The 61,916-nt window shown below is 47.6% G+C and overlaps 4 protein-coding genes and 1 pseudogene across 7 annotated transcripts; 1 reads left to right on the top strand and 4 right to left on the bottom strand.

Annotated features, from left to right (window-relative positions):
* Positions 1-5,845: 5,845 nt before the first annotated feature.
* LOC122098807 lies at positions 5,846-7,104 on the bottom strand (annotated as a pseudogene).
* Positions 7,105-24,836: 17,732 nt separating this feature from the next.
* On the bottom strand, positions 24,837-36,949 carry Timm17b (translocase of inner mitochondrial membrane 17B). The gene is made up of 6 exons (XM_042669195.1): positions 36,832-36,949; positions 35,735-35,834; positions 33,063-33,126; positions 25,490-25,618; positions 25,301-25,411; positions 24,837-25,202 (listed from the first exon to the last, which is right to left on the bottom strand). Exons 1-6 carry the CDS (start codon positions 36,855-36,857, stop codon positions 25,111-25,113), a joined length of 522 nt encoding a protein of 173 aa, XP_042525129.1. The 5' UTR covers positions 36,858-36,949; the 3' UTR covers positions 24,837-25,110.
* A 115-nt stretch (positions 36,950-37,064) lies between these two features.
* Positions 37,065-41,384, top strand: Pqbp1 (polyglutamine binding protein 1). 2 transcript variants are annotated; one of them, XM_042669193.1, is made up of 7 exons: positions 37,065-37,185; positions 37,604-37,681; positions 39,340-39,451; positions 39,634-39,746; positions 40,329-40,616; positions 40,828-40,891; positions 41,053-41,384. In XM_042669193.1, the coding sequence occupies exons 2-7, from the start codon at positions 37,615-37,617 to the stop codon at positions 41,207-41,209; spliced, it is 801 nt and encodes a 266-aa protein (XP_042525127.1). In that variant the 5' UTR covers positions 37,065-37,185; positions 37,604-37,614; the 3' UTR covers positions 41,210-41,384. The 2 variants fall into 2 exon arrangements, with proteins under 2 accessions (XP_042525127.1, XP_042525128.1); XM_042669194.1 differs by lacking the exon at positions 37,065-37,185 and adding an exon at positions 37,326-37,421.
* An 80-nt stretch (positions 41,385-41,464) lies between these two features.
* Positions 41,465-51,648, bottom strand: Slc35a2 (solute carrier family 35 member A2). Of its 2 annotated transcripts, none has more exons than XM_042669190.1 (5): positions 51,304-51,648; positions 49,739-49,921; positions 45,734-45,885; positions 43,132-43,284; positions 41,465-41,671 (listed from the first exon to the last, which is right to left on the bottom strand). In XM_042669190.1, the coding sequence occupies exons 1-5, from the start codon at positions 51,392-51,394 to the stop codon at positions 41,558-41,560; spliced, it is 693 nt and encodes a 230-aa protein (XP_042525124.1). In that variant the 5' UTR covers positions 51,395-51,648; the 3' UTR covers positions 41,465-41,557. The 2 variants fall into 2 exon arrangements, with proteins under 2 accessions (XP_042525124.1, XP_042525122.1); XM_042669188.1 differs by having other exon boundaries at positions 41,553-41,671; positions 43,132-43,874.
* A 788-nt stretch (positions 51,649-52,436) lies between these two features.
* Pim2 (Pim-2 proto-oncogene, serine/threonine kinase) lies at positions 52,437-58,527 on the bottom strand. 2 transcript variants are annotated; one of them, XM_042669192.1, is made up of 7 exons: positions 58,238-58,527; positions 57,990-58,099; positions 57,149-57,199; positions 54,609-54,653; positions 54,281-54,437; positions 53,684-53,860; positions 52,437-53,600 (listed from the first exon to the last, which is right to left on the bottom strand). In XM_042669192.1, exons 1-7 carry the CDS (start codon positions 58,296-58,298, stop codon positions 53,434-53,436), a joined length of 768 nt encoding a protein of 255 aa, XP_042525126.1. In that variant the 5' UTR covers positions 58,299-58,527; the 3' UTR covers positions 52,437-53,433. The 2 variants fall into 2 exon arrangements, with proteins under 2 accessions (XP_042525126.1, XP_042525125.1); XM_042669191.1 differs by having other exon boundaries at positions 54,281-54,653.
* Positions 58,528-61,916: the final 3,389 nt, after the last annotated feature.

Below are 61,916 nucleotides of genomic sequence, written 5' to 3' on the forward strand. Positions count from 1 at the left end.
TGACAAAAGTGTATGAACAGGTTGGGAATGTGCTTAGTATTAGAGTGCTTGCCTAGCATGCATGAAGCCCTGGGTTCGATTCCTCAGTACCACATACACAGAAAAGCTGGAAGTGGTGCTGGGGCTCAAGTGGTAGAGTGCTAGCCTAGAGCAAAAGAAGCTCAGAGATGTAGCCGGGCACCTGTGGCTCATGCCTGTAATCCTAGCTACTCAAGAGGCTGAGATCTGAGGATCATGATTCAAAGCCAGCCAGGGCAAGAAAGTCCCTGAGACTCTTATCTCCAATAAACCACTAGAAAAAATGGATGTGGTGCTGTGGTTCAAACAATAGAGCCCTTGCCTTGAGCTGAAGAGCACAGGGACAGCGCACAAGCCCAGAGTTCAAGACTGAGCCCTCCCCACCCCCCTAAAAAAAAAGAAGCTCAGAGACAATGCATAGGCACTAAACTCAAGCCCCAGAACTGGCAAAACAAACAAGCAAACTAACAACAAAACAGGGCTGGGAAGGTGGCTTGGTGGTAGCGTGCTTGCCTTGCGTGCATGAGGCTCTGGGTTCGATTCCTCAGCACCACATAAGGAGAAAAGGCCGGAAGTGGCGCTGTGGCTCAAGTGGTAGAGCGCTAGCCTTGAGCTGAAGAGCTGAGGAACAGCACCCAGCCCAGAGTTCAGGCTCCATGACCGACAAAAAAAAAAAAAAGTCTATGAACATATGTTGGCAGATTTTAGTGTCCTATCTCCCAATGAAGAGAGTTTAGTTAATGGAAACTCTGGGAAGGGAGTAAAGACAATTGTTTTCTTCCTTGGGGAACCAGATTCTAAGCATATTAGGAAAAGTTATAAGAAGCCTGTCCTTGCCCTGGAAGGGTAGAGACCAAGTCAAAGAGACCTGAAATAGATCCTGAGATTCCCCTGAAATTGCTTTTTAGGGTATTGTGTGTTGGGTTTTAGCAGTAAATATTTAATTTCAGCAGAATTAAAGGAAAGACACACAGATCTCAATCTCTCTCTCTCTCTCTCTCTCTCTTTTGTGTGTGTGTGAGAGAGACAGAGAGACAGAGAGAGAGACAAAGAGAGAGAGAGTGAGTCTTTGGGCCTTGAAGTCAATATCTGGGAGCTGTCCATCAGCTCCTTTTTGCTGAAGATTAGTGCTCTATCACTTGAGTCATAGCTCCATTAGGGCTTAAACACAGGGTCAGTCACTGTCCCTTAGCTTTTTTTTTATTTTGGGTCCGGTCGTGGGGCCTGAACTCTGGGCCTGGGCGCTGTCCCTCAGCTCTTCAGCTCAAGGCTAGCGCTCTACCACTTGAGCCACAGTGCCACTTCCGGCTTTTTTCTTTTTGCTTATGTGGTGCTGAGGAATTGAACCCAGGGCCTCAGGCATGCAAGGCAAGTGCTCTACCACTGAGCCACCTTCCCAGCCCCCATTTTGTTGGGGGGTTTGGTCATGGGGCCTGAACTCTAAGCCTGGGCGCTGTTCCTCAGCTCTTCAGATCAAGGCTAGCACTCTACCACTTGAGCCACAGTGCTAACTCTGGCTTTTTTTTTTCTTTTATGTGGTGCTGAAGAATTGAACCCAGGGTCTCAGGCATGCAAGGCAAGGGCCCTACCACTGAGCCACCTTCCCAGCCCCAGCTTTTAACCTTAAGGCTAGTGCTCTAGCACTGGAGCCACACCTCCACTTTCAGCATTTTGGTGATTATAGATAAGAGTCTCATGAATTTTTCTTGCCTGGGCTGGTTTTGACCCTTGAGCCTTGGATCTCAGCATCCTCAGTACCTAGTATTACAGGTATAAGCTACTGGCACCTGGCAGGAAATTCTGACACCCTCAACAAGAACAAAATTTGAGGACATTATGTTCTAATATAAGCCAGTCACAAAGGATAAATAGCAGACTGAAGATGTAGCTCAATGTTTGTGTACAGCATGCACATGGTACTGCAAAATAAAAAAACAAAAAAATATCCAAAAACTGAAAGACAAATATTGTATGATTTCAGTTAAAAAGAGGTCAGAAGCCGGGCGCCGGTGGCTCACGCCTGTAATCCTAGCTACTCAGGAGGCTGAGATCTGAGGATCGAGGTTCAAAGCCAGCCCGGGCAGGAGAGACGGTGAGACTCCTATCTCCAATAAACCACTAGAAAACCAGAAGTGGCGCTGTAGCTCAAGTGGTAGAGTGCTCGCCCTGAGCTGAAGAGCTGAGGGACAGCGCCCAGGCCCAGAGTTCGAGCCCCACGACCGCCAAAAAAAAAAAAAGAGGTCAGAATACAGAATTCTGGTTGCCAGGATTGGAAAGAGGAGGGAATAGGGGGCTGTTTAAGTGGTACAGAGGAACACGTTCTAGCGACTCAAGCCTGCAATCCTAGCTACTCAGGAGGCTGAGATATGGGGATTGCGGTTCAAAGTTATCCTGGCAGGAAAATCTGTAAGACTCTTATCTCCAATAAACCACTTAGAAAACTGGAAGTGGTGCTGTGTCTCAAGTGTTAAGAGCACTAGCCTTGAGCTGAAGGGCTCGGCCCACAGTTCAAGCCCCACAACTACCAAAAAAAAAAAAAAATGGTTCAGAGGATCCACTTTAGGAAATGAAAGGTTCTTGAAGGCTAGGCAGTGTAGGGCAGTGGGAGAGTTCTAGCTTAGCATGTACACAGCCCTAGGTTTCATCCCCAGCACTGCAAAAGATTTTAAAAGAAACTTTAAGATTGTTTAGGTTCTGGAGATAGATGGATGGTAGTGGTGACATGGGTTCATGTGCTTAATGTACTGAATTCAATATTTAGAAATAGTTGTGAGTTAGTGAAAAACATTTTCAGTCTTTGTCTCTGTTTCCTGCTATGTAATTCCTAAAAATCCTTGGAATCTTCAAAATGCCGAGTGTCTTTTTGTATGCTAATGACATGACTGCTGGCTGGCCACCTGTAGGCAGCTTAAGGGTGGGGGGCTGGTGACAGGAAACTCTGAGACCGAATGGGACCTTGTGAATAAGAGCATGTGAATGGGAACGGAGACTTTCAGCCCCACCCCCCAGCTCTGTGGGGAAGGGACAAAGAAGCTGCAGATTCAATATGTAATCTCGGGGCTATAATTTAATGACTCAAGCTCCAAAAAGAATCCTCCATGTCCTGTGCTGATGGCTTATATCTTAATCCTAACTATTTAAGAGGCCAAGATTTGAGAATCTCGATTTAAAGTCACCAATTAACCATCAAAAACCTTGAAGTGGAGCTGTGGCTCAAGTGGTAGAGTGACAAACTTGAGTGGAAAAAGCTCAGGAGCAGCACCCAGGAACTAAGTTCAAGCCCCATGACTGGCACACACACACAGGCAGGGATTGAGTATAATCTCTTTGGTGCTGATCCTGGGGCTTGAATGCAGGAAAGCAGTCTACCACTTGAGCCACACAGCTCCACTTCCAGCTTATTTGGTACTTATTGGAGATAAGAGCCACCGACTCCTAGCTAATACCTGCCTTTCCCCATCTATTCATTTGCTATCAAACAATATATTTTGTATTATATAGATAGGCACAGTAAAATGTTTCCCTGAAGCTAGGCACTGGTGGCTTATGCTTGTAATCCTAGCTACACTGGAGGCTGAGATCTGAGGCTCTCGGTTCAAAGCCAGCCCGGGCAGGAAGGTCTGTGAGATTCTTATTTCCAATTAAATCACAGAAAAAAGCCAGAAGTGGCGCTGTGGTTCGTAGAATGCTAGCCTTGAGCAAAAGGAACTTGGGGACAGTGCCCAGGCCCAGAGTTCAAGCCTCAGGATCATCAGAAAAAAATAAGTTTCCCTGAGTTCTATGAGCTACTACTCTCATGATAATCCAAGGAGGGGCTAGTAGGAACCCTGTGTATATAACAAAGTGGCTACACAGAGCTTGGTAGTCCAGGGAATGTCTGGCAGGGGAGAATCTAGATTCCAACCCCTTAGTGTTGGCTGGCCTCCTCACTCCCCCACAAAAACAGGTAAAACCACCTGGACCTTCTGATTAGCATGGGAAGTAGGGGATGGTGTTTTGTAGTATTGAGCTCAGGAGGACAGGAACTAATGTTTGGTCCAAGTAGATTGTGTCCCACTGGGATGGAATTAGAGACCATCCACCTGGTGTATCTTAGAATTGACTGCTTCCTTGGAGTATAGGAAAAATATACCCCCATCCCCGACTTCCCCACCTCTACCTGCCACATTTGCAAGGGTTGTTAAATCACAGAATAGGAGAAACAGGTTTATTCTTTCCTTTGACATCACAATAGGTGAACTGGCCTTATTTTTTTGACAATTTTAGGGGTTGGACATGTGGCTCCATTGGTAGAGTGCTGGTCAATGAGACAATTTTAATTATTATTATGATAATTTTTGCCAGACCTGGGGCTTGAACTCAGAACCTGGGCACTGTTGCTGAGCTTCTTCTGCTCAAGGCCAGCACTCTACCACTTGAACCACAGTACCACTTCCAGCTTTTTAAAAAAAAAATAGTTTATTGGAGATAAGAGTCTCATGGGAAGCTGGGCACTGATGGCTCACACCTGTAATTCTAGCTACTCAGGAGGCTGAGATGTGAGGATTGTGGTTCAAAGTCTGCCTGAGCAGGAAAGTCCGCGAGAATCTTATCTTCAATTAACTACCAGAAAACCAGAAGTGGCACTGTGGCTCAAGTGGTAGAGGGGTCACCTTGAGCACCTGAGACAGTGTCCAGGCCCAGAGTTCAAGCCCCATGACTGGCAAAAAAAGAAGAAGAAGAAGGAGGAGGAGGAGGAGGTGGAGGAGGAGGAGGAGGAGGAGGAGACTGGGAATGTGGCTTAGTGGTAGAGTGCTTGCCTAACATGCATAAAGTCCTGGATTTGATTCCTAAGTACCACATAAACAGAAAAAGCCAAAAGTGGTGCTGTGGCTCACGTGATAGAACGATCACCTTGAGTACAGATAGGCTGAGGGATAGTGCCTAGGCCCTGAGTTCAAGCCCCAGGACCAGAAAAAATAAAATAAAAAGGACAAGCAGCCAGGGGCTGATAGCTCAAGCTTGTAACCCTAGCTTCAGGAGATTAAGATTTGAGGCAAAGCCACCCTAGCAGGAAAGTTCTTGAGACTCTTATCTAAATAATTAACAAAATGCCAGAAGTGGAGGTATAGCTCAATTGGTAGAGTGCTAGCCTTGACCACAAAAGCTCAGGGACAGAGTCCAGTCCCTGAGTCCAAGCTCTAGGACTGGCATGAGCGTGCATGCACAGACATGTGCACGCGTGCGCGTGCGCGCGCGTGCGCGCACACACACACACACACACACACACACACACACACAGAGTAAGAAATGGAAAAACAAAACAAAACTGGGAAGGCAGGATGTGGATGGGAACAAAGGACCTGGTGTCCTGGGGCCCATTTGAATACTTCCAAATTAGGTTAAAGTATGCTCTGGTTGTTGTTTATTTTTAGGATAAATTGAGAGTTTTGTCTTGGCCAGAATTATTGCTGTAATGGTAGGGGGAAATTGTATTTCCTGGAACCTTAGCGAATCCCCACTGTTCTCTCCAGCAAAAGGAACATAAAGTGCACTTGTACCGAGAACATTGTACTAATGCAATAAACCAGTCATGGGGAAATAAATCCTATTCAACTCCCTCTATCTGCAGTTTTTATTTATTATTCAATTTAATTTAACTAATTAATTTATTTATTGTTGTGCCTGTACTAGGGCTTGATCTCAGGGCCAGGATGGTGAACCTTGGCTTTTGCACTCAAGGCTAAAGTTGCACCACTTGAGCCGCAGCTCCACTTCTTACTCTTTACTGTTGTTTTGAAGAGGGACAGTTTTATTATCTTCATGTACAGAGAAACCAATTGCACATTTAACTCAGCTTAGTGGCCAGCTTGGCAATTGGAGCTGCAGATTTTGGACCCAGGACATTGCCTCCCCAGCGATGATGGATCTCATATCTATCATTGTAATTGGTCCTGATAGCCTCCACCAGCTTTGCCAGAGATCCTTTGTCTTCTGAGTTAACTCAGGTGTAGGCAATGGTGGCGCATGTCTGTCTTCCTGTGGATCAGGCACTCCAGCCTGGCCTTCTCCTGAATGATGCAGTAGGGAACACCCATCTTGTGGCACAGGGCAGACAGAAATACAACCAGCCCGAAGGAGTCCATGTCATGTGTGTGCATGTTATGTACAACTATGTTAAACTGAACATTCTTCTTTGTGTGTGTGTGTGTGTGTATTGGTCGTGGGGCTTGAACTCTGGGCTTGGGCACTGTCCCTTAGCTCTTCAGCTCAAGAAGAGCGCTCTACTGCTTGAGCCACAGCGCCACTTCTGGTTTTCTAGTGCTTTATTGGAGATAAGAGTCTCACAGACTTCTGCCTGGGCTGGCTTTGAACTGCGATCCTCAGATCTCAGCCTCCTGAGTAGCTAGGATTACAGGTGTGAGCCACCAGCGCCTGGTTAAACTGAACATTCTTTTTTTTTTGGTCCAGTCGTGGGGCCTGAACTCTGGGCCTGGGCGCTGTCCCTCAGCTCTTCAGCTCAAGGCAAGCGCTCTACCACTTGAGCCACAGCACCACTTCCGGCTTTTTTCTTTTTGCTTATGTGGTGCTGAGGAATCGAACCCAGGGCCTCAGGCATGCAAGGCAAGCGCTCTACCACTGAGCCACCTTCCCAGCCCTAAACTGAACGTTCTTGTTCTCCACCACGGCAGTAACAGTGTTAACCCCTGCTCAAAAACTTGTGGTCTTTTTGTGGGGCTATCTCCTTTGCCAGCAGCTTTCTTCTCAACACTGGCCAACAGTCTCTGCTTCTTCTCCTGCTTTGCCTCTGGCCTGTACTTGTGAGCCAACTTAAGTAACTGTCTGGTGGTCTGTCCAAGGACTGCACAAACTGGCTAATTGCAGGAGTCACTTTCAGCTGCTTGTAGAAGATTGCTCTTTGCCACTGCAGCTGGATGTAGTCAGGCCATTTGACAAAATGGGTGAGGTCCCCTTTGGGGCTGGATGTCCTGTCCAATACCAAAGTTTTTAAGCTTATTTTTTTTTTTTTTCAAACAGAGGATTTATCACCTTCTTGGCCTCCCGCTTTTTCATGACAGCAGTGGTCAGGGTCATCTTCTTCCCCATTGGCTTTCTTTCATTTCAGCATCGTGGGTGGCTGGAGAGAACGATTTACTGTTTAATTGGAAGTAAGAGTCCTGCCTGGGCTGTTTTTTTTTCTTTTTATTTCTTTGCCAATCCTAGGGGTTGAACTAAGGGCCAGGGCACTGTCCCTGACCTTCTTTTCCTCAAGGTCTAGCACTCTACCACTTGAGCCACAGCACCACTTCTGGCTTTTTCTGTTTATGTGGTACTGAGGAATCATCCAGAGCTTCAAGCATGCTAGGCAAGCACTCTACTACTAAGCCAGCTACTACTAAGCCAGCTTTCCAGCCCTGGGCTGGTTTTGAACCTGGATCCTCAGATCTAAGCCTGCTGAGTAGCTAGGATTACAGGTTTGCACATCATGCCCAGCTGTAAATGTGGTGCTATGGCTCAAGTGGTAGAGTGCTAGCCTTGAGCAAAAGAAGCTCAGGGACAGGGCATAGGCCCTGAGTTCAAGCCCCAGGACTGGCAAAAAAAGAAGAATCTCTTGGGCTAGGAAGGTGGCTCAGTGGTAGAGTGCTTGTCTTGCATGCATGAGGCCCTGGGTTCGATTCCTTAGCACCACATAAGCAGAAAAAGCCAGAAGTGGGGCTGACTCTCAAGTGGTAGAGTTCTAGCCTTCAGCTGAAGATCTGAGGGACATGACCCAGGCCCAGAGTTCAGGCCCCACGACCAACCAAAAAAAAAGAAGAAGAATCTCATAGACTTTCCTGCCTTGGCTGTCTTAGAACCGTGAATCCTAGCTTCCTGAGTAGCTAGGATTACAGGGGAGAGTCACCAGCACCTGGCAATAAAATACATCTTGACCGATCATTCTGCCCTATTCCAAAAGATCCAATCTTAAAGGAAATCTGTGTCTCCTGTAGTTAGAAGCCTGTGAGTTAGAATGGACCATCTGTGGGGATTAGAATTTCCTTTTAAGGGGCTGGGAATGTGGCTTAGTGGTAGAGTGCTTGCCCAGCATGCATGAAGCCCTGACTTCAATTCCTCAGAGCCACATACACAGAAAAAGCCAGAAGTGACACTGTGGCTCAAGTGGTAGAGTGCTAGCCTTGAGCACAAACAAGCTCAGGGACAGTGCCCGGGCTCTGAGTTCAAGTCCTAGGAGTGGAAAAAAATTAATTTCTTTTCTATTTATTTTTGTCAGTTGTGGGGCTTGAACTCTGGGCCTGGGTGCTGTCCCTGAGCTATCAACTCAAGGCAAGCACTCTACCACTTAAGCCACAGCACCACTTCCAATTTTCTGGTGGTTAATTGGAGATAAGAATCTCACAGGCTTTCCTGCCTGGGCTGGCTTTGAACTGTGATCCTCAGACCTCAGCTTCCTGAGTAGCTAAGATTACAGGCATGAGCTACCAGCGCCTGGCAAGAATTTCTTTTTAAGGTTGTGTTCTAATACAGGCTACAGGAACACAAAGCTTTCCAGTTACATGATGACCCTGTGAAGAGGACGAAGGATCTGCCTCTCCCCTCTTGGCCCAATCTTTTTTTTTTTTGGTCAGTTGTGGGGCCTGAACTCAGGGCCTGGGCGCTGTCCCTCAGCTCTTCAGCTCAAGGATAACACTCTACCACTTGAGCCACAGCACCACTTCTGGCTTTTTTTGCTTATGTGGTGCTGAGGAATCAAATCCCGGGCCTCATGCATGCAAGGCAAGAGCTCTACCACTGAGCCACCTTCCCAGCCCTGCCCAATCTTTTTATGTGTCTAAAGATGGAATATGAAAGATTTGAGTCCTGCCTTATTCCCCAGGGTCAAGCAAAGCAGCAGATGTGTGCTCATGTGCTTGTCCACAGGCAGGTCATTACGACCTTGGCCCCTAGGAGACAAAAGCCCCACACCCAGCATTCAACTGTGGGCCTGGCCAAGGATATTGCTCTTGACCCCAAGTTGACCATAGCTCATTTTTTATTCTCTGCTTCCTTGGTAAGCCCTATATAAGCTCCCCCAAGCCGGGTGCTGGTGGCTCACACCTGTAATCCTAGCTACTCAGGGGGCTGAGATCTGAGGATCATGATTCAAAGCCAGCCTAGGCAGGAAAGTCCAAGAGACTATCTCCAATAAACCACCAGAAAACCAGAAGTGGCGCTGTGGCTCAAGTGGTAGAGCACTCACCTTGAGCTGAAGAGCTGAGGGACAGCGCCCAGGCCCAGAGTTCAGGCCCCACAACTGACCAGAAAAAAAACCCAAAAAACAAAAAATAAAGTTCCCCCTCCCCCCAATCCAGTCCCTTGTACAACCTCCAATTTGGAAAAAGGTGAGATCAGGCAAAAGGCTGACAAGGTAGCAGGACCAGATGATATGAATGACACTGGCAAACACACCATGGCCACAAGTCAGAAAAGTTCCATTTGGAGCATAAGCCCATAACCAGTTAGAAGGTAGACAGGTACGGACATTAGATGGGCATTAATTAATTAGATGGGCATTAACTGTTTTCTTTTGATCTCCCAGCTCTGGTTAATTTTGAAAGGGCAGCTCCATTTTGGATATGATACCATCCTCTCTTACTCCAGGACTAGCTTTAGTCCTAGGGGTCTAGGTGGTTGGTGTTAGGTTTATAAAAAGAGGTAGCCGAGTAAGAACCACACCACGCACGTGTTATTCAGGTAAGGGGTAGGCTTATTCATCATTCCAGCTGGTACCAGGCCTGGCTGGCACTCCACACGGCTGGGAAAGAGCTGGGAAAGAGAGCTGGGAAAGAGCTGGGAAAAAGAGAGAGCTGGGAAAGAGAGAGAGAAAGAGCTGAGAAAGAGAGCTGGGAAAGAGCTAGGAAAGAGAGTCTGGCCTGGGCTAGGCCTTATCTAGGGTAGGAGGGGGGGGAGGTGTGGCCACATCAAATTCAGATGTGACCTCAGCAGATGTAGATGTGACCTCTTCCAGGTGTGCCAGTTGCCTAGGTAACACAGGTACTGCGTGGAGACTTTGCTGCGAGGAGGGTGGAGTCTGCTCACCATCCAGGAGCGGACCTTACAGTTGGTGCTGGGCTGGCTTTTCCCATTTGGCTCTATTTTGTCCATCATGAGGTTTGAACTCAAGGCTTAGGACTGTCTCTGAGCACTTCTGCTCAAGGCTAGTACTCTACCACTTTGAGCCATAGCACCATTTCCAGAATTCAGTTGGTTATTTAGAGATGAGTCTCTTGAGCCATGTTTCCAGCCTAGCTCTTTGCTGTTTAATTGGGAGATGGAGTCTCAGAGGAATTTTTCTGCCTGTGCTGGTTTTGAATGGTGATCTTTGCCATAAAAACCCTTTATTATTTCCAATTAAAGCAACAAGGAGATCAAATAGAAATACAGTTATTCTTGATTTCATATAACACTTTAGGATACTAATTGAGGTTAAGACATTGTAGGTGTCACTAGGGCTTTGTGATTACAATAAAGAATGCAGGAGTTGGTGTCCTTTTAGCTCTGTACCCAAAGCAGCTTACATATTAAACAGGGAAAAATGTTCAGTTAAAAGGTGTTGATTTGAAGGACCTTGACATAAACAAACACTTAAGTGAACTTAAGACATATTTATACCATCTGCTACAAACATGAACAATTTGGGGTAAGACAATTTTTATCCAGAAGAAAACATTTTAATGAGATAATTTTGAACATGTTCACACACACACACACACACACACACACACACACCTCTGTACAAAAGTTTTAAGGTATGCTTAGGTGTTTTTTTTTTTTTTAAAGAAAATCAACTGTAAGTTTTTTTTAATTCCAATGGCAAAATGGACATTTTTGCACACTGTGTGATAGAACCATGTGGTCAATGCTAGAAAAACAGGCAATACCATGGAGCTGGGAAAGTGGCTCAGTGGTAGAGTGCTTGCTTCACATGCATGAAGCCCTGGGTTCGAATATTCAGCACCACAGAAACAGAAAAAGCTGGAAGTGGCGCTGTGGGCCAAGTGGTAGAGTGCTAACCTTGAGCTGAATAGCTCAGGTAAAGTACCCAGGCCCAGAGTTCAAGACTTACGACAGACAAAAAAAAAAAAAAAAGGAAAAACAGGCAATACCAAACAGAATATAAGGTGAAACTTAAAGTTTAGCCAACAACAAACAATTCAACAGAATCTCTATGCTTAGAAGAACGAACATTGATAACAAGAATGGCAAACATAGCCAGGCGCTGGTGGCTCACGCCTGTAATCCTAGCTACTCAGGAGGCTGAGATCTGAGGATCATGGTTCAAAGCCAGCTCAGGCAGGAAAGACCGTGAGACTCCTATCTCCAATAAACCACTAGAAAACCGGAACTGGTACTGTGGCTCAAGTGGTAGAGCACTACCCTTGAGATGAAGAGCTGAGGGACAGCGCTCAGGCCCAGAGTTCAGGCCCCACGACCGACCAAAAAAAAAAAAAGAATGACAAACCTTTAGAACAATTTTGGCGAAGCTTGGAGTGGAGGTCACATGAAATCCCACTATGGACTTTGTCTCTTCCCAGGAGGGTGTCAATCTCTAGGGCCTGCAGAGAATTGGGGGAGGGAGGTTATTTTGGGGGAGGCTTATAGCAACCTTATAGAGTTTTGCAGGGGGAAATTAAGAATCCAGATTTCTGAAGTGAGTAGACTCAGGAAAGAGAAAGAGAAGGGATTAGTGTCCCAGTCCGCAAAGCAAAAAGGATAGGTTTGTTTGTTTGATGTATGCTATCTGTCTAACTGCTCCCAAGCTTGGAGCTGACAGTTTTCACTTAGAGAATACAGACCAGCTATAGAGGGGAGGAATGTAGTTACAACAGCAAGGATGGAGAAGACTTGGGCATATAGAGCCAGTGATCCAGGAGGGCTAGCCTTTATAAGTGGGAACCTGCGACTCAGCCTGTGTCTCACTGTCAAGGGGAGGAGAGAAGGGGGGGCAAATAAGCTCCCTTTCTAGAAGAGATAGCTGCGAGGCTTATTGGCAGAGAAGGACTTGGAGAGCAAGAGGCGGGCCTCTGGAGAGGAAGTCAGAAAAGGACTTGGTAGGCAGAACAGGATGAGCAGAGGAGGGGCCACTGGAACAGAGGTAGAGGAGGGCTTGGGTTTAGGGGACCTCAGACTCCTTGCTGTTTTGTTGGAGAATTGTTTAAATCATTGAGAATATTTCGAGGGCTCTGAACTCAGTCCAATAATAGCCAGCTTTCAATAACAGACAATTTTAAAGGGTGTCAAGCAAGGGTGAGACTCCTGGAGTCTCTGGGGACCCTACAGACAGGAAGGGAGGGAGGCATGGTGCGGGGGCTCCGCTACAAACCTGGGTTGCTTACCTTGTCCTGAAGGTTTTTTGGGTGGAGTGGGTCAGACGGCGAAGAGCCTCCAGCCTGGAGATCGAGAGAGTCTGGGGACAGGGTGAAGGAGAGAGAATAGGGGGAGACATAAGGCCTTTTCTGGGTTTACACAGGGGGCCAATAATACCTCAAGCCATGCCGGGTGGCCGTCCACTAGGCATGCACTGCTTTACGTAGGCAAAGGCTGCACAATCTTTCAGGTCTCTGTTTATCCCAAAGTAAGCTCAGCAGGCTTTGTGCTTGCGATGGAGAAAGGCCTCAGAAAGAGAAGGTAAAAGGCTCAATGAGGGCTGGGAAGGTGCTCAGTGGTAGAGTGCTTGCCTTGCATGCATGAGGCCCTGGGTTCGATTCCTCAGCACCACATAAGAAAAAAAAAAGCCAGAAGTGGCGCTGTGACACAAGTGGTAGAGCGCTAGCCTTGAGCTGAAGAGCTGAGGGACAGCGCCCAGGCCCAGAGTTCAGGCCCCACGACTGGACCCCCCACCCCCCCAAAAAAAAAGAACAGCCAAGGACACAGACCTTCCCGTGGGTTTGGAGGTGGTGCAAGGGACTGGATTTTGGGGTGGGCTTATATAGGGCTTACCAAGGAAGCAGAGAGTAAAAAATGGGCTATGGTCAACTTGGGATCAAGGGCAATGCTGGGTGTGGGGCTTTTGTCTCCTAGGGGCCAAGGTCGTAATGACCTGCCTGTGGACAAGCACATGAGCACACACCTGCTGCTTTGCTTGACCCTGGGGATAAGGCAGGACGCAAATCCTTCAGAGGGTAACCTCCCTAATAAGTTTTTCTTCTTGCCTGTCCTGGGGCTTGAACTCTGGGTCTGGGCACTATACCTGAGCTTCTTTTTGCTCAAGTCTAGCACTCTACCACTCCAACACCACCACTTCTGGCTTTTTCTGTGATTCCTTGGAGAGAAGAGTCTCATGGACTTTCCTGCCTGGTTGGCTTTGAACCCCAATTCTCACATCTCAGCCTTCTGAGTAGCTAGGATTACAGGTGCGAGGCACTGTCACCTGGCTCTAACAAGTTTAAAGCCAAATTTCCAAAATACCTCACTTAAATATACCATGCATGATTGAAAGGAAAACTATCCTTGTGCTGCTTTGCAAAAGGTTCTGTGTCTCGTGGCTGGCTGTAATCCTAACTACTCAGAGGCTGAGGTTTGAGAATCAGGGTTCCAGGCCAGCCAGTAGGAAAGTATGTGAGATTCTTACCTCCAATTAACCAGCAAAAAACTCAAAATTGAACTATGGCTCAAGTGGTAGAATGCCAAGCTTGAGTACAAAAGCTCAGAGGCAGTGCCCAGGCCCTGAGCTAAAGCCCCTGGACTGATACTCACATGTGCTGGTACACACACACACACACACACACACACACACACACACACACACACACACACACACACACACACACACACACACACACACACACACACACACACACACACACACACACACACACACACACACACACACACACACCCTCATGACCTGGGCACTGGGCATTCATGCCTGTAATCCTAGCTACTCAGAAAGCTGAGATCTGAGGATTGTAGTTCAAAGTCAGCTCAGGCAGGAAAGTCCATGAGACTCATCTCCAATAACAGAAAACAGAAAGTGGTGCTGTTGCTCAAATGGTAGAGTGCTGGTCTTGAGCTGAAGAGCTGAGGGACAGCGTCTAGGCCCAGAGTTCAAGCCCCATGACCACCACCACCAATAACAAAAAAAACCCTCATGAATACATCTCAAGTTAAAGATGATGGAGTTGTAGAGTACTAGCTTTTTTTTTTTTTTGGTCGATCCTGGGGCTTGAACTCTGGGCTTGGGCACTGTCCCTCAGCTCTTCAGCTCAAGATGAGCACTCTACCACTTGAGCTACAGTGCCACTTCTGGTTTTCTTGTGGTTTATTGGAGATAGGAGTCTCACGGTCTTTCCTGCCTGGGTTGGCTTTGAACCATGATCCTCAGATCTCAGCCTCCTGAGTAGCTAGGATTACAGGCGTGATCCACCAGCGCTCAGCCCCATGATAATCTTTTTTTTTTTTTTTTTTGGGGGGGGGGTCCGGTCGCGGGGCCTGAACTTTGGGCCTGGGCGCTGTCCCTCAGCTCTTCAGCTCAAGGCTAGCGCTCTACCACTGGAGCCACAGCGCCACTTCCAGCTTTTTTTTTTCTTTTTGCTTATGTGGTGCTGAGGAATTGAACCCAGGGCCTCAGGCATGCAAGGCAAGGGCTCTACCACTGAGCCACCTTCCCAGCCCCCATGATAATCTTATCTCCAATGAACTACTCAAAAACTAGAAGTGGTGCTTTGGCTCAAGTGGTAGAACGATGTCCTTGAGCACAAAATAGCCCAGGAGAGGGCCCAGACCCAGAGTTCAAGCCCTAGGACCAAAAAAAAAAAAAAAAAAAAAGATGATGGAAGCAGGTACTGCCCAAGACAAGGAAAACAAGTTTATTTTTTGTGTTTTTTTCTACCCACCCACCCCTTTCTTTTTTTGTTGGTTGTGGGGCCTGAACTCTGGGCCTGGGCCCTGTCCCTCAGCTCTTCAGCTCAAGGTTAGCGCTCTACCACTTGAGCAACAGTGCACTTCTGGCTTTTTCTGTTTATATGGTGCTGAGGAATCAAACTGGCCTTATGCATGCAAGGCAAGCACTCTACCACTGAGCCACCTTCCCAGCCCATGCCCCTTTCTTTTGAGTCCATTCTGATTTATGACTCAGGGCCTAGGTGCTGTTCCTAATCATTTTTTTCCCCTGCAAGTCTGGTTGGTGCTCTACTACTTGAGCCATAGCTCCACTTTCAGCTTTTTGCTGGTTAATTGGAGATAAGGGTCTTGGGGCCTGGATGCTACTGGCTCCTCCCTGTAATGCTAGCTACTCAGGAAGCTGAGATCTGAGCAGCATGATTCAAAGCCAGCCCAGACAGGAAAGTGAGGCTGTTTTTTCCACTAACCCACCAAAAAAGCCAGAAGTGGTGCTGTGCTTCAAGTGGCAAAACACTAGCCTTGGGCACAAAAGCTCAGGGACAGTGTCCAAGCCCTGAATCCAAGTTCCAGGACTGGCATACACATAAAAAGAGTCTTGAGGATTTTTTTAAATCAGGTCTGAGTTGAAACCTCAATTCTAAGATTTCAGCCTGCAGCACCCCACTCTATACAAGGATTTGTTGTTGTTGTTGTTGTTTGTTTTTGTAGGTCATGGGACTTGAACTCTGGGCCTGGGTGCTGTTCTAGAGCTCTTCACCTCAAGGCTAGCACTCTACCACTTGAGCCATAGCTCCACTTCTGGTTTTCTGGTGGTTAATTGGATAAGATTCTCATGGGTTTTCTTGCTTGGGCTGGTTTTGAAATGTGATCCTCAGATCTCAGCCTCCTGAGTAGCTAGGATTACAGTGTGAGCTACCAGTGCCCAGCTCTATACAATGTGTCTTATGCAGTGCTCTATACAGCAAGCTCTATGCTTGAGCTGGCTTCACACCTTGATCCTTACGTTTTGGCCTCTGTTTTATTTATTTATTTATTTAGCCAAGTCCTGGGGCTTGAACTCAGGTCCTGGGCACCGTCCCTGAGCTGCTTTTGCTCAAGGCTAGCACTCTACCACTTGAGCCACAGCGCCACTTCCGTCTTTTTCTGTGTATGTGGTACTGAGGAATTGTTCCTGGGGCTTCATGGATGCAAGGCAAGCACTCTATCACTAAGACACATTCCCAGCCCCAGCCTCTTTTTGTATTTTTGTGCTGGTTCTGGGACTTGAATTCAGGGCCTGAGCGCTGTCCCTGAGCCTTTGTGCTCAAGGCTAGTGCTCTAACACTTGAACCACAGCACCATTTTCCAACTTTTCCTGAGTAGTTTATTGGAGATAAGTCTCAAGGATTTTTCTGTCCAGGCTGGCTTTCAACTGCCATCCTCAGATCTCAGCCTCTTGAGTAGTTAGGATTACAAGCATGAGCTATTGGCGTCCAGCTAAGGTTTCAGCCTCAAGAGTAGCTAAGATCAGATTGGAGCCACCAGTGTTCATCTTCCCAGCACCCAGCCTGTGTTTTCTCCCTAGCTCTTCAGTATCTCTTCCTGAGAGAGTGGCTAGGTAACCCCACACCCCTGTCCTCTTACTCTTCCTTGATTCTCTCTACCTCTTAAGACCTCTTTGGATGGCTGGACTAGGGGCCATAGGGCATGTGAGAGCCACCAGCCTGGGAACCACACTAGAAGAATAGGGTTGGGAGATGGCTAAGAGACAAGTCGATGCAGATGAAGGCAGGGCAGGAAGGAAATGGGGAAGAAGACCAAAAGGAGAGTCTGGGAGCTTCTGAAGTCCTTGGTAGAAGCAGATGGTATTAAATGGTATTTAATCTGAGAAAGGGGCTGGGGTTGTTGGTCAATGATATAGCACTTGTTTAGCATATGCCCCCCAGGACTAAAAAATTCCTAGAGAAAGTAGGGCACCAGTGGCTCATGCCTGTAACCCTAACTACTCAAGATTGGAAGCCAGCCTGGACAAGGTATTTCCTGTGACTCTTATCTCCAGTTAACTACCAAAAAGCCAGAAATGGTACTTGGAAATGGCACTGTGGCACATATGGTAGAATGTCACTGTTGAGCAAAAAAGCTCAGGGACAGTACCCAGGCCCTGACTTCATGCCTTCATGCACTAGTTCTCGTTCTCTTTCTCTCTCTCTCTCTCTCTCTCTCTCTCTCTCTCTCTCTCTCTCTCTCTCTCTCTCTCTCTCTCTCTCTCACTCTCTCTCTCTCTCTGTGTCTCTGTCTCTGTCTCTCTCATAACAAAACATAATTCTACAAGCTCCAGTGAACCCCAACTGGTGACCCTATTTCGCCACCTGGTGGCTAAATCTTTGCCTTGCATCTCTCATTCCTTCCTTTGTGGGCATTTTATACTGTTTAGGTCTCATTTCCTAGCCTGTGTTTCTGTCATTCATATGGCTTCTTGTTACTATTTTCTTTTTCTACTCAGCCTCTTGAGTAGTTAGAATAGGATTACAGGGTTGTTGTTGTTTTTTTTTTTTTTGCTGGACCAGGGGCCTGAACTCAGGGCCTGGGCACTGTTCCTAAGATTTTTGCTCAAGGCTAGTGCTCCATTTTGAGCCACAGCACAACTTCTGGTTTTCTGGTGATTAATTGGATATGAATCTCATAGACTTTCCTGCCCAGGCTGGCTTTGAACCACGATCCTCAGATTTCAGTCTCCTTATTAGCAAGGATCACAGGCATGAGCCACTGGCATCTGGCTCCTAAACTTCTTTACTCAAGGATAGCACTCTACAACTTGAGCCTCATCTCCACTTTTGACTTTTTTAGAAGAAAAGTTTCACAATCTTTTCTGCTCAGGCTGGCCTCAAATCGTGATCCTCACCTCAGATCTCAGTCTTTTTTTTTTGCCAGTCCTGGGCCTTGAGCTCTGGGCCTGGATGATGTCCTTGAGCCTCTTTGTACTCCACAGGGCAGCTTCTGGGTTGTTTATTTATTTATTTTTTGAGTAGTTTATTGGAGATAAGAGTCTCTTGGAGACTTTTCTGTCCAGACTAGCTTCAAACTGCAAATCCTCAGATTTCAGGATTACAGGCAGGACCCACCAGCATCTGGCTTGACAACTGCCTCTTGAGTAGCTAGGATTACAGGAGTAAGCCACTGGCACTCCAGCCTTTTTTTTTTTTTTTTTTTTGGCAGTCCTGGGGCTTGAACTGAGTGCCTGGGCCCTGTCCTGAGTTATTTTGCAAAAGACTAGTGCCTTACCTAGAGCCACAGCTCTACTTCTGACTCTTTGGTGTTCTTTGGAGATAAGACTCTCAAGTGGCTCACACCTGTAATCTAAGCTACTCAGGAGGCTGAGATTTTAGGATTGAGGTTCAAAGCTAGTCCAAGCAGGAAAGTCAAGTCCATGAGAGACTCATCTTCAATAAACCCTCAGAAAACCAGAAGTGGCACTGTGGCCCAAGGTGCACCACCTTGAGCTGAAGAGCTGATGGACAGCACCCAGGCCCAGAGTTCAAGCCTCACTACTGACAAAAAAAAAAAAAGAATTTCATGAAATTTCTTGCTCAGGCTGGCTTTGAATCCAGATCCTCAGATCTCAGCCTCCTGAATAGCTAGGATTCCAGGAGTGAGCCACAGGTGCCCAGCAGGTACTCGACCTCTTGAGCCATACTTCCAGCTAACTTTCTTCTTTTGTTTTTTATTATTAAGTTGATGTACAGAGTGGTTACAGTTACATAAGTCAGGTAACGAGTACATTCCTTTTTGGACATTACCACCCTTTCCCTTGCTGCTCTCCAAGTTTCTCCCTCTCATCCCCAGGCACAAACTGTATGGTTCATTTTCCACATAGTGTCTATTGAGTACCACTGCTGCATTTGTTCACCCTTTGACCCTCCATTTCTGTGCTCCCTCTTACCCTCCTAAAGACAGATAAATGAACAAACAAGACAAAAAGAAAACAAAACAAAAACTACAAAGAGGGCTGGGAATGTGGCTTAGTGGTAGAGTGTTTGCCTAACATACATGAAACCCTGGGTTCGATTCCTTAGTACCACATAAACAGAAAAAGCTGGATATGGTGCTGTGGCTCAAGTGGTAGAGTGCTAGCCTTAAGCAAAAGAAGCTCAGGGACAGTGTCCAGGCCCTGAGTTCAAGCTCCAGGACTGGCAAATGAAAACAAAACAAAACAAAACAAAATGAAGAATAAAAACCTTGTTTTGAGGAATTCGTTTGCTTCCCCCCCACCTCTCTCTTTTTCTGGTCCTGGAGTTTGATCTTAGGACGTAGATGCTCTCCTTGAACTTCTTTTTTTTTTTTTTTTTTTTTTGGGTCTGGTCGTGGGGCCTGAATTCTGGGCCTGGGCGCTGTCCCTCAGCTCTTCAGCTCAAGGCTAGCGCTCTACCACTTGAGCCACAGTGCCACTTCCGGCTTTTTCTTTTTGCTTATGTGGTGCTGAGGAATCGAACCCAGGGCCTCAGGCATGCAAGGCAAGCCACTGAGCCACCTTCCCAGCCTCTCTCCTTGAACTTCTTTTACTCAAGGTTAGCACTCTACCACTTGAGTCACAGCTCCATTTTTGGCTTTTTGGTAGTTTATTGGAGATAAGGTTCCCAAGAATTTCCTGCCCACGCTTGCTTTGAACCTTGATACTCAAAAGCTTAGCCTTCTGAATAGCTAAGATTACAGTCATGAGCCCCTGGCACCCAGCTTTTTTTGGTGCCAATATGAGTCTTAACCTCATGGCCTGGGTACTCAAGTTTGATGCTTTACCACTTGAGCCACATCTCTACTTCCAGCTTTTTGCTGATTAATTGGAGATGAGTCTAAACAGACTTTCTTTTCCTGACTGGCTTCAAATGGCTAAGAGATCTCAGCCTTCTGAGTAGCTAGGGATTACAGATGGGGCCAGTTGGAGCCTGGCTCAGAATCTGTTTCTAAGTTTGTTGTTCCCGTTGAAATTTGCTACTGGCTAAACCCTGCCATAAGTAGGTGCTAGAGCAGCTACAGTGCAAAGCCCTGAGCTTTGGCAGTAAAAACAAACAAACAAACAAACAGGTTAGTGAAGGAAAGGCCCAATCTCTGGGCCTCTGTAAACCCCCAGAGGACCTGGTGGTCCTCAGTTGAGTTACACCACCTCCTACTTGAGTGACTCAGTGCCAATTGAGGATGGCTGGTACCTTAAATTTGCCTCTCAATATCCTAGCTGGGGTCCCACCCTTACTCACTGCAAAATACAGTCCAGCAGCAGAGCCTTTTTTTTGTCAGTCATGGGGCTTGAACTCTGGGCTTTGGCGCTGTCCCTCAGCTCTTCAGCTCAAGGCTAGCATCCTACCACTTGAACCACAGCGCCACTTCCGGTTTTCTAGTGGTTTATTGGAGATAGGAGTCTCAAGGTCTTTCCTGCTCGGGATGGCTTTGAACTGCATACCTCAGATCTTAGCCTCCTGAGTAGCTAGGATTACAGGCGTGAGCCACTGGCGCCTGGCTAGCAGAGCCTTTTGAGGGTTAAGAAAATCATCAAACCGTAAGTGGCGCTGTAGCTCAAATGGTAGAGTGCTCGCCTTGAGCTGAAGAGCTGAGGGACAGCGCCCAGGCCCAGAGTTCAAGCCTCACCACCGACAAAATAAATAAATAAATAAATTGTTGAAATTTATGGGCTGGGAAGGTGGCTCAGTGGTAGAGCACTTGCCTTGTATGCTCGAGGCCCTGGGTTCGATTCCTCAGCACCACATAAGAAAAAAGCCGGAAGTGGCGCTGTGGCTCAAGTGGTAGAGTGCTAGTCTTGAGCTGAAGAGCTGAGGGACAGTGCCCAGGCCCAGAGTTCAGGCCCCACGACTGGACCCAAAAAAAAAAAAAAATCATCAAACCCTTGTATCCCAGGAATTGACACGTATTTTTCGGGCTACCTGCATCTTTGGACCAGTCCCTTCTGTATCCCACAGCCCAAGCCCCTTGAGGTCCTCCAGCCCTCCCAGGCCTGAACATTTCCAATCATCTCCCTACCAGGTATTTGTCTAGTAAGAATCCACAGACCCCACTCCTCACTCCCAGCCCCACCCCTTTGCCATGTTTCCTTGCTGTCTGACAAGATTGCCACTGGTCCAAACTTTGTGTAGTGGCTCAGTTCCAGCAACTACAGGCCCTGCCCAGATCCTAAGCCTCTCCTCCCCAGGGACTGCCCCACCTCTAGCGCCATCCAGTTAAGACTCTGTTCCCAGTGCTCATCACCATGCAGAGAAACAGGGAGGGGAGGGAGACGCTGTCCCTGAACTTTTGTGCTTAAAGCTAGCATTCTACCACTTGAGCCACAGCCCCAAAATCCACTTCTGGCTTTTTGGTGGTTAATTGGGAATTAGTTCTCAAGGGTCTTTCCTGCTCCAGCTGGCTTTGAACTGTGATCCTCAGATATCAGCCTCCTGAGTAGCTAGAATTTTAGGTGAGAGCCATAAGCACCTGACTTGTGAACCAGTTTTAAGCAGAAGAAAGGGCATTTCCACCTCCTGGCAGTGGCTTACAGAAAAGGGGGTTAAAAGCTCCCAGTAGGGCATGGGTATTGGTGTGGTCTATACAAACAAACTTGACCAACACTCTGGAAACAAGCCTCTATGTGGCATTTTCACCCCAGTTGAGATGAAGTTTGTACCACTCATTGTAGGGGTTTGCCCAGAAGTGACAGAAATGGAGGGATGATATACATTAAAAAAAAAAAAAATCTTACCCCTCACCTACCCTACCCCAAAATGAAGTCTCAGTTCTAGCTATTTTGTGGTTTGCCTTAAGAAAACAACTGGAGGCCTCAGTACTCAAGTTGAGGCAGGATGGTAAGGTGTTGTGGCCAGCCTGTGCTACAGAGTTCTGGAGGGTTAAAGTGATACATAACAATATGACTCAAAAATTAACAATGGGGCTGGGCACTGGTGGCTTAGGCTGAGATCTGAGGATCGAGGTTCAAAGCCAGCCAGGGCAGGAAATTCCCCAAGAGACTCTCATCTCCAAGTAATCACCAGAGAAGTGGAAGTGGTGCTGTGGCTCAAGTGGTAGAGCACTCGCCTTGAGCTGAAGAGCTCAGGGACAGCACCCAGGCCCAGAGTTCAAGCCCCACAACTGACCAAAAAACCCACAAAAGACCAAAAAAACAATGGGCTAGAAATACGACTTAGTGGTAGTGTTTGCCTTGCATACATGAAGCTCTGGGTTCAATTCCAGAATGCATCGTGGCTCAACTGGTTGAGTGCTAGCTCAGGCACAGGGCCCAGGACCCGAGTTCAAGCCCCAGGACTGGCAACAACAACAAAACAAAACCCCAAAACAAGCTAGGGGTGGAAATATACTTTCTTCTGCTTAGGACTTGTTTGCAGAAGCCAGTGCTGTAATCCTAGCTACTTATGAGGCTGACATCTAAAGACCCAGGCTGGAAGTCAGCTCGGGCAGAGGCTTTTTTTATTTTTAATTCTCTGCCTCCTTGGTAAGCCCTATATAAGCCCACCCCAAAATCCAGTCCCTTGCACCACCCCTAAACCCATGGGAAGGTCTGTGTCCCTTGCTGTTCCTCAATAAACAATCCTCACCTGTTGAGGACTGAGTCCAGCCTATTCCTGAGTTGTTGTTTTTTTGTTAGAGCTCTACCATTTTGGCCTAAAGTTAACTTCTGGCTTTTTTGGGGAAGTTAATTGGAGATAAGAGTCTCAGGGATTTTTTTAAAAATCCAAACTAGCTTTGAACCTCAATCCTCAGAGCTCAACCTCCTAAGTAGCTAACATGAGCCACCAGTACCTAGCTCATGAGATTATTTCCAAGTAACCAGCAAAAATCCAGAAGTAGAGCTATGGCTCAAGTACTAGTGTATTAGCCTTGAGTCTAAAACCTCAGCAAGAGTACAAGGCCCAGAGGTCAAGCCCCAGTACCAACACACACACACACACACACACACCCTGTTACTGGAATAAACCTAGCACACAGATACATATATACACACATATATAAATATATACATATATAACAATGGTGCTACACAGGGAATTTGCTAGGATAATCTAGGAAAATAGCCACACTGACTCAAAAAGGAAATGTGGTACTTAGATATCTTGGACTCAGACTCAGAAAAATACTGCTACATAGTTCCAGGCAAGCCAGGGCTATATCATCATACTGACTCAAAATAAAAATAAAATAAAACTGTGATGGAGGCATTTGCTGTTTGCATGGCTACAAGATGTGTGTGCTTGTACTGCATTGTCCTTAACTTTGAACTAAAAGTTCAGAGTGAAATATGGGTAAGCAAAGGAAATCTAAATGTAATACATTGAAACATTGTGGAGCACCTTATCAACAAACCAGAGCTGAGGTGGCTCAGCAAGTTACTGAGGAGAAACCTCAACCTTTATATCCATTGGTTAAGCTGTACAATATTATGTCTAAGAGAGAGAAGAAAGATGAAATAGTGCATAGTGAAATACAAGGAAGAATTTGACCTGATTCAGGATCAGAAGGAGAAAATGACTGCTGAATTGTCTGGGGGTGAAGGGAAATCAAAGTAATCGAATACAAGTACAGTAGAGACCTCTGCCAGCCATGTCACTAGGAAATTACTTACAATAAAAATTTAGTCTTCTGGGCTGGGAAGGTGGCTCAGTCGGAGTGCTTGCCTTGCATGCATGAGGCCCTGGGTTCGATTCCTCAGCACCACATAAGCAAAAAAGAAAAAAACTAGAAGTGGCGCTGTGGCTTAAGTGGTAGAGTGCTAGTCTTGAGCTGAAGAGCTGAGGGACAGTGCCCGGGCCCAGAGTTCTGGCCCCATGACCAGACCAAAAAAAAAAATTTTTTTTTAGTCTTCTGCAAAACAAGACAAAATAAAACCAAAACAGGGCTGGGAATGTGACCTAGTGGTAGAGTGCTTGCTTAGAATGCATGAAGCTCTGGGTTCGATTCCTCATTACCATAAACAACAACAAAAAGCCAGAAGTGGCACTGTGGCTCAGGGACAGTGCCCAGGCCCTGAGTTCAAGCCCCAGGATTGGCAAAACAAACAAACAAGCTGGGTGCTAGTGGCTAATGCTTGTAATCCTAACTACTCAGGAGGCTGAGATCTGAGGATCACAGTTCAAAGCCAGCTTGGGCAGGAAAGTCCATGAAACTCTTATCTCCAATTAACTACAAGAAAACTGGAAGTGGCACTGTGGCTAAAGTGGTACAGTGCTAGCCTTGAGCTGAAGAGCTGAGGGACAGCACCTAGGCCCAGAGTTCAGGCCCCATGACCCACAAACAACACAAAACTGTGATGGACCAGGAGACTGTTACAGGGTACTTTGAGGAAGCCAGGTCTGCCCAATCTCTACTTTCAGCCCAGGGACAAAGTTGAGGTCACATGATGAGGATTCTTTATGTAAATGAGGTAACTGGTGTTCAGAAGAGGGTTTCTTATGAAATCAATTCTTCAGCCTTATCCATGGTTTTTTATAGAGGAGGCAGCAAGGGTATTGGGCTGTATGTATGGCATGAGGGAAGCAGTGTACAGATCCATCCACAAATCCTTGTATTCTCATACATCTTCAAGCCTGTTCTTGTGTTTTCATGTGTCTAATTCACATCTTTTGTTTTGTTTTGGTACTAGCCCTGAAGCTTGAACTCTGGACCCCGACACTGTCCCTGAGCTTCTTTGGCTCAAGGCTAACTTCTGGCTTTTTTATTTAGAGATAGAAGTCACACGGACTCTTTTGCCCAGGCTGGCTTCCAGCTTTCTGAGTACTAGGTCTCAGCTTTCTGAGTACTAGGATTATAGGAGCCACCAGCACACCTGACTGTAATTCACATCTTCATGCTCCTTCTTCCCCTCCCTGCTCATTCCCTCTGCCAAGTTATGACTAGAGCCACTCCTGTGGGACTCAAGTCCTTGGCAAGGGCTTTGCCTCCTGTCCTGAGATCAGAGTCTCAGGGGTATTCGAAGGAATGCATACACAAGCATTTCCAAACTGGCTTTAAATACTTATTAGGGTGCCACACAAAGGAGCTGGGGTAAGGGCTTTTTATGAGTATGGGGCTGGGGTGCCCTGAGAGAAAAAGGGACCCATTTGTTAGGGCAGCTGGGGTGTACCACTCCCACCCTGGGATAAGGGTGTTAGTATAGGCCCTCCTCTCTGACAGGTTCCAGGGCTAAGTGGGAGCCAGCCCTCCCTTGGAGGTAGATGACTGGGGAGGGAGGAGCAGCTCCCAAGGTGGCAGGCAGTGGGTTCCTCAGTGGAATTGTTGGTAGCCAGGATAGCCAGGAGCTGGGCTACTACCATCCTTTGGACCTAGTTGACTGGGGTCTTCGAAGAATGGAGGTGCTAGAGAGGGAGGAAAAAGATAATGAAGTAAGTTACATGGAAGGAGGCTGGTAGGGCTATTCCCACCTTTCTCTACCCGTTGTTACACAGATCCTTACCATTGCGGAACTGCTGTGCTGTATAGCGTGTGAGGAGGATGCCCACACCCTCAATGAGAGCCAACAGGATGCCCCCCATCATGGCTGAGCCCACCATGGCCAATGGGCCACCTGGAGGTGGAGAGAGACAGAGGTGAGGGCAGGCAGAACAGAGGGAAGGGACTGGGGCCAGGAGCCAAAAACACTCACTGCGAGCAGCCAGCACAGCCCCAGTCAAGGCACCACTGGTGATGGAGTTCCAGGGATCCTCTTTGCCCCGAAGTCGTACCAAGCCACAATCAATGGTGGAGAATAGGCCTCCCCACACTGCAAAACTACCTGTAGAGGGGCAGAGGTCTCGTCAGTATTTTCCAGACATCCCAAGAATTCATATCTCAGGGGATGGAGACTTCAAAGGCCTGAAGGCTCTGTGCAAGAATGGGGAAGAAAAGGGAGTTTGGTATACAGGGCACGCTTCAACTGCACAAGACCCTGCAACCCATCCCCAGCAACAAATAAAGAAAAGGAGAGGGGCAGGGCGCTGGTGGCTCACACCTGCAATCCTAGCTACTCAGGAGGCTGAGATTTGTGGATGGCAGCCAGCTGGAAGCAGGCAAGTCCATGAGACTCTTACTTCCAATTAACCACCAAAAAGCCAGAAGTGGAGCTATATGTAGCTCAAGTGGGAGAGTGCTAGCCTTAAGTGAACAAAAAAATCTAGCAAGAATGCAAGGCCTGAGATCAAGCCCCAGGATGGGAAAAAAGAAAATAAAAGGAAAAGAAAAGAAAGGGGAGAAGAATGGAGACAAAGAGGCAGATAACAGTTGGGCACTAGTGGCTCACGCTTGTAATCCTAGCTACTCAGGAGGCTGAGATCTGAGGATAGCAGTTCAAAGCCAGCCTGAGCAGGAAAGTCCGTGAGACTCATCTCTAACCAGAAGTGGCACGGTAGCTCAAGTGGTAGAGTGCTAGCCTTGAGTTGAACAGATGAGGGACTGTGCCCAGGCCCTGAGCTCAAGTCCCATGACTAACAACAAAAAAGTCCCATGGGCTGGGGAGGTGGCTCAGTGGTAGAGCGCTTGCCTTGCACACATGAAACCCTGGGTTTGATTCCTCAGCACCACATAAGCAGAAGAAAGCCAGAAGTGGCGCTGTGACTCAAGTGGTAGAGCGCTCGCCTTGAGCTGAAGAGCTGAGGGACAGCGCCCAGGCCCAGAGTTCAGGCCCATGACTGACCAAAAACAAAAAAAGTCCCTGAACACAGGCACATAAGAACGAAGGAAAGAGAAAGAAAAGAAAAGAAAGGAAGGAAGGGAAGGAGGGAGGGAGGGAGGGAGGAAGGGAGAGAGGGAGGAAGGAAAAGGAAAGGGAAAAGGAAAAGGGAAAGGAAAGAGAAAAGAAAGAGCCCGGTGTTGGTGGCTCACGCCTATAATCCTAGCTACTCAATAGGCTGAGATCTGAGGATCTTGGTTCAAAGTCAGCCTGGGCAGGAAAAGTCTGTGAGACTCTTTTTTTTTTTTTTGGTCGGTTGTTGGGCTTGAACTCTGGGCTTGGGCACTGTCTTTGTGCTCTTCAGCTCAAGGCGAGCTCTCTACCGCTTGAGCCCCGGCACCACTTCCGGTTTTCTAGCGGTTTATTGGAGATAAGAGTCTCACAAACTTTCCTGCCTGGGCTGGCTTTGAACCGAGATCCCCAGATCTCAGCCTCCTGAGTAGCTAGGATTACAGGCATGAGCCACCGGCGCCCTGCTCTGTGAGACTCTTATCTCCAATTAACCACCAAAAGGCATGAAGTAGAGTTGTGGCTCGAGTGGTAGAGTTCTAGCCTTGAGCAACAAAAGCTCAGGGACAGCACCTAGGCCCCAATAAACCACTCAGAAAACCGGAAGTGGCTCAAGTGGTAGAGCACTAGACTTGAGCTGAAGAGCTGAGGGACAGTGCCAGGTCGAGTTCAAGCCCCATGATGGACAAAAAAAGAAAAAAAGAAAAGAAAGGAAGGCAGGAAGGGAAAAAAGGGCAGATAGCAAACTCCCAGGAAATACTCTGTCCCATCAAGTAATAGTTATCAAAATTCTCTTCATATGGGCTGGGAAGGTGACTTAGTAGTAGTGTTTGCCTAACATGCATGAAGCCCTGGCTTAGATTCCCCATTACCACATAAACAGAAAAAGCCAGAAGAGGCACTTTGACTCAAGTGGTAGAACAATAGCCTTGAGCACAAAGTGGCCCAAGGACAGTGCCCAGGCCCTGAGTTCAAGCTCCAGGACCAGCAAAATAAAAAATTCTCTTCATCTTTTGTGTGTGTGTGTGCATGTGCCAATCCTGGGGCTTGAACTCAGGGCCTAGGCACTGTCCCTGAGCTTTCTGGCTACCACTTTACCCCTTGAGCCACAGCTCCATCTCCAGTTTTGTTTGATGGTTAATTGGAGATAACTCTCACAGACTTTCTTGCATAGGCTGGCTTCAAATCTCAATCCTCAGATCTTAGCTTCCTGAGTGCATACAGGCATGAGTCATGGGTGCACCGCCCTCTTTACCTTTATATGGAACTGAAAAATGGTTATAAGTAGATCCATCTTTTAAATGGCTTTGTTTTGTGCTGGTCCTGGGGCTTGATTGAACTTGGGGCCTAGGTGCTGTCCCTAAGATTTTTTTGCTCAAGGCTGGCACTCTACCACTCGAGCTACAACTCTACTTCATGCGCTTTGGTGGTTAATTGGAGATAAGAGTCTCACATTTTCCTGCCCAGACTGGCTTTGAACTGTGATCCTCAGATCTCAGCCTCCTGAGTAGCCAGGATTATAGATATGAGCAATTGGCACCTGGCACAATTTTCATCTTTTATTTATTTTTGGTCGTGGGGCTTGAACTCTGGGCTTGTGCACTATCCCTGCACTCTTCAGCTCAAGGCCAGCACTCTGCTTGAGCCACAGCACCACTTCCGGTTTTCTGGTGGTTTATTGGAGATAAAGAGTCACACGGACTTTCCTGCTCGGGCTGGCTTTGAATCCTGATCCTCAGATCTCAGCCTCCTGAGTAGCTAGGATTACAGGTGTGAGCCACCAGCACCCGGCTACAATATCCATCTTTTAATCACCACAGAGTTGGAATTCTGGTGTTGATTTCAGGGTTAGGAATGTGGTTTAGTGCTAAAGTGCTTGCCTAGAATGCATGAAGCCCTGGGTTTGATTCCTCAGTACAACTTAAACAGAAAAAGCTGGAAATGGCACTGTGGCTCAAGTGGTAGAGTGTTAGCTTTGAGAAAAAGAAGCTCAGGGACAGTGCCCAGGACTGGCAAACAAAACAAAATGGATCAGGAAAGCCAGTACGTAATATATGTTAAACAACCCTGGCCTAGAAATCAAACTGTTCCCAAGTCTAAAATTTTCTATTTGACACAAATAGAAAATTCCACAGCAGATTTCATGTGAGGTGACACAGCCAAAATACAGATGAACTGAACATACTGTATAAAATTAGTCAAGTGCAGCCAGGTGCCAGTGGCTCACGCCTGTAATCCTAGCTACTCAGGAGGCTGAGATCTGAGGATCAGGGTTCAAAGCCAGCCCGGGCAGGAAAGTCCATGAGACTCTTATCTCCAATAAACTACTAGAAAACCAGGTGGCACTGTGGTTCAAGCAGTAGAGCACTCACCTTGAGCTGAGGAGCTGAGGGATAGCGCCCAAGCCCATTCAAGTCCCATGACCGACAAAAAAATAAATAAAATAAAATAAGTCAAGAGCAAGCACATGTGTCTGTGGTCCCAGTTACTTTGGAAACTAAGGTAAAAATTACTTGAGCTCAAGAGTTAGAGATCAGTCAGGTAGCAGTGGCTCATGCCAGCAATCCTAACTACTCAGGAGGCTGAGATCTGAGAATCTTGGATCAAAGCCAGATGGAGCAGGAAAGTCTGTAAGACACATCTCTACTAAACTACCAGAAATGCCATACGTGGAGCTGAGGCTTAAGTGGTAGAGCTCTAGCCTTGAGAAAAAAAGGACCTTAGGGGACAATGCAAAGGTCCTGAGTTTGAGCCCCAGGACCAGCACCAAGAAAAAAAGTTAAGAGATCTGCCTGGGCAACATAGAAGGACACATTTCTCCATTTTTGTTGTTGTTTTGGTGGGGAGAGTGGTGATAACAAGAATTGAACTTAGGGGGGCTGGGAAGGTGGCTCAGTGGTAGAGCGCTTGCCTTGCATGCATGAGGCCCTGGGTTCGATTCCTCAGTACCACATAAGCAAAAAAAGAAAAAAGCCAGAAGTGGCACTGTGGCTCAAGTGGTAGAGCACTAGCCTTGAGCTGAAGAGCTGAGGGACAGTGCTTAGGCCCAGAGCTCAGGCCCCACAACCGGACCCCTCCCCCCCCCCCCCAAAAAAAAAGAAAAAGAAAAAAGAATTGAACTCAGGGCTTTGTGCATGCTAGCCAAGCAAACTACCACTCAGCTATACCCTCAGCCCCAAGACCCCCACATCTTCTAATTAACTCAAGGCCTTCAGATAAATCTCCCCTGCATTATGCAAAAAAAAAAAAAAAAAGAAAAAAAGGAAAAAGAGATTTATATTATAGAATATTACCTTTGGGTGGGCTCTGGTGGCTCACACCAATAATTTCAGCTACTCAGGAGGCTGAGATCTGAGGTGAGAATGTGGCTTACTGGTAGAGTGTTTGCCTAACATGCATGAAGCCCTTGGTTTCATTCCTCAGTGTTATGTAAACAGAAAAAGCCATAAGTGGTGCTGTGGCTCAAGTGGTAGAGCGCTAGCCTTGAGCTGAAGAGCTGAGGTCAGCGCCCAGGCCCAGAGTTCAGGCCCCACGACCGGACCCAAAAAAAAAAAAAAAAAAAGACAGGGGTTAAATTCATTTTACATATATAGATATTTCATTTATTTATTTATTTATTTTTTTGGTCGGCCATGGTGCTTGAACTCTGGGCTGTTCCTCAGCTCTTCAGCTCAAGGCTAGCGCTCCACCACTTGAGCCACAGCACCACTTCCGGCTTTTTTCTTTTTTTTGCTTATGTGGTGCTGAGGAATCGAACCCAGGACCTCAGGCATGCAAGGCAAGCGCTCTACCGCTGAGCCACCTTCCCAGCCCCAAAAATATGAAAAATTCTGAAACTGGAAAAACTTGTGCTCACAAGCAGTTTAGATAAGTTTAGATAAGTTGTATTTAAAATGTTAAAACCCAGCACTAGTGGCTCATGCCTGTTATCCTAGCTTCTCATGAGGCTAGCCTGGGCAGGAAGTCTGTGAGACTCTTATCTCTAATTATCCAGCAAAAAGCTGGAAGTGGAGCTATAGCTCAAGTGGCAGAGCACTAGTTGATCAAAAAAACCTCACTGATAGCTCCCAGGTCTTGAATTCAAGCCAGAGCACTGACACATGTACACACACACTGTGTTTACTGTGTTCTACGATCTATTTCAGATACTCCATGTTATCTGAAAAAAATTTTTTTTGCCAATCCTGGGGCTTGAACTCAAGGCCCAGGCACTGTCCCTGAGTTCTTTTGTTCAAGGCTAGTGCTGCCACTTGAGTCACAGCACTACTTCTGGCTTTTTCTGTTGATGTGGTACTGAGGAATTGAACCCAGGGCTTCATGCATGGCAAGCTACATTCCCAGCCCTGACTTATGAAAATTTAAATCAGTGGGCTGGGAAGGTGGCTCAGTTGTAGAGTGCTTGCCTTGCATGCATGAAGCCCTGGGTTTGATTCCTCAGCACCACATAAGCAGAAAAACCTGGAAGTGGCACTGTGGCTCAAGTAGTAGAATGCTAACCTTGAGCCGAAGAGCTGAGGGACAGAGCCCAGGCCCAGAGTTCAAACCCCACAACCGACAAAAAAATAAAAATAAAAAATTAAATCAGTTAATATTATTAAAGGGCTGGCTTGATGCTGGCGGCTCATACTGGTAATTCTAGCTACTCAGGAGGCTGAGATCTGAGGAACATGGTTTGGAGCCAGCCCAGGCCTTGAGTTGAAGCTCCAGGACCAACACACCACACCACACACACACACACACACACACACACACACACACACACACACACACACGGCTGAACATAGCACACACACACACACACACACACACACACACGGCTGAACATAGCTACCAGAAAATTTAAGTTCTATGTACTTTTAGTAAATTATAAAACTACTTGTAAAAAGCTATTGATAAAGTGATTAATCAGATAATCAGATGAGGTTTAGAAAAGACGTGCTTTAACCACTCTAAAACCAGAAGTGGTGCTGTAGCTCACGTGGTAGAGCACTAGCCTTGAGCATAAAGGAAAGAGGTACAGGGACAGAACCCAGGCCTTTAGTTCAAGCCCCACAATTGATTTAAAAAAAAAGAAAAGAAAAGACACGCTACTAACCCAAGATCATCCAGCAGTGATAAGACATGGCCTGGATTTAAACTCTAGAATTCACGTGTGTGTGTGTGTGCGCGTGCCCATGTGTGCTTCAACTCAGGGCCTGGGCACTGTCCTCTGAGCTTTTTTGCTCAAGGCCAGTGCCCTACTACTTGACTCACATCACAACTTGTGGCTCTTTGGTGGTTAATTGGAGATAAGAAACTTTCCTGCCTAGGCTGGCTTGGAATCTTGATCCTCACATCTTAGCCTCATGAATAGCTATGATTATAGAAGTGAGTTGCTGGCTTTCAGCTGAGAATCCACATTCTTTATCCCCTCAAATTAAACTGCTGAAAGCTGAGCACTGAAGGCCCACACCTGTAATCCTAGCTACTTGGAATCTGAAATCTGAAGATTGAGATTTAAAACTAGAAGTGAGCTGGGCCGTTGGTGGCTCATGCTACTCAGGAAGATAGCGGTTCAAAGCCAGCCTGGGCAGAAAAGTCTGTGAGACTCTTATTTCCAGTAAACCACTAGAAAACCGGAAGTGGCACTGTGGCTCAGTGGTAGAGTGCTTGCCTTGAGCTGAAGAGCTGAGGGACAATGCCCAGGCCCAGAGTTCAAGCCCCACGTCCAACAAAAAACAAACAAACAAACTGGAAGTGGAGCTGTGGCTCAAAGATAGAGCATCAACTTTGAGCAAAAACACCAAGTAATGGTGACAGTTTGAAGAGAGCCCAGGCAGGAAAGTCTGAGTTTCCTTTTTCGTTGTTGTTGTTGTTGGTCATTGGGCTTGAACTCTGGGTCTGGGTGCTGTCCCTCAGCTCACTCTTCAGCTTAAGGCTAACACTCTACCACTTGAGGGACAGTGCCACTTCTGGTTTTGAGTGGTTTATTGGAAATAAGAATCTCATGGACTTTCCTGCTCTGGCTGGCTTTGAACCATGATCCTCAGATCTCAGCCTCCTGAGTAGCTAGGATTACTAGCATGAGCCACTGGTACCCAGCTACAAGTCTGAGATTATTTTTTTTTTTTTGGGTCCAGTCGTGGGGCCTGAACTCTGTCCCTCAGCTCTTCAGCTCAAGGCTAGCGCTCTACCACTTGAGCCACAGCGCCACTTCCGGCTTTTTTCTTTTTGCTTATGTGGTGCTGAGGAATCGAACCCAGGGCCTCAGGCATGCAAGGCAAGCACTCTACCACTGAGCCACCTTCCCAGCCCAAGTCTGAGATTCTTATCTCCATAAAACTACCAAAAAAGACAGAGTGGAGCTGAGGCTCAAGTGGTAGAGCAGTAGCCTTGAGCAAAAGCAGCTCAGAGACAGTGCACCCATGCCCTAAGTTTAAGCTCCAGGACTGGCATAAGTATGTACACAGAGATCACCCTGAAAGTTGACATCACATATCCTATGTTTCCCCAAGCACCTCACCTCCAATCTGGGGGGCTCGAATCCTCACAGCATTGACACTGCCTCTGAACCGTTGTTGAATTCCCTGGGGAAAAGCAAGCAAACAAGTAGATAGGGCAGGCTTCTAAATATTTTTTATTGTTATTATTATTAAAGTGTTGTACAGAGGGTTCTAAGCTTTTTTTCTTTTGTCAGTCGTGGGGCTTGAAGGGTTCTAAGTTTTTAAGAGAGGGATGGAGAACTGGGGGCAGGTGGCTTATACCTGTAATCCTAAACTGCTTAGGAAGCTGAGATCATCCAGAGGCCAGGGCAAGAAAGTTTGCAAAAAAATCAGGGCTGGGTCATAGCTCAAGTGGTAGAGCACCTGCCTAGCAAACGTAAAGTCCTAAGGTCACACTTCAGTACCAACAGCAATATAAAAAGGAAGAGGTGCTGCGAAAGTGCATCTCAGTGATAGAAAGTCTGCTTAGTGTATAAGGCTCTAGGTTCCAGCAAGAAACAAACAAAACAGGAATAGAAGGACAGGGATTCTGGAAAGGCCTCATTAAGGAAGAGGCATATGGAGTGTTGGGACTGTAGTTCTGTGGCATTGATGCTGGAGGCCATGGTTTGGTTCCTATCTCTCTCTCTCTCTCTCATACACACACACACAAATAAATGAACAAGGAGTGCAATGTGCTAAGACCTAAGAAACATGGACAAAGATCCAGGAAGGAGAATTTTTTTTGCCAGTCCTGGAGTTTGAACTCAGGGCCTGGGCTCTGTCCCTGAGCCTCTCTGTACTCAGGGCTAGCGCTCTACTAATTGAGCCACAGCATCACTTCTGGCTTTTTCTATTTATGTGGTACTGAGGAATCAAACCCAGGGCGTCATGCATGCTAGGCAAGCATTCTACCACTAAGCCATATTCCCAGCCCCAGAAAGGAGGATTCTGTCTGGTGCTGGTGGCTCACATCTGTAATCCTAACTACACAGCAAGCTGAGATCTGAGATCTGAGGACTGAGGTTAAAAGCCAGCCAGGGCAGAAAAAATCCATGAAACTTTTTTTGCCCAGTCCTGAGGGTTGAACTCAGGGCCTGGACACTGTTCCTGAGCTTCTTTTGCTCAAGGCTAGCACTCTACCACTTGAGTCACAGTGCCACTTCCAGCCTTTTCTTTATATGTGGTACTGAAGAATCAAACCCAGGGCTTCAGCATGCTAGGCAAGCACTCTACCACTCAGCCACATTCTCAAACCTCCATGAGACTCTTACCTTTAATTAACTAACAAAATTCTGCAAGTGGTACAGAGCCAGCTTTGAGTGAAAAAGCTAAGAGAGAGTGCCCAGGCCTTGAGTTGAAGCCCCAGTAGTAGCACATAAAAAAGAAAAAAAAAGGAGAATTCTAAGAGTTGAGGGACAAAGCTAGATACAAAAATTGCAGAAGCACCGGGCGCCGGTGGCTCACGCCTATAATCCTAGCTACTCAGGAGGCTGAGATCTGAGAATCGCAGTTCAAAGCCAGCCCAGGCAGGAAAGTCCGTGAAACTCTTAAACCACCAGAAAACCGGAAGTGGCGCTGTGGCTCAAGTGGTAGAGAGCTAGCCTTGAGCTGAAGAGCTGAGGGACAGCGCTTAGGCTTAGAGTTCAAGCCCCACGACCGACCAAAAAAAAAAAATTGCAGAAGCTAGGCGTGGTGGCACATAGCTCTAAACTCAGCACTAAGACTAGCATAGGTTTTATAGGGAGATTTTTGTCTCAAAACGCCCTTAAGTAAGGTGGGCTCATGCCTGTAATCCTAGCTATTCAGGAGTCTGAGATCTGAAGATGGAGGTTCAAAGCCAACCTGGCCAGAAAAGTCCATGAAACTCTTATCTCCAATTAACCACTCAAACAGCCAGAAGTAAAGATGTGGCTCAAGTTGTAGAGTACCAGCCTTGAGCAAAATGGCCGAGATAGCATTTAGGTGCTGAGTTCAAGCCCCACTGCTGATGCACACACACACAAATAAATTATTTATACAAAATAAGCTAAATAAATGTTAGGACATTTAGTGAAATCTTCTGGAAGGATGGTCAGAGAAAGAAGCAGATTCATTGTGTTAAATGGAAAGGATTTACTTCATTTTGAGGCTCTCCTCTTCTGGTTAATTAAACTTCAATCATTTTTCTTTTTTTTTGGGGGGGGGGGGTCTGGTCGTGGGGACTGAACTCTGGGCCTGGGTGCTATCCCTCAGCTCTTCAGCTCAAGGCTAGCGCTCTACCACTTGAGCCACAGCGCCACTTCCAGCTTTTTCTGCTTATGTGGTGCTGAGGAATCGAACCCAGGGCCTCAGGCAGGCAAGGCAAGCACGCTACCACTGAGCCACCTTCTCAGCCCTCAATAATTTTTCTGTGTCTAGGTTTCTTACCCAGACTCTAACTCTAGGTAAAAAAAAAATCTGACTTTGTATATACATTTAGGATTTGGTACTGCCTGTTTTTTTGTTTGTTTTTGTTTCCTGGTGCTGGGGATGGAACCCAGGGCTTTATGTACTAACCACGTGTTCTACTATTGAGTTTCCCCAAACCCCAGATCCAAGGGCCAGGCCTGGCACACAGGCATCAGAATGAGTTAAGTTCACGTTGAAGGGCAGCTCCAAGCAGTTTCCAAAGCAGTTTTTAGTGTCAAGGCTATTGATTCCCACACCACCAGAGGGGAAGGCTCAGACTCACAACAGGGGCATTACGAAAGCCCTTGACTGCCTGGAAGACTCCACCACCAATGACACCCATAGTGAAGGCTCCTCCGCAGTCATCCACAATCCTCCATGGGCTGCATACAATCAGAAAGGAAGCATAGGGTTAATGTGAGACCTTTCCCAGCTAAGCCCTGTCACCAAGATTCTTTCCAACTGAGAGAAACAATCATCTGAATGGGAACTTCCTAAGTGGGACGAAATGCTTCAAAATAACAATCTTAGTTCTCTTATAAAAGCAAGAAAGGAAAGCCAGTTGTAGTAGTACACTCCCTGTAATCCCACAGAAGGGTTTCAGTTCAAGGCTAGCCTTGGAAACATTGTGAGACTTGGTCTCTCCTACACACAAAAAGATTGTAAAGGTATAAATGGGGTAAAAGGGGATGATGGTGGATATTACTCTTGATTCCAACCCATGTATCAGCCGATTGTTTTCTTACTACCAAAAATTCAATGAATTGATTACATCCAGAGTTGGCTTGTGTTCAGGGTTCACTAGCTAGTTAGTGACTGTCATTCAAAGCAGGAGAGAGTGGCACTCCCTTGTACAACCCTGAGCATGTCCACAAGCCTCTTTAAACCTTTCAAGCCTTTTAAATCTTTACCCCACTTTAAATATAAAACTGGGGGGAAAACGAAGAAGACCATGAGGAGAATTCAAGATCACGACAAGATCATCTAGCCCTATCTGCCTGGAATTCACAAGAAAACGACCAGAGAAAAACCCATCCTAGGTACCCCCGAGGGTTTTAAGATCCATGTCACCCCACAACGCTGTGATTAATTTCACCGGCGTGCTGTCTGCGTTAAGAGGGATCAGGAAATAACGAAATCAGGAGACGTAAAGAACCTGAGGTAGGTTCGTCGTACCTCACACCTTCTCCCACGTACAACAAATCGCGTTTTAACAAAATCCGAGTAGGAGGAGCTAGGTCAGGAACGGAAGGTAGTTGAGGTCTTAGATCTCCCAAATCCTGGGATTACGATATTCTGGGGTGGAATCCTCCCCCTCCCGCCTCACATAGCCGGCCTGGACCACGGCAACAGTCCCGATGCCTATGCCCAAAGTCGTACCAAGGCTCCCGAGCGTACTCCTCCATGGCGCTGGTATCTGGCGGGCAAGTCGGGACACTCAAGGGAACCACGCCTCTACAGTAAACGCACCCGAGCGCGCGAACGTTCCATTCTTCCAGGGGAACGATTGGGTCACTTTGCTACGCGTAAGGCCAAAGGTTCACTCTTATTGGCTGTACAGGTTAGCGTCATACGTTCGTTGCAGCCCTGATGTCGCCCAGTTACCTCCTGGCTGTGGAGTGTAAAGCTCATTTTGTGCTGCGAGGGGAGAAAATCCGTTGGAATTGCTAATTTTGAGGGCAAGAGACCTGATAACTTTCAGCTATCCGCACCTACGGCATTGATAACGCACGGGTAAGTGCATTCTTTTTTTTCCCTTTCTTTTTGCAGGTAGAGATTTTGCTACATTCCTCCCTCCCCCATTCTAGCGTCTTAGTTCTTCCCGTCCGGCAGTATTTAGGAGACGTTGGGTGAACCCATTTTTGCTTTGGGGGAGGTTGCTGCGTGTAGTTTCTTCGGCGGTGGGAGGAGCTTGGAGCTTGGGCCTGGTTGAGGAACTGACTTCCGAGTGTCCGGCCTAGTGAGCTGTGGTAAGTGTCGCTGTTCCTGCAGTCTCTCTTCTGCGTAGCTTCGTTCTGTTCACCCTGCTAGCTACTAATGTAGTTCGGTAAATGGCGAACAGGTGAATACTTGCTACTAGAAGGTGCGTGACTCCAGATTCAGATTAGAATCTTCATCTGAGCTGTTTGTCAATCTGTCCTGTCACCTCCAGGTTTGTCAGCTATGCCGTTGCCTGTTGCGTTGCAGACTCGATTAGCCAAGAGAGGCATCCTCAAACATCTGGAACCGGGTGAGAAGCTAAGAACAGATGAGTCTACCACATGCTAGTCCCCCCCTTCCCCCAAACCAGGACTCGAGCTTTGTATCTGACATTTCCTCTCACTCATTAGCTGGCCCTTTTCGACCTGAACCATACCTCCAACCCCGACATGCCAGTTTTGACAGGCACTTTTTTGGTGATACTGACACTTGACACTAGCATGGCCTGGCTGACATCTCATTGTTAATATGACTTCCTGCTATCTACCACTTGAGCCACATCTCCACTTCCATTTGGACTGTATTGTAAACTGTATTGTATGGTGAGTGGTTGAAGGATAGATACTTCATCCTTAGCAATACTGATATCTGATGATGAGTTCAACCCATGAATAAAGCTGAACACAATGATTCATGTCAGTAATCCCAGCTTATTCAGAAAGTGGACATTGGAGGATTATGGTCCAGGTCATTTGGGACATAAATGTGAGCCCCTTTTCAAAAAAATAACCAAAGCAAAAAGTTAGGGGCATGGTTCAAGTGGTAGAGCATCTGCATAGTGGTAAGACCTCAAACCCCACTAATGAAAAAAAAACCCACAAACCTGGGCTGGGAATGTGGCTTAGTGGTAGAGTGCTTGCCTAGCATGCTTGAAGCCCTGGGTTCAATTCCTTAGTACCACATAAACAGAAAAAGCCGGAAGTGGCACTATAGCTCAAGTGGTAGAGTGCTAGCCTTGAGCAAAATTTCAGGGACAGTGCCTAGGCCCTTAGTTCAGATCCCCGGACTGGCAAAACAAAGAGACAAAAAAAAATCTTAAATAATGACTCAATCCAAAGAAGTGGCTTCATAGTACTTAGTCCAGGCCAAAAGTCCATGAGACTTTTTTTTTGTGTATGGGTCGTGGGGCTTGAACTCTGGGCCTGAGCACTGTCCCTCAGCTCTTCAGCTCAAGGCTAGTGCTCTACCACTTGAGCCACAGCCCCACTTCTGGCTTTTTTGGCTTATGTGGTGCTGAGGAATTGAACCCAGGGCCTCATGCATGCAAGGCAAGCACTCTACTACTGAGCCACCTTTCCAGCCTGAGGCCCTGGGTTTGATTCCTCAGCACCACATAAGCAGAAAAGGCCAGAAGTGGCGCTGTGGCTCAATTGATAGAGCACTAGCCTTGAGCTGAAGAGCTGAGGGACAGCACCCAGGCCCAGAGTTTAGGCCCCATGACTGCAAAAAAAAAAAAAAGCCAGAAGTGAAGCTGTCCAGGCTGGCTTTGAATGTGGATCCTCAGATCTCAGCCTCTCAAGTAACTAGGATTACAATTACAGGCATGAGCCACTAACAGCTGGCTAGGTAAATGTTTTTGATGAATCCTTATCAGTTCTGAAACCAGATAGGTTTATGTAACTGTATGAACTTACTACCTTAGCCTAGAAACAAAAGATCTAGGTAAATTTTCTGGTCAGTATCCTAAAGTAGATGAATTTGGAATGTGAGAAATACATTTCCTAGCATACACACGTTTGTATGTGTAACTATGTGTATGCATACATATACACATAGTATATATACATACACTTGTATCTTCTACATGCGGCTTGTGGAGACAGAAGTGTCTATAGATATCTCTCTCCAGGCTCCAACTCTAGGATGAGTACTACTAGTCCTGAATTGTTTGCCTCCTTGTTCTGCCAGAGCCCGAGGAAGAGATCATTGCAGAGGACTACGACGATGATCCTGTGGACTATGAGGCCACCCGATTAGAAAGTCTGCCACCAAGTTGGTACAAGGTGTTCGACCCTTCTTGGTGAGCCTAGGTTCCTGAAGGGGGACAGCTGACTTCTGATATTGCCCTTTCCCTTTGTTGTCTCTGGCTGTGGGGTATATGGGTGACAGAGAGGAAGCGATCTAAGGTACAGACGGGGACACAATGGTTGATCCAATGGAAGGACATCTGTGCTAATATTCTTTCCTTCCCATGCCCCACAGTGGGCTCCCTTACTATTGGAATGCAGACACAGACCTTGTATCTTGGCTCTCTCCCCATGACCCCAACTCCATCGTTACCAAATCTGTCAAGAAGCCTAAGAATAATAATGCAGGTGAGTTGGCAGATAACACTTTGGGTGATTTTGGGCAATTCTAGTAGTTCTCAGAGAGGGGCCACGAAATGAGTGGAGGAGCAAGGGGCAGATGAAACCAGGCAGGCTCAGCCCTAAGCAATTGAGGTTTTTGAAAGCATGGGCTGCTGGGGATGGGTGGGAGGAGGTTACTTAAAAGTGTGTGTGGCTGGGAATGTGGCTCAGTGGTAGAGTGCTTGTCTAGCATGCATACAGCCTGGGGTTCGATTCCTCTGTACCACATAAACAGAAAAGGCCAGAAATGGTGCTGTGGTTCAAGTGGCAGAGTGCTAGCCTTGAGCAAAGAGAAGCTCAGGGACAGTACCCAGGCCCTGAGTTCAAGCCCCAGGACTGGCACACACATACACACCTTGGTGCTTTCCCCAGCTCCACTTCTGGCTTTTTTCTTGTGTGTTTCATTGGAGATGAGTCTCAGACTTTCCTGCCCAGGCTGGCTTTGAACTGTGATCCACAGATCTCAAACCTCCTGAGTAGCTAGAATGGATTACAGGTATGAGCTACCCATCGGTGCCCAGCTACTTCAGAACTTCTATGTCCCCCTAGATGCTGAAGAGAAGGTGGACCGGAACCATGAAAAGCCGGATAGGAACCATGAGAAGCCGGATAGGAATCATGAGAAACCAGACAGAGTGGAGAAGTCAGAGCGGAACCATGAGAAATCTGATAGAGAGCGAGAGCGTAACTATGACAAAGTGGAGAGAGAAAGAGAGCGGGACAGGGAACGGGAACGGGAACGGGACCGTGGGTATGACAAAGCAGACCGGGAAGAGGGCAAAGAACGTCGTCACCATCGACGGGAGGAGCTGGCTCCCTACCCCAAAAACAAAAAGGGTAAGAGAAGAGACAGGGACTCAGGTTAAGGCAAGCAAGGTGTCAGGATGTACTTGTATAAGGAAGCCCCTCCTGGGCTGTTCCTGGAACTGGGCTCCTACAGAAAGCTATTCATAGAAGTGTGGGCTCCATTTCTTCCTGGGATGAGGGGCACACTGATCAGGAGCCTTTTGTGTCTTGAGTGAACTTATGTAGCCATTTACTTCTATAGTGACCAGCCGAAAGGATGAAGAGTTAGACCCTATGGACCCCAGCTCGTATTCAGATGCACCCCGGTAAGATGACAACCTCATGATTCCCATGGCAACTGTGCACACCATCTTCCTAGTCTCTCCTTCCTCCATTTTTCATTCTAGGTCAGTTGGGGTGGGGGAAGGATGTCTGTGTGTGTTCAACTCACCCTTCTTCCTGCCCCTCCCCACTCTGTCATCCCCAGGGGTACATGGTCAACAGGACTCCCCAAGCGGAACGAGGCCAAGACAGGAGCTGATACAACAGCAGCTGGGCCCCTCTTCCAGCAGCGTCCATACCCATCCCCAGGGGCTGTGCTCCGGGCCAATGCTGAGGCCTCCCGAACCAAACAGCAGGATTGAAGCTTTGCTCTCCACGGCCCTGGCAGTTTTCCTTCTTTCTTTCCTTTTTTTTTCTTTTTCTTGTGGTGGTACTGGGGATTGAACCCAGGGCCTCTGTGTGTGCTAACTAAATCTCTACCACCACTGAGCTTCATTCAATAAATTCTTTTCTGTGGATCACATCCACAAAGCTTGACTGCTTCCTTTTACTTACTCTTTCCAGGTCTTCCAACCCAAGCTGGCAAGATGCAAAAACACAAATTTTATTTGCAGAAATTCACCTAAAAAATACTATGGAGGGCAGCAGTAACTGAAATGGGTCATTAACAGAGAGCTTAGTCGTGATAACCCTGCATGGGGGCAGTACCCCTAATACTGATCAGAGTTTGTTTCCCAGCTGAGCCGGGGGGCAAGAAGGGAGAGTGAGGCCAGGCCAACGTCTTCAATCCCGGTGGCTACGAACCCTTCACCTTGGTGAGCAACCTGTGGTGGAAATGGGAAGGAAAGAGAAACATAGAAAGCTGGGCTGTGCTGGAAGGTGGATTTTTCTGAGCAAGCGAGGGCTGTGGTAGTAAGGCTGGTTGTCAGTCCTAGGGTTAGTAATGGTGTCTATGTAAGGAGAATGGGCCCTTGGGTCAGAAAGCTACACGTGGACTAAATAAATACAACATCTTTATTTGGCATTGGGTAATCCTGACATTTGTTCATTACAGTTCCTTAGAAAACAAACCCAAAAAAATCAGAACAAATTAATCAAAAATAAAGATCCAATGGCCCTATTTACATATAGCAAAGACAGCCTAAGCAGCTTTCTCACACACTCACGCATGTGCGCGTGTGCACGCACGTGCACACACACTCACGTACACACACTCACGTACACACACTCGGGTGGGCACACATGCATGCGCGCGCGTGCGCACACGTACACACACACACACACCCCTGGGATAGTTAAGGGGTTAATAAGCTTTGGGGAGTGCAGGGCACAGGTTCCATGATTCACTTCTGAGACCACCTCCCCCACCATGAAGTAAGGATGCCTCATAAAGCCAATATGGTAGCAAGAGCAGGACTGGCAGCTTTATTTCTCTCTCTGGATAGCTCCAAAAAGAGCCCTGCATCTGACAAGTGCCAGTGTTTTCAGTTCAATGAAACTGAAGCCACTTGCAGGACTCTCCTCCCTGCTCTCCCACATTCTGGATCATTAATGATCTGCTTAATACTAGGAACCCTCCAACCACTAAAAAGAAAACGAAAAACAAAAACAAACCCAGCCCCTACCACATCCTTCTTCAAATGGGCTGAAGCACAACTTTCAGAGCTTGTGCCTCTTCCTCACCCTGGACACTTGCAACAGGACATCTTCAAGGGTCTCAGTGCCAGGGAAGCTGCCCAAGGTCACATGAGACCAAGCTGCTGTCATGATCCAGGGTGGTGAGGGAGGAGAGAAGGCCTCAGACAATGGGAAACAGAACCCTGCATGTAGGCATTAATCATTATTGAAGAGCTGCAGGACTTCTGACTTTTGTCCAGTCTGCCCTTACAAAAGTAGAGGGATGGCCGGCTTCAGGATGGACTGAGATAAAAGACAGGACACCTTCAGCAGAGGGTGATGGGGCAGACAAAACCAAGGCCTTGAATGGCAATACCCAAAACCCTGTCCCCAAAGAGGCTAGCCTGGGGCAGAGAAAGCAGCTCTAAAAACCCCCTTCAGGGGAAGGGAGCGAGTATACCAGGAAGGATTCATGTGACATCTGGCCCTAGTTCCATGCCCCTCCAGAAGTCTCAGTGACCTGGGAGAAACAGATCATCTGCCAACCCAAGAGGATCAAGGCCTTGGCGACAACTTGGGTCCTGCAGATGCCCAACACCCTCCACCCTAGTCCCCCGCCTCCCTGTCTCCCCCAACCGCCACCAGCCCTCACTTCACCAGCACTGACTTTGGCAGAAAGGGCTCCGTGATGAGGTCCCCTCGATGTGAAGATAGCTGTGGTGGTGGTGGCTGCCCTGGAGGCTGCTGGTGAATGGAGGGCCCAGGGGTGGTAGCAGAGGTGGAAGCGGAAGCTATGGCTTTGACTGCACCTCGGGGAAGGCTGTAGAGGTAGACGGCACCAATGACGAGCCCAGCGCCAAGAGCAAATAATGGGTCCAGGTGGAAGCCAAAGAGGCGAATGGAGGCAACAGTGGACAGCACAATAGAAAGGGAGGTGGCAAAGCCCTTGAGGATGTTGTCAGCATACTTGACAACAACAGCCACCAGCAGCCCACCAAAGGCTTGATTTAGTACCACACCCCAGACTGCAGGTGTGTACCCAAAGAAGAAGCCGCGGTGAGCCACAGCAGTGCCCTCAGCCCACCAGAGCCCAACTAGGCCTAGGGCTGTGCCGAAGAGGCCCAGCTGCAGGTTGCGCAGCCACACAGAACCTGAGCTGCCTTTGAGGATCTTCTCAAAGTAAACACCTGCAAAGCCCGAGGAGAGACAGGAGGCAACAACAGCTGCTAGGCCTGCTCCAGGGTTCTGATCCAGTGGCCGTGGGCCGCCCCCACCAGCTTGCTGTGCCTGGACAATGGCGACACCAGTGAAGAGAAGCAGCAGGGAGGCCCACTGCAGCCTCGAGAGGCTGCGATTCAGCATGAGCACGGAGAACAGAGCGGTGGTCAAGATCTTCAGCTGGTATGTCACCTGTGAGTGGCATGAGGAAGGCACTCAGGGCTGATCCTGACCCCCAAGAGCTGCACATGGGGGATAGCATCTTCTGTGGGCCCTCAGGCACAAGACATATTAGGCATGGTAGGTGACAACAAAAACCACAAAAAGTCAGCCACTGGCTACTAGCTAAACTGTGGCTAAGCTAAGCAGTCCTTAAAGACCCTACAGCAGAGTACACAAAAGGGAGTTTATGCCAGGAAATCCCAAGCCACATCCCAGGTCCACATCTTAGCTGAGTAACTCAGGCCAAAGCTCTAGCCCTATCTGAGTCCTGGCATTATCTCTGCTGGGCAGGAAGGTCCGTGAGATTTTTTTTTTTTTTTTGTCGGTCGTGGGGCTTGAACTCTGGGCCTGAGCGCTGTCCCTCAGCTCTTCAGCTCAAGGCGAGCGCTCTACCACTTGAGCTACAGCGCCACTTCCGGTTTTCTGGTGGTTTATTGGAGATAGGAGTCTCATGGTCTCTCCTGCCCAGGCTGGCTTTGAACCGCGATCCTCAGATCTCAGCCTCCTGAGTAGCTAGGATTACAGGCATGAGCTACCAGCGCCCGGCGGTCCGTGAGATTCTTATCCCTTCAATTAACCACCAAAAAGCCAGAAGTGGAGCTGTGGGCTCAAGTGGTAGAGAGCCAGTCATGAGCCAAAAAAGCTAATCTGTCCACCCATGCTGCCTCTGAACCTCAGCCTCCTGAGCAGCTAGGATTACAGATATAAACCATTAGCACCAGGTCCAGAGCTGCTATTAAATACCCAGGAAATCTGACAGCTGACTGCAACATAATTATTGGCTGCCCAGGAATAGCCAGAAGGGCTAAAACTTATCTTTTTTTGTGCCAGTCCTGGGGCTTAAACTCAGGACCTGGGCATTGTCCCTGAGCTTCTTTTTCTCAAAGCTAGTACTCTACCACTTGAGCCACAGTGCCATTTCTGGCCTTTTCTGTTTATATTGTACGAAGGAATTGAACCCAGGGCTTCATGCATGCTAGGCAAGCACTCTACCACTAAGCCACATTTTCAGCCCCCTTTTATTTGAGACCAGATCTCACACTATGTATCCCATTTTGGCCTCCAACTCTCTATTTTTTTTCTTTTCTTTTTTTTTTTTTTGTTGGTCGTGAGGCCTGAACTCTGGGACTGGGCACTGTCCCTCAGCTCTTCAGCTGTAGACTAGTGCTCTACCACTTGAGCCTCAGCCCCACTTCTGGCTTTTTCTGCTTATGTGGTGCTGAGGAATCGAACCGAGGGCCTCATGCATGCAAGGCAAGCAGTCTACCACTGAGCCACCTTCCCAGCCCCTGCCTCCAACTCTCTAAACTCCAGCTTCAGCATCCTGAGTGTTGGGATTACAGGGGTATGTAATATAACTGGGCCTCAGTGATTCTTTTGTTGGTTATAGGGCTTTAACTCAGGGCCTGGGCATCATCCCTGAACTTTTTTGCCCAGGGCTGGTACCCTACCACTTTGAGCCACAGTACCACTTCTGGTTTTCTGGTAGTTAACTGGAGATAAGCATCTCACAGACTTTCCTGCCTGGGTTGGCTTTGCACCTCAGTCTTCAGATCTCAGCCTCCTGAGTAGCTAGGATTATAGGCATTAGGCATGAGCCACAAGCGCCGGCTCCTGGTGTTTCTTTCAATCAATCCAGCATCCTGTTGTGCAGGTGTTTCTATTCTATTTCCTGATTCTCAAGGAGGAAACTGAGGTTAGAGGGAAGTTGCAAGGACATTCTGAAAGTGACATAACTCCTGCTCTCAGCAGTCTAACCTCGTTCCCCACCCTTCCTAGGCCACTAACCCAGCCAATTCTCCCGAGGCCAGGCTGTGCTGGAGACTCACCTGGAAAGTGGCAGCTGGTAGGTTAGAGATGGCAACATACTGGAGGTTATTCTGCAAGGTATAGATGAGAGAGGGCACTGCAAGCTTGAGTGTGTCCACATACTGCACAAGGACAGCCTCATGGAGGAAAAGAACCAGATGCTTCACGTTACCTAGGTAGGAAGAGAGACCTTTTAGCATGACTACCAAAAGAGGGGATCCACTGAAGGCAGGGACCAGGCCTAGCTCCTACATCCACCTTTGTATCCTGTCCTTATCCGTAATCCCTTCCCCTAACTAATCATTCCCTAGGGACTAGAATGAGGTTTTTGTTGTTTTTCAGTGATGGAATCTAGTGCTTCTTACATACTAAGAATGTAAACTACCACTGAGTTTAACACTTAGACCTTGAGCTCAGTGGTAGTTTAGTCTTCCCAGGAAGTGTGAGAAGCCTTAACTTTTATCCCTAGCATGGCAAGAAAATAAAATGGCCGCAAAATAACCATCCATCACATTTCCCCATCTAACATCTTACCTCCCAGACATGAAGCACAGTACAGAGCAGACACTGGACACATTAATACAATGAGGTAATTTCACTCACTGAGAGCTTATGAAGTAGAAGCCTTTGAGTTTGGGTAGAAAGCCATCTTCTAAACAAAGGTTTTACACTTTATTTTGGTGCTGGGATGGAACTCAGGGCTTTTCCTACACTAGACAAGTGTTCTACCATTAATCTATACCCTCAGTCCTACAGCTGCTTTTTTATAGTGTATCTCATCCCCTTCCCCTTGGTGCTGGTACTAGAACTTGAACTCAAGAGTTTCATACTTTCAGCTTTTATTTGTTCATGGGTGTCACTCTAACATTTGAGCCATACATCCAGTTCTGTGTGTGTGTGTGTGTTTGTGCGTGCGTGCACACGTGTACATATCCCAATCCTCAGACTTGAATTCTGGCCTAGACACTCCCTGAGCTCTTTTGCTCAAGGCTAGTGCTCTACCACTTGAGCCACAGCTCCAATGGCACCTGGCCAATGGCACCTGGCCAGTTTTGGCTTTTTTGCTGATTAGTCGGAGAAGCTGGGCATCTGTAGCTCATCCGTAATCCTAGCTACTCAGGAGGATGAAATCTGAGGATTCCAGTTCAAAGGCAGCGTAGGCAAACTTTACTAATTAACTACCAAAAAGCGGAAGTGGAAGTGTGGCTCCAGTGGTAGCATATCAGTTTTGTTTTTTTTTTGGTCGGTCAGGGGGCCTGACCTCTGGGCCTGGATGCTGTCCCTCAGCTCTTCAGCTCAAGGCTAGCACTCTACCACTTGAGGAATTGAACCCAGGGCCTCATGCATGCAAGGCAAACACTCTACCACTGAGCCACTTTCCCAGCCTGAGCACATCAGTTTTGAGTAAAATAGCTGAGGGATAGCACCCAGGCCTAGGCCTAGTTCAAGCCCCAGTATCAGTACCAAAAGAAAGTCTCCTTTGCCTGGGCTGGCTTGGAATGCTAATCACCAATTCTCAGCCTCTTGAGTAGCAATGATTATAGGTATGAGCCACTTCTGCCTGGCTTATAGTTCATCTTAAAAAATATTTTTTGTGGGGCTGGGAAGGTGGCTCAGTGGTAGAGCGCTTGCCTTGCATGCATGAGGCCCTGGGTTCGATTCCTCAGCACCACATAAGCAAAAAGAAAAAAGCCGGAAGTGGCGCTGTGGCTCAAGTGGTAGAGCCTTGAGCTGAAGAGCTGAGGGACAGCGCCCAGGCCCAGAGTTCAGACCCCATGACCGGACCCCCCCCCCAAAAAAAAAAAAGTCTCACATCTGGATGCTGGTTACTCACCCCTGTAATCCTAGCTATTCTGGAGGCTGAGATCTGAGGATTGTGACTTGAAGCCAACCTGAGCAGAAAGTCGATGAGATTTTATCTCCAATTAACCACCAAAAAAGCTGGAAGTCAACTGTGTCTTAAGTGGTAGAGCACTAGACTTGAATCAAAAAGCTTAGCAACAGTGCCCAGGTCCTGAGTTCAAGCCCTAGGATCAACAAAATAATATTCCTCAGCACCACATAAGCAGAAAAAGCCAGAAGTAGCTCTGTGGTTCAAGTGGTAGAGCGCTAGCCATGTGCCCAGGCCCAGAGTTCAGGCCCCACGACCAGACCCCTCCACCCCCAAAAAAAGAAGTCTCACAGACTTTTCCTGCCAAGGTTGGCTTCAAACTGTGATCCTCAAATCTCTCCACCTCCTAAGTACCCAGGATTACAGGTGTGAGCCTTTGGTGCCCAGGTGTTTAGGTGTTTTGTTTTATTTTGCTGGTCCTGGGGCTTGAACTCAGGGCATGGGCTCTGTCCCTGAGCCTCTCTGTGTTCAAGGCTAGCATTCTACCACTTGAGCCACAGCGTCACATCCCACTTTTTTTGTTTATGTGTTGCTGAGTAATTGAACCCAAGGCTTCATGCTTGCTAGGAAACACTCTACCTCTAAGCCACATTCCCAGCCCTCTTTAGTTTGTTTTGATAGGGCCTTGCACTTTTTTTTATTTTTTATTTTTGGGTCCGATTGTGGGGCCTGAACTCTGGGCTTGGGCGCTGTCCCTCAGCTCTTCAGCTCAAGGCTAGCGCTCTACCACTTGAGCCACAGTGCCACTTCCGGCTTTTTTCTTTTTGCTTATGTGGTGCTGGGGAATTGAACCCAGTGCCTCAGGCATGTAAGGCAAGCGCTCTACCACTGAGCCACTTTCCCAGCCCAGGGTCTTGCACTTTTGTCTGGGCTGGCTTCAAATTATAGACCCATGCTAACATGTGGAATTTTCTGTTTCAAGGCAGTATCTTATAATGCAGCCCAGACTAGTCTTGAACTCCTGGATGTATCTTTCTGCCTGCCTGAACCTCTTGAATAGATGGTACTTTTCTTTCTCTTTTTTTTTTTGGTCAGTCGTGGGGCCTGAACTCTGGGCCCGGGCGCTGTCCCTCAGCTCTTCCGCTCAAGGCTAGCGCTCTACTACTTGAGCCACAGCATGTCTTCCAAGTTTTTCTGCTTATGTGGTGCTAAGGAATCAAACTCAAGGTCTCATGCATGCAAGGCAAGCACTCTACCACTGAGCCACCTTCCCAGCTCCAAGATGGTACTTCTATACTGGTATAGCTGGTATTACACTAGCTATTCAGGAAGCTAAGATCTGAGGATTGAAGTTTCAAGCCAGCCTGGGCAGAAAAATTTGTAAGACTATCTCTAATTACTCAGCAAAATACTCGCTGAATGCATGGCTCATGGTAGAACATTAGCCAATAGCAAAAAGAAAAGCTGAATGAGTGCACAATGCCCTGAGTTCAGTCCCCAGTACTGGCAAAATTTTTTCTTCAAGATAATAACAGGGAAGGCTGGAGGCATGGCTCAAGTAGTAGATTATAAAGTAAGCACAAGGCCCTGAGTTAAATCCCTAATAAAAAATAGGTCTACTTCAAAATAATGAGGAGCTACTCAGGTAGCTGAGATCCAGAATCTGGTTCAAAGCTAGCTCTGGCAGAAAAGTACATGGGATTCCATAAAAAAAAAAAAAACAGCAAAAATCCAAACTGGACGTGTGGCTCAAATGGTAGAGCATCAGCAAAGCAAGTAAACAGGAAGGGTATACAATAAATATGATCATTAATGCAGTTTCATGACAGAGGGCCCATCAGCAATTAATTATAAACCTGGGGATGTGTACACGGATGTTTTAATTTTACTATTCTCTCCAATTTTGTGTGTATTTGGAATTCTCCATAATCAAAGTTAAATCAATCACCATAAGAGTGCCCTACTTCTTTCCTTATGGGCAGAATATCGCAGTCCCGCTGCTCCCAGTGTAAGGGGTATACAAGAGGAGACTCAGCTACTCACAGCTGGGGGCAGGAGGGAAAAGTTCAGATGCACTTTACATATGCCCCAGAAAGCCTCACAGACACTGGAATAATGCCCCTGCTAACCCTCCATTTGTGCACACACACGTACTTGTGGAGTCACACCCACCAACCCCCTCCCTGGCTCATACCCCTCTTCTGTGCGAAGAGTAGCAGGAGGCAGGTGAGACCTTTGAGCACTTCAGCCATGACCACAGCAGTGGTGGCAAAGAAGCGGTCCCCAGGCAGTGTACGGGCATAGCGGATGCTGAGGATGAGGGAGGCATTCTGGACCACCAGCACGGCTAGGGATATGTACTTGAGGCGCCGGTGAGCTGTAGGAAATGGAAAGGGACAAGGGAAAAAGATGAGGTCAGAAGCTGCTGGGTCATAGTACACCGTCATCCCATCACTGCTCCTTTGCCAACTAGGATCCTCATAGTTACAGCAACTTCCTCCCTCTCCTAGGCCACCCTGACCCAAAGAGGGCCTTAGCCCTATCTGATTCCACTCTCTGAACCAGAGGCAGAAAGTCAGATAGGGAGAAGTGGACCCATAATGTCCAGCCCATACCTAGAATTTGCTGTGTCAAGAAATGAATAGGATAGGGCCTGGATACCCAGATCAGTGCTCTTTCTCTCCTCTGAGAAGCAACTCTTTCCCAGACAGAATACCAGCAACTACATTTTCAACATTTACTGAATGCTTACTGTGTGCCCACTACCAGGCTAAAGGATTTACATGGATTATCTATCTCAATGGATTCATCTATCTGATCTCTGAAGGACCTATGAAGATTGTCATTTTATGTAAGGGCAAGATAAGAGTTTATAAGAAATGACACTTCTACTCATGAGGGGGCAATGCACATAAAAGAATAATATTCTAATATAAGGAATGAATGGGATCACTGAATAAGATACGTCCACTCCCATCGCAATGGTATTCCCCGTTGTCCCAAGGATTTAATCCTAAGTAAGAAACAGTCACCCCACAGAAAATGGTCTGGTTCCCTCTGCCACACCAGGAAAATACTTTGTCCATCCTCCACATGATCCAACCTCCCAGCACTCCACACCCTCTCAACGCAGCCGAGGAAAAATTCCTTCTACCCACATTCACCATGATCTCTGCTATAAGGAAGCACCTGGCACTCTCAGAATGTACTGAACTATAAGGAAAGAAATCACTTCCATCTCGACAAACAATGAACTTTACCTGTACTAAGAACCTCCCCAGAACATTCTCCTCATGTAATGAAAGGCATCCTTGTGCTCAAAATGGACCCATTGGTCACATAAGGAAGAACTTGCCCCACCCTGTCAATTTATAAGGAATGAGCCACCACCCTCTGAATAGTCTCTCCTTCTACAAACAAGAAATTCCACGCCCTCAGAATGGTCTCTCCCTTCCATAAGGAACTCACACATACTGAGAATGGTGTCGGTGGTCTTAGCCTTTCCTAAGAGGAAAATTCCCTCACATGCAAAATCGTCTTTATTGTCCAGATGTGGTAAGACCCTGCTCACAACCACCCTAAGAACGGTCTATTACCGCCCCTCACTCGCTCCCTCATCCCCGTGTCTCCCAGCTACACACTCATATAGGTCGGTGCACAGGGGATGCTCTTCCCTGTTCCTTCAGTGAGGAAGCAATTTGATCCTCAGGGCTCCCGACCTCCGCCCCCCGTCGACTGCTCAGCAACAGCACGTCTCACCCGCGTTCGCTGTCCCTGGCTCCAAGGTCCCCGCGGAGACCGCCCCTGGCCCGGCCGCCGCGGTGGAACCACCAACCCCAACCGCTGCCATGTTGGCATCTGCCCGGCCCGTCCCCTCGGCAACAGCAGGCCACTTCCGTATCCATCACTTCCGCTTCCGGGCCTGTTTTTTTTTTGGGGGGGGGGGGCGGGCCAGTTGCTGGGACTTTTTAGGAGGGCGGCTTGCCTTTCCCGCTTCTCAAAGACGGGAGCCTAAGATGGCGGCGTAGGACTTCCCCGATTCCTTTAGAATGAAGCGAACTAGAAAGTTCTGGCTAGAATCCTAGCCATCTTTGCAGAATTACACTGCCCCATTCTTGCTACTAGACCCACCCCTACCTATCGTCTGTCTGGTTCAGACCCGGCTTCCTATACCACCCGCCCATTTTCTCATGGGCTTATTGGTCCGACTGCTCCCTCCGCTCGGCTGTTTATTGGCACCGCCTCCAGATGACGCCGCCCTTTCCGCATCACCAAGTCCTAGATCCTCCTCTGGTTGGATTGAAGTTCCTCCGAACCCTCCCGACCAGATCCCGCCCTCAAGGACCTAGGAGGTACTAAGACCTAAAAGACACGTGTGTAGCTATAGGTGTCCTGTATGTTTAGGGGAGTGGAGCAACTGCTGGGTACCTAGCACAGGTACAAGGATATCATTTGAAGCTGTATAAGTGAGAGCAAGAGACCACCATGACTAGAAAATAGGAACATGAGGGAAAAGCTGAAAAGGGACAAATATGAGAAAAGGCAAAAACATGTTTTAAAGCTGCTGGGCACATAATAGGTACAAGGCTATCTCAATGCTAACAAGTGAGAAAGCCAGTGACCACTGTGGCTAGGAAAAAGAAAAATGAGAGGCAAAAGCAGAAGGGACAAATGAGTAAAGGTGAAGAAAGTTTAAAAGGATATTTCAGGGGCCTGAGGGTTTTGTTTTTGTTTTTTTTTTTTAAATTCTGCAGTTCTTGCTTCAGGCCTTGAGGTAACAGATGTGTGCAACCTCGCCTAGCATGCTGAAAAAGGACTTAACAGGATTTCTCCCCTCTAGGTTCAGCTTACAAAAAATATAAATGTTTCAGAAATATCTGTCTCTACAAACGGCCAGTCACTTGTGAATTTTATTTATTAAATAGTGGGATTCCACACATGGCTTTTTAAATAATCCAGGCAGAGGGAGAAGTGACAGGAGGGCACACTTGCAGCTCTCCTACCTCCAGTACACAAGTATTTACATTTTAGCAATTGGACAATCCTGGCTCAGTAGGAGGCAGCAAAGTTGGGAGGGGGGACCTCAGGAGAATACACAACAAGACATTTCCCCCAGCACATCCCCCCAAAAAACCCCATCCATCCTATCCTAGTTTCTGGTGATGTCTGATGGTATCTGTTTCCCATTCCTTCCCAAAATATGGAAGTCAGGTTTCTTCTCACCAGAGTAAGAGCACTTGGGGTAACAGTAGGATCCCCTCACCAAAAAAAAAAAAAAAAAAAAAAAAAAATCGCCAAAACAAACAAAAATAAAATCAAATGCACAAACACAAAGAGCCCTGGGATGTTATTAATAGGGCATTCATTACCTCTCCCAGAATAAGCACTTCTAGGATGAGATAGGCAAGCAGCTTGACCGAATATGGGACCCTTGGCTAGGGGAAAGGGCCCTCTTGCTAAAATAAAGAGCTGCTGAGATATTTTAAGGAAAGCACCCTTGCCCAAGTGAGAGCATTTGAACTAAGTGTCTTATCTAAGTTTGTGTGGTGGTACTACAGGAGGTGCTAGTGCACGGGAAGGGGTTTACAACTTAAGGAAAACAAATCCTAGGGCTCAGAAGGGGAAAAACTCCAAATAAACATCCTGAACAGAACACAAAGCAAGGAATTCCTCCCTCCAGAATAAGGGCCACAGGTTCTAGGAGGAAGGCTCCTTCACAAGATTGGGATAGGAACTGGGCAGATTTGGCTCATCTTCTGACCCCTGAACCCTTATCCCTGACCTTAGTAATACTGGATTTTTAACAACCTGTATAACCAGGTCAACAGATGTCCATCTATCCCTGTGGCATGACCATGGGATTCCAACCAGTGGGAGGCCTGACTGGGCCTAGGGAAGCAGGGACCAGGCCAAGGGAGTAGTAGGACTTCCTTTAGGGGCATCGGCGGGCACTTCCTCAGCTGGTGCCTGCATCCAGGGGTCCAGCAGGATCTCCTCCAGTGAGGGTCGGTTAGAAGGTTTAGGAGCCAGGCACCGGCGGATTAGGGCACAGCAGTCTGTGGGTCAAGAAGCACAGGACCGATTAGTAACAAATGGTGAAAGATTGGGAAGGTTGGGGTGGGAGCAGTAAGGGCCTCACCTGAGGAGACATGGGCAGGAAACTGAAGCTGAGCCTCCAGAATCTCCTGGTCTCTCTCAAAGGGAATATCTCCACACACCATGTCATAGAGAAGGACACCCAGTGACCAGACAGTGGCTGGGAGTGCATGGTACTGGTGCCGAGAGATCCATTCTGGAGGGCTGTACACCCTTGTCCCTGCACAGAAGCCAGTAGTCAAGAGTTAGATCCTTCTATGGCGATGCCCCCTTTTCCAACCCCTGCTCTGCTCAAATTATGGAACCCTAATGGATGATTCCATCATTCTAATACAGAAAGCTACACTTACACTATTAACAGCAGTCTCATCACTGAAAAAAAGAACACTTGTAGTCATCCTTCCACCCCAAATAATAGAAACACTAAAAAATAACAGCTAAGATCCTCTTAGGAAATAAAAATCCACCTAGAGTAGAAAAAAGGATCCTCACACTAGAGTAACAGCCCAGTACAGGGTTAAGGCACACAGCCAGAGATCAAGGCTTGACAATGCCCAGTACTAGAAATAAAGAAATTTGTTCATAACACCCTCCAATTCAATTCACCTCCCCCTGTTGAGATCTGGGTAGTAAGTCTTACCATCAAAGTCAGTATAGGGTTCATCATGAAGCAGGGCACCAGAACCAAAATCGATGAGTTTAACACAGCCCCTGCATAGGTCTATCAGGATGTTTTCATCTTTGATATCACGATGGACAACTCCACGGGCGTGGCAGTGTTGGACTGCTGCCACTACCTGGGTAAAGAAGCTGCGGCTTTTGCTCTCACCCAGTGGACCCTTCTCTGTGATGTAATCAAAGAGATCTTGGGCGGGCATAGGTCTCTCAAGGACCAGCATGAAGCCTTCTGAGGTCTCAAACCAGTCAAGCAGACGGATCACACCGGGATGCCCACTGCCTTCACCCACCTTCCATAACAGTGCCACTTCGAGTGGGCAAGTGACTGAGTCTGACTGTGGGGTGGAAAGCAAAGAGAAGGGAGATATAAGGTCAGCTTTGAAGCCAACTTCACCAAGTTTTATTTTTTTTGGTCGGTCGTGGGGGCTCAACTCTGGGCCTGGAAGGCACTGTCCCTCAGCTCTGCAGCTCAAGGCTAGCGCCCTACTACTTGAGTCACAGTGCCACTTCCGGCCTTTTCTGCTTACGTGGTGTGAGGAATTGAACCCAGGGCTTCATGCATGCGAGGCAAGCCCTGTACCACTGAGCCAACTTCCCAGCCCTCCAAGTTTTTTGTGGCAACCTCTTGACTACAGCCTTCAGTTACCAACTTCCATCTTGTACCTCAATATCCTTTTGCTTTGTTTGTTCTGAGGCTTGAACTCAGGGTCTGGGTGCTGTCCCTGAGCTTTGAGCTCAAAGCTAGCACTCTACCACTTTGAGCCATGGTGCCATTTGTGGTTTTCTGGTAGTTAACTGAAGATGAGTCTCATGGACTTTCCTGTCCCAGCTGGATTTGAACTGAGGCCCTCAGATCTCAGCCTGCTTGGTAGACAGGATTACAGGCACGAGCCTCAGTACTTTTAATAAACTCAGTTTTTTTGGTGCACCAGTAGTGGAGCTTGAACTCAGGGCCTGGACACTGTCTCTGGGCTATTCTGCTTAAGGCTAGCACTCTACTGCTTGAGTCGCAGCTCCAAGTTTTTAGTAGTTAATTGGAGAGAACAGTCTCATCAACTTTCCTGCCAAGGCTGGCTTCAAACAGCAATCCTCAGATCTCAGCCTCCTAAGTAGCTAGGATTATCCTAAGTGTGAGGCACCAGTGCTCAGGTGAGCTAAATACTAGCCAGGTGTTAGTGCCTCACATCTGTAATCCTAGGTTTTCAGGAGGCTAAGATCTGAGAATTGCAGTTTGAAGCCAGCCTGGGCAGGAAAGTCCATGAGATTTATCTCCAATTAATTACCCCAAAAGCCAGAAATGGCTCAAATAAATCGTAGAGTGCTAGCCTTGAGCCAAAACATTCCCAGAGACAGTGCCCAGCCCCTGAGGTCAAGGCCCAGAACTGTCAAAAATAAGAGCTCGAGCCTGTAACCAGCTACTCAGGAGGCTGAGTTCTGAGGATCCAAGCTCAAAGCCAGCCCAGCCAGACAAACCTGAGTCAGGGCACTAGCTTTGAGAAAAAAAAAAAAAGCAAAGATATGTCCAGGCCTGGAGTTCAAGCCCCAGGACCTGCACAAAACAAAACAAGAGAACTATGAGCTTAGTACTTTTATAGAGTACTACATTCTGTTTTGCTCACTGGCACCCTGAGATTTTACACAGGAGGTTCCCAATAAATCTGTTAAATAAATGAAAGCAATTTATACTGTAGGGTGTGACAGAGTCAGCACTCAAATCTGTTACTGCAGTTAGCGTCTGTCTATTTGTTTATACTAGAGATTGAACTCAGGTCCTTGTCTTTACAAAAGCCCTATCCATCAGGCCATAACTCAAGCTTTTATGATGTTTTTTTTTTCTTCAGACAAGGTCTCAGCTTTTTGCCCTAGGTAACATTCCACCTATGCCCCTAATGTGTGGCTAGGGTTACAGGTCACCCAGTTTATCTGAGATGAGGTCTCGCACTGAACAAGTGTAATGGTTTCCCTAACTGGTTGGCAGTTTTGTTCATTTATTTCAAGCACCAGAGCACTTCTAGGTAACAAGGCAGGATTCACTATTTGTTAAACAGGTAGAAGCAGTTAGCAGGTCGGTATTTAGCCTCCAGACAAGCTCTAATGAAAGTATTTTGCCAAGTGCCTGTAATTATGCCTGCAATTCAGTAAGAATGCAATTTTTATGTTAAATAACTTAAAATGATTAATTGCATGATCTGGCAGAGTTAAAAAAAACTCAACAAATGTTATGTTCTATGTTGTCACTGTCACTAAGCATCTGGAATAGCTCAATAATGACGACCCTTATCCAAAAGCTCTGTACAGGCAGTGACTTCCAGGACACTCTGTGCCTGAGTTGGGGCCTTTACCAGTCACACTGTTGACTGGCGTAGCCAGACAGGTTTTCTCACGGAGACGTAAATTCCGCTATTGCGCAGGTGCACCCTCTCCCTCTGGATCCCACGGCATGCGCAGGCGCAATCTCCGAAAAGCCCCTAGGGGGCGCTCTTTCACCTACAATTTGCTCAGACCCGCCCTTATGTCCGTTAGCGTTCTCACCGAGGCAGGAGAGAAGCAGCTAGCATCACCATGGCAACCATTGACCTAGGCCCCTCTTTCCCCACAGGCATACCCTATGGGCAGTCCTTGAAAGTAGTGTTTGAAAAAAGGATGAGAGTTCGATAGGGTTCTGGGGGAATTGAGGTGAAACAGAACTGTGTCACCCCAGGAGTAAACACGGGCTGGTGGGAGTGTTCTTAAGGTTACAGGGCCCAGGGAATCCAATCTCTTTGAAAAAACCAAGGGGTGAAGCTCATTGGAGGAGTCTATAGGTCAAGGAGGACACTAAAATACTCACCAAGGTGGACCAGCCAAGTACTCGATTCCGGGAGATCACTTTGATGGCCACCTGGAGAAAAGGGGGTCAGCAGGTGATCCCCTAAACTGCATACAATCTAGATCTTCTACCCCACTCACGTACTTCCTTCTGTCAGCACCTTAGTATTTCTGGTCCCCGAACACATATCCTGTAATGGGCCAAGGATTTTCCCCGGCACTTCAAAGTCCCTAAAACCAGTTTTGCCTTTTCCACCATCCTTAACCCTGAGTTCAGTTCCTCAGGCATCAAGACCCCCTCAATTTTTAAGGCTTGAGTTTTTATCCCTCCCATTTTTTTCTTGCTCTTGTGAAACTGGGGATGGAACTCAAGGCCTTTAGTGTAAAGTGATGGATTTACAGCTGACCCGCAGCACTTAAGCCCTCGAATTTCCTACCCCTTCTCCATGATACAAACTCTGTACCACGGGGGTCCTGGTTCTCACTTACTCCATACTGACGCCTAGCTCCCAAGTCCCCCATCTCCACCAGAGTTTCCCCCTTCTTACCATATAAACGCACATTCCCTGGGTCCAGGGGTCGAGTCGTCAAGAACTCCCTCCACCCCAATTTAACTCCCTGGGCCTCTAGAATTCCTACCTTGAAACCTCCTGCTCAACCCAATATGCACTTAAGACCTCACCAGAGGCTACGCGCGAGGGCTCTTCCTCCCCGCGCCCCACCAACCCGCATCCTAGTCCTCATGACCCTACTACACACATTGCAGGCTCCCTTGAGTCAACCAGTATCCCAGCCCAAGGACCTCCCCCTCCCCTGGCTAAACACACCTAAACCCCCACCCCCAAGACCCTCTTGGTGGATACCTGGAGTCGATCAGCGACGCGATGTCCCGCGAAGACGGTGCCAAATCCCCCCTTACCCAGAAGGGGGCCGAGACGATATTCGGCCTCGAACGCTGCCCGATCCTTGCCTCCTACGCAGACGGAGGCGAGGAAGTCAGGGTGGCGGCGTGCTGAGCTTGGCCAAGACTCCCTCTTTCCCCGTATCAAATACCTAACACCTAACCAGCCCACCCACCCCACTTTTTCGCAAAAAGGTAGACTATTCTCACCTGGCGGCTGTGTGGGGGTCACTGGGGGCGCAGGAAGCCCCTGTATTGGCTTGGTCAACATGGAGGAGGCGCTGCGCAGATTGAGTCCGCTGAATCCGCTGAGCCCGCAGGGCGTAGACGCCCGGGGCAGCGTAGCCGAGGATCCAGGGCTGGGGGGCGCCAGGGTGGAAGGCAAGGAAACTGGTGGCCCGGAAGCGCCCGCAGACGGCGCAACGTTAAGATTCGTCGCGCGCGCCAGCCCCAATGTTACTGAGCCGGGGCACGCGCCTCCCGGGAGAGTCGCCCAGCGCGACGGCCCCGCCCATCTGGCTTTGATCAATCCGAAAGAGGCACCTGCTGTACCTCAGCCAATCGGAGCCAGTCCTTATTTGCATACCACCCTGAACGTTTCAAGGGCCCCCGTATGCAAATACACGCCCGGTTCCCTCGTGGGGGCGGGGCGTGCATGCAAATGATGGGGGCGTACACAGAGGAAACTGGTTCTGGGAATCCCTTTGCAGCTACCACTTGTTTTGGTTGTTGCGTGGCGTGGTGGTTGTTGTTGTTGGGGTATGTGTGTACACTTAAAAAACAACTGCGCAGCCGCTTGTATCGGAAGCTGGTTTGCAGATGCAGCTATCTCCGCCTCAAGCTTAGTGCCGAGAGAGTACTAGGTCGGCTTTTAAATATCTGAACCGGGGCTAGGTCAGCAGAAATCCTTTCTTACAGGTACTTTTCAACCAGGACCGAGAGTCCTCCAGGCAACTGCAGTATTCGCCTCAAAACAAGCTGGGCACTAGTGTCTCACGCCTGTAATCCTAGTTGCTCAGTTGGCTGAGATCTGAGGATCCCTGTTTGAAGTCAACCCTGGCAAGAAAGTCTTACGAGATTGAAGTGGCGCTGTGGCTCAAGTGGTAAAGCACTACCTTTGAGCTAAAAAGCTCAGCGACAGTGCCCAGGCTGGCCCTGAGATCCAGCCCCAAGATGGACATGGACACATACATAAGCGTGCGTGCACTAGCACCCAGAAACTAGCCTCCTAAGAGTCTTACCAATCTTAATGGAGGGTAACTGAGCACTGCATTGGGAGTCACACCTTTTAGCTTTCTAGGACTTGACTGGCCCTACGCAGCAGTCTATAGGGCATTTTGTAGCCTTTAACACAGACCTGGTAAGACTCAGCCCTGGGCTCATTCAGTGGGTGTGGAATCTTTAACCTATCGGGTAGGTTTTTGTGGGGACTGTTTCAGAGCAAGAGTAGTGTGGTGTATGGGTTGGGAAGGTGGCTCAGTGGTAGAGAGGTAGAGTGCTTGCCTTGCATGCCTGAGGCCCTGGGTTCGATTCCTCAGCACCACGTAAGCAGAAAAAGCCGGAAGTGGTGCTATGGCTAAAGTGGTAGAGCTCTTGCCTTAAGCTGAAGAGCTGAGGGACAGTGCCCAGGCCCAGAGTTCAGGCACCACAACTGACAAAAAAAAAGAGTAGTGTGCCCTGGTAGCGGCTTCTAAAGAAGTGGTGGAATAGCCTGAGGCACAATTGCATGAGAAATGGCCAGAGAAGGCCTCAGCCTTAGACACACGCAGCCAACAGACACAGAAATGCCCTAAGACACCAACACCCAGACACATACAGAAAGAAAAGTAATGCCCCAGGACTGGGAGATACAATGCTGCACACTGACACTTCCAAGACACACATGGACCTACACTGCCATATGACAATACATAAATGTCCGGCCACACACTGACAAACTCATAAACATACTGGCACCACCAGGCATGGCACTGTCACAGAGACTTGTACTGTCCCAAAAATACAGACCTAGAGTCTGTCATGAGAAGATACACAGATGCTGTAGAAAATATGCAGTGCTCCAAAAGCAGGTATGTAGTGATGTGAAAGAACTATAGAATTGCAGTGTCACAAAAACACACTGATAGGCTAAGGCACAAACATTATCAGACATGCAGCCTGGTCACCAAAACTATCCAGAAATAGGCACCTCGAATCCGTCACAGGAATACAAATCGACATCTATTCCCATCAGACAGAAACCACAGATGCATTGTCACAGTCCCATGCAGACAAGCACTCATCTCTGATAGAGATACAAACTGTTAGAGTCCTACACTCAGTCACCATCTGACATACCTGGAAACAAGCCCTCATCAGATACACACTCACAAGAGACTAGGCAGACACTGTAAGATGCATAGAAAAACTTGGACTCACTAAAGTCACACATAGGGACAATATTCAAAAAGTGAACACACACTTGTACTCTCCTTGTTCATCCAACAGTACTACAGGCCCTCTATAAGCCTGTCAGGCTTTAGTGAGAGGTGGGGGGGGGGGGGGGCAACACAGCTTAGGCACACACGAAGTTGAGTACCATAGCCCCTGCCAAGGAAGTTTATTTGTTGTACAGATATTTGTAGATACAAGTGAGAATGTGAGGGGCTGGGAAGGTGGCTCAGTGGTAGAGTGCCTGCTTTGCATGCATGAGGCCCTGGGTTTGATTCCTCAGCACCACATAAACAGAAAAAGCCGGAAGTGGCACTGTGGCTCAAGCGGTAAAGTGCTGGCCTTGGGCTGAAGAGCTGAGGGACAGCGCACAGGCCGAGTTCAGGCCCCACGACCGACAAAAAAAAGTGAGAATGTGAATGGGGGTCACATGGCTTCTCAGGTGACCCCCAAAGTCTCAAAAGACAAATGAGGTTGGTAGCTGGAGACAAGGACAAATTGCAGGTAGATGCCCAAGGAAATATGGACAAAGTACCAAGAGGGAGGCAGAAAACAAATGGTACTTTATGTTGATCATATAGTCTGTCAAAGCTCACAATCACTGAGAACATGAGGTTAATAAACACTAATTACTCCAGTAGCTGCAGAAGGGAAGGTGAGACTCAAAGAATACTCAAGGCCAGATAACTAGAAAACCATAGAAGTAGGTTTCAAATCAACTCTCGGAGCATTCATGTTTGACCATTGTATTCCAGGTAGCCTGCAGCCAGCCATTCAGCAAGTCATGCTCTCACATGCAGTGACAAACATTCTTGGGGTCCTTAGGGGCGCCGTGAGCCAGGCAGGGGAAAAAAGGTGTTTTGAGAAAATGTGGGGTTCAACCAGCCCTCACCACCTGGGCTTTATCTCTAAGAGGGGCAGGAACAAAGTGTCAAGAAGACTGGTAAACAACAACAAAAGATTCAACTATTTCATTCTTCAGCTTCTACAAAAGCCCCAGAGCCTCCTCTGGTCACTCTAAATTCAGGCTGCTAATGAAGTGTCTGTAGAGCATTTCCAAAGCATTTCCTCATCAGATTATCATAAGAAAGAGCAAACATAGGTAGTGAGAGACAAGAGGGGTGTGCAAGTGAGTAGTAATTGGAATTCAGACCAGAAATTCAGTCTCTACACTCCACAATCCCAGATGTGTGTGTGGAGGGGTGCTGTTAAGACAAAGGAGATTAAAAAAAAAATTAGTCCCTGAATGAAGAGCATTTTGAAAACAAGAAAAACCAAAGAGAGTCTACCCCTGTGTCCCAGTCTAGTCTGGAACTACTGGGCTCTAAAAAAATATACTCTGGCTTGAGTCTCAAGAGTAGTTAGGACTATAAATACAACCTACCACTCCTGACCAGAAGAAAGTTTAATGAGCAGGAATCAGGGCACCAATAGCTCATGCCTATAATCCTAGCTACTC

This window comes from Dipodomys spectabilis, unplaced genomic scaffold (assembly GCF_019054845.1).
Source record: "Dipodomys spectabilis isolate Male_0828 unplaced genomic scaffold, ASM1905484v1 ptg000492l, whole genome shotgun sequence".
Taxonomy (NCBI): domain Eukaryota; kingdom Metazoa; phylum Chordata; class Mammalia; order Rodentia; family Heteromyidae; genus Dipodomys; species Dipodomys spectabilis.

What these genes read in the sequence shown, in the direction of transcription:
- Timm17b (XM_042669195.1), bottom strand. Translation starts at nt 36,857, where the DNA reads ATGGAGGAGTACGCTCGGGAGCCTTG. An exon ending in GAGTACGCTCGGGAGCCTTG is followed by an intron (nt 35,835 to 36,831) that starts GTACGACTTTGG and finishes GATTGTATGCAG; the next exon opens with CCCATGGAGGATTGTGGATG. An exon ending in TCGAGCCCCCCAGATTGGAG is followed by an intron (nt 25,619 to 33,062) that starts GTGAGGTGCTTG and finishes GCCCCTCTACAG; the next exon opens with GTAGTTTTGCAGTGTGGGGA.
- Pqbp1 (XM_042669193.1), top strand. Translation starts at nt 37,615, where the DNA reads ATGCCGTTGCCTGTTGCGTTGCAGACTCGATTAGCCAAGAGAGGCATC. An exon ending in GCCTAAGAATAATAATGCAG is followed by an intron (nt 39,747 to 40,328) that starts GTGAGTTGGCAG and finishes ATGTCCCCCTAG; the next exon opens with ATGCTGAAGAGAAGGTGGAC. An exon ending in CTACCCCAAAAACAAAAAGG is followed by an intron (nt 40,617 to 40,827) that starts GTAAGAGAAGAG and finishes TTACTTCTATAG; the next exon opens with TGACCAGCCGAAAGGATGAA.
- Slc35a2 (XM_042669188.1), bottom strand. Translation starts at nt 51,394, where the DNA reads ATGGCAGCGGTTGGGGTTGGTGGTTCCACCGCGGCGGCCGGGCCAGGG. An exon ending in ACTCTTCGCACAGAAGAGGG is followed by an intron (nt 45,886 to 49,738) that starts GTATGAGCCAGG and finishes CTTCCTACCTAG; the next exon opens with GTAACGTGAAGCATCTGGTT. An exon ending in TACCAGCTGCCACTTTCCAG is followed by an intron (nt 43,875 to 45,733) that starts GTGAGTCTCCAG and finishes TGCCACTCACAG; the next exon opens with GTGACATACCAGCTGAAGAT.
- Pim2 (XM_042669191.1), bottom strand. Translation starts at nt 58,298, where the DNA reads ATGTTGACCAAGCCAATACAGGGGCTTCCTGCGCCCCCAGTGACCCCC. An exon ending in GCGTCGCTGATCGACTCCAG is followed by an intron (nt 57,200 to 57,989) that starts GTATCCACCAAG and finishes CCTTTTCTCCAG; the next exon opens with GTGGCCATCAAAGTGATCTC. An exon ending in TACTTGGCTGGTCCACCTTG is followed by an intron (nt 54,654 to 57,148) that starts GTGAGTATTTTA and finishes TCCACCCCACAG; the next exon opens with TCAGACTCAGTCACTTGCCC.